Source organism: Tasmannia lanceolata, unplaced genomic scaffold (assembly GCF_043159265.1).
Source record: "Tasmannia lanceolata isolate RefF3 unplaced genomic scaffold, GAP_Taslan_0.1 ptg000003l, whole genome shotgun sequence".
In the NCBI taxonomy this organism is placed as follows: domain Eukaryota; kingdom Viridiplantae; phylum Streptophyta; class Magnoliopsida; order Canellales; family Winteraceae; genus Tasmannia; species Tasmannia lanceolata.
The window spans coordinates 37,033,445-37,105,533 of NW_027518680.1; the positions used below are offsets into that span (position 1 = coordinate 37,033,445).

General features: G+C 36.9%; 1 long non-coding RNA gene across 2 annotated transcripts; it reads right to left on the reverse strand.

The window, feature by feature from the left end:
- Positions 1 to 13,134: 13,134 nt before the first annotated feature.
- On the reverse strand, positions 13,135 to 56,956 carry LOC143862216 (uncharacterized). Of its 2 annotated transcripts, none has more exons than XR_013240220.1 (4): positions 56,389 to 56,956; positions 17,009 to 17,067; positions 14,935 to 15,005; positions 13,135 to 13,307 (listed from the first exon to the last, which is right to left on the reverse strand). It is a non-coding gene; the product is annotated as an uncharacterized LOC143862216 (long non-coding RNA). The 2 variants fall into 2 exon arrangements; XR_013240218.1 differs by having other exon boundaries at positions 14,935 to 15,017.
- Positions 56,957 to 72,089: the final 15,133 nt, after the last annotated feature.

The following is a 72,089-nucleotide window of genomic DNA, read 5'->3' on the forward strand; positions in this document are numbered from 1 at the left end:
ACAAGTTAAATCCTAAGTGCAATGCAAAATTAAAGCCAGAGATAAGAGAGAGTGCACCCGAGATTAAAGTGGTTCGGTCTTCAAAACGCGAGGCCTACTCTACTCCACCAACCAAACCCGTTGATGGCTTCACTATTTGATCTTCTTAACTTCGGCGAAGATCGGTGCCAATTACAATTCTAATTGCCTTTAACCTTGGTGGTCATCCTCACCACGGAGAGTGGGCTCCGCTTCTCCGAACACTCGCCCGTATACAATTTTCTTGATAAAGAAAGAAAGAACAAAAAATCCCTCACAGGGTTTACAAACTTTGTAGAAGATGTACAAATTTGAGCCTAATGATCCAAATCTTAATCTTAGAGGATGAGAGGCATAAACAAGCTTGAATCACTCTTAGGATATTCAAATAGAGTTTTTGAGTGTTAGGATTGATAATTGGGAAGATTAGAATACCCATATTTATAGAAATAGCCAAATATGACCGTTTGGTGGCATAGTGGTAATTCTTGCAAAAATACCAACGGCTCTTTTTTCTTCCTGAAGTAGTGGTCTCGGAGTTCTGAGAAATTATCTCGGAGTTCCGGGAATACAAACAGAAGTTGGAAAATGCTACTGGACCATCTCTCGGAGCTCCGAGGAATCTCTCGGAGTGCCGAGCTCGGAGCTCCGAGAAGCCTATGTCGAGCAGATTTTCAATTCTTGTTTTTGGGCTTCCAACTCTACACCAAGTTGGGATTGTTATGAGGGTTCCAAAGTGTTGGAACACCACAAGGACAATCACTTAAACATTTAGGGTGTGTGAGATTACTATATTTATGCCTCTAAAAATCTAAGCTAGGATTGGATCAATACAACCTAAAAAAGACTTAAAATGGTCTTCACTTGCAATGCTTCAAGTCTTCTAGAGTCTTGGATTTCTGAAGACTTTGGCCTTCCGAATGTGGTCCAATGAGAGTTTCTTGGCCTCAATCCAAGCAATCTTGTCTTTATACAATCAAGATCTACAACTTAGACACTCAAACACATTAATAAGATGGGAATGCCAAGGTGGGAACCATTGGGCTTACAATCTCCCCATTTTTTTATGATGACAAGCACAAGAGATTTTCCAATAAAAGCACACATATATTTCCTTACACTAGATTTTCTCCTCCTTTGGCATCAATCAAAAAGACTGGGGTAAAGAAAATCAAAGGGTTGAAATTTACAATTTTAAGCTCCCCCTTTTTCAAGGAAAAAGATAAATATAAAACTCCCCCTATTTAGTGTTTTTATTCAACACAAGAGGGGATATTTAAATAACCATAAAAAGATATTCAATTTTAAGTGCAAGCCCCTAATCTAAAACACATATGAAGATAATCATATGGGGGCTTTGGGAACCCAAGCTTTCTTAGTTCCACCATAATCCCTAATCTTAGATGCACATTGGAATTGGTAATGACTATTGATTCCACAAAAATGACATCTAACATGAGGGTTAGATAGACTACTCCTATCATAAAATACATGATTAGGTCTATGACTAGCCTTCATCAAGAATATGTCAATAATTGTATCCCCATTTAGGAATCCATGGAGACATAATCTTAACCTTTCATTTTCATTATGAAGATGGGTTATTTGATTTAGAAAATCATCAGTGTCATCTTCATAAGATTTGGAAGAGCTTGCCACATTTTGGAGTTTACCAATTTGGCAAGATTTCTCATCCAAACAACCCTTAAGGGTTTCAATCTCAAATTTAAAATTTTCAATTTTTACTTTAGCTTGAGATATGGAAGAAGAAGATTCATTTTTCAAAACATCAAGTTCATTTTCTAATTTTGAAATAGATTTTTTAAGAACTTTATTTTTTAAAATTTGATAATGGAAGGTAATGCACAATTCATCATAAGATATGTTTCCACTATCACTACTTGATGAATCACACGAGGGGTTAGAATTTACCTCATCTTCATGGGTGAGTGCCATGAAGCAAAGATCATCCTTATTAGCTTCCCCTTCACTTGAGCTTTTTCCCGAGGTGCTAGAAGCATCCCAAGCGGCTACAAGACTCTTGTTCTTCTTCCAATCCTTCTTTCCCTTGTACTTTGAGGCAGATGACTTGAGAAGTAGACACTCCGGTCTTTTGTGTCCCGTCTTCTTGCAATTGTAACATCTTATTCCTCCTTCTACTTTACTTTCTTCTTTCTTATTCTCTTTATCCTTTTTGTGTTTCTTTCTCCATAAGCTTTTAAATTTTCTTAACGCTTCTTCCTCATCACTATCCGCTTCAATTGAAGATGATGAGTCCGTCTTGGAGGCCTTTAGAGCTAGAGATCGACTTTCTTTTTCTTTCTCTTTCGGCTTCTTCTCTTCTTGACGGCTAGTGAGGAGCATCTCATGAGTGATAAGAGATCCTACAAGCTCCTCCATAGTTAGCGTCTTGAGATCCTTTGATTCTTGTATGGCGGTGACCTTTGGATCCCAATGTGGAGGAAGTGACCTAAGCAACTTACCCACAAGCTCATCAGTAGGATAAGATTTACAAAAATTAGCTAATTCATTTGATATTTTAGAAAATCGGGTATACATTTCGGAAATACTTTCATTTTGACCCATTCTAAACATTTCATATTTGCTCTTTAACAAGTTTATTTTGGAATCTTTGACTTGTGATGTTCTCTCATGGGTAACGACAAGAGTATCACAAATAACCTTGGCGGAATCAAAAAGAGCTACTCTATTAAACTCTTCCATAGATAAGGCGCAAAAGAAAGGGTTTATAGCTTTGTAATTTAAATTTGCATGCCTTTTCTCTACAACATTCCATTCTTCAAATGGTTTGGAAGGCAAAGTGTATCCATTTTCTATAATATGCCAAAGCTCCACATCTATCGAAAGAAGATAGATGCGCATCCTTGTCTTCCAATGTCCATAGTTGGACCCATCAAAGAAAGTAGGTCTAGTTGTAGAATGGCCTTCCGGAAGTCCGGTTCCATTTATGTTTGCCATTTCACAATTAGAAAGTTGCCAAAGATGTTATGATCTTTCCCTTGATTAAAATTTTTTTAAAAAAATTTACCAAAGATTTTAAGAAAAGAAAATCTTTTAAGAGCCTAGGCTCTGATACCAAGTGAAATTCCAAGGGTAGGCCCGAGTACTTACTCTAACGGCAACTTATGAGGAGGTAAAATTAGGTTACTAACAAGTTTTAAGCTTTCGAAAAACTCTAACCTAATTTTGAAGATTAAGAGATCAAGAATTAAAATTAAGCACACAAGTTAAATCCTAAGTGCAATGCAAAATTAAACCCAGAGATAAGAGAGAGTGCACGCGAGATTTAAAGTGGTTCGGTCCTCAAAACGCAAGGCCTACTCCACTCCACCAACCAAACCCGTTGATGGCTTCACTATTTGATCTTCTTAACTTCGGCGAAGATCGGTGCCGATTACAATTCCAATTGCCTTTAACCTTGGTGGCAATCCTCACCACGGAAAGTGGGCTCCGCTTCTCCGAACACTTGCCCATATACAATTTTCTTCATAAAGAAAGAAAGAACAAAGAATCCCTCACAAGGGTTTACAAACTTTGAAGAAGATGTATAAATTTGAGCCTAATGATCCAAATCCTAATCTTAGAGGATGAGAGGCATAAACAGGCTTGAATCACTCTTAGAATGTTCAAATAGAGTTTTTGAGTGTTAGGATTGATAATTGGGAAGATTAGAATACCCATATTTATAGAAAAGCCCAAATATGACCGTTTGGTGGCATAGTGGTAATTCTGGCAAAAATACCAACGGCACTTTTTTCTTCTCGAATTAGTGGTCTCGGAGTTCCGAGAAATTATCTCGGAGTTTCGGGAATACAAAAAGAAGTTGGAAAAATCCTACTGGACAATTTCTCAGAGCTCCGAGGAATCTCTCGGAGTTCCGAGCTCGGAGCGGAGTTTCGAGAAGCCTATGTCAAGCAGATTTTCAATTCTTGTTTTGGGGCTTCCAACTCTACACTAAGTTGGGATTGTTATGAGGGTTCCAAAGTGTTGGAACACCACAAGGACAATCACTTAAACATTTAGGGTGTGTGAGATTACTATATTTATGCCTCTAAAAATCTAAGCTAAGATTGGATCAATAGAAACTAAAAAAGACTTAAAATGGTCTTCACTTGCAATGCTTCAAGTCTTCTAGAGTCTTGGATTTCCGACGACTTTGGCCTTCCGAATGTGGTCCAATGAGAGCTTCTTGGCCTCAATCCAAGCAATCTTGTCTTTATACAATCAATACACATTAGTGATAAAAAATCACTTGTGTATTGGAATCATCAAAATAAGATGGGAATGCCAAGGTTGGAACCATTGGGCTTACATTTATTTCACTTGGTATTCATATTAAACACATATTAACACATATATTTTTTAATTCCAAAGCCTAACACATCAAATCTAAAGATTTTCACAAAAATCATATAACAATTCACCATTTTAACCTAAATTTTCAGCTGAAATCTTAAAATTGGCATAACATCTTCGCTTCTTGGTCAATTTTGGACCATAATATGCCAAATCAAAGATCTCAATGAGATTTACACCTTAGAAGAGAAATTTTTATGAATTTCAACCGTAATTGATGGAAAATGATAAAAATGTGGCTGGACAGCACCTAATTTTGCCATTTTCACATCGAAATTCAACTAGAACTCAAAATCTGAGGTGAATTGCTTTAGATCTTTATATGAGACATGTTTTTAAATATATTTTGGTAAATTTTAGCCCTAGGTTACTAGATCTAACCATTTTAAAGCATTTTCCACTTATATTTCTCATTTTATGCTATATTTTCAAAGAAAACACAAAATAAACTCAAAATCTACTAACCTTGTGCTCCTCTTAGATCTCTCCTTGAAAGCTTCTTTCTCTCTAGATCTCTTACTTTCTCTCTTTAAAACTCTTTCTCACTCTAGAATTCTCTTTCTCTAGAATCTTCTCTCTCTAGAAAACTCTCTTTCTTAAGCGCAAACCCTAGATTTAGAAGAGAGATCCCCAAATGAGGGCCCTTGATTTCCTATTTATAGAAAAAATATTTTAATTTTTTACTCTCATAAGTTTCCCGAAACAACCCTCTTTTATGTATATTTTGCGCTTTGACTAAAAAATGGGTAATTTTAAGTAAAATTCTTCATGGGCGAATTTACAGGGATAATACACCTCCCTTTCTGCTCTAGTGTAAAAACTGGCTGGTTTACAAGATATTTCACTCCCCTCTTGCATTACAGTTCTAATTCGGCTTGTCTTATTAGGCATTTTTCAACGGATTTTGACGAAACTTTAAAGGGAGCTACTTGGGATCATGACCTACCCTAGGGTACAATTTAGGACTCTAAATCATTCATTTATTAGGTTTTTATTCAAAACAAGATGTAAAGGGGTTCACTTAAAATGGGGTGTCTACAGATGCCCCTCTTTGGAAAAGCGTGCTTGTCGCGCGAATGCCAAAGCTGAACAAACATCACATTTTGATCGACCCGAACATGAAATAAAATACATTTTCGGGTTAAAAAAAGGTTCTAAAATGGTATTCACAAAGGTAAAGCCACAAAATGACTCCCAACTAGACTTTAAGACTGCAAGCAATAGGGAGATACCTTCTCACCAACTCTTAACATCGCAACTATGACATCTCAAAGAGATAGCCTCTCTCTAACGCTCACACGTCAACTATCTAAACCAGTCCACAAGGACTCTTATTAAAACAAGCAAGCACAAAACAAGAACATACATTTCTATTCTTAAGCCGAGGCTTTACCAAAGCAAATACAAAACAATCACTCACAAACATACATTTCTACTCTTAAGCCGAGGCTTTACCAAAGCAAATACAAAACAATCACTCGAAGAGTGCAAACCAAACAAGTGCGAACTCAAATAAGTATAAACTAATCACTCATAGAGTTTTTTTTATATGGCGTTTAAACTTTTCTAAAACAGATATGAATCCAAACACTCAAAGAGTTCTCTAATTTTTTTTACTGATGTATTAAAATTTGTCCAAGACAAATGCAAACCAAAACAATCAAAGAGTTTTCTTTTCCCTTTCTTACCATTGTATTGAAACTTAACCAAAACTAATACAAAACTAAGCACTCAAAGAGTTTTTTTTTTTATCGTTGTATGAAAAACTTCACCAAAACAAGTACCAAACCAAACACTCAAAGAGTTTTTTTATTTTTGTATGAAAACCAAACACTCAAAGAGTTTTTTTTATGAGATGTTAAAACTTTTTCCAAAACAAACATAGTGCCGCATAAACCAGCTCAATGTAAATCCAGATTCGTATGGTTCCACATAAACCAGCTCCATATGAACCATTCACAGATATACCAAAACAAGTATAAAACCAAACACTCAAAGAGTTTTTTTTTTTATGTATGAGATGTCACCATACAAATATGGTGCCGCATAAACCAGCGCTATGTAAATCCAGATTCGTATAGTTCCGCATAAAGCAGCTCCATATGAACATTTCGCAGATATACCAAAACAAGCATAAAACCAAACACCCAAAGAGTTTTTTTTAATATATGAGATGTCAAAACTTTTTTCAAAACAAATATGGTGCCGCATAAACCAGCTCCTTGTACATCTAGATTCGTATGGTTCCGTATAAACCAGCTCCATATGAACCCTACGCAGATATACCAAAACAAGCACAAAATCAAACACTCAAAGAGTATTTTTTATATATATGAGATGTTAAAAAATTTTCCAAAACAAATATGGTGCCGCATAAACCAGCTCCTTGTACATCTAGATATGTATGGTTTCGCATAAACCAGCTCCATATGAACTCTTCGCAGATATACCAAAACAAGCACAAAACCAAACACTCAAAGAGTTTTCTTTTTATCTTTTTATTTTCATCAAGCCAGAATTTACTTGGGCAATTATTAGGGTACCCGAATATTTGAGCTAAACTCAAACATCTAATACCAGGGTGATAGCTATACAGACCATTGCTGAAAATCCATCTGTTTAGCTATCCGGGTAACTCTGACTCCTCTCTTTCAAGGTAACAAATCACCCAAGATTTATATGGTGCCGCATAAACCAACTCCATGTAAATCCAGATTCTTATGATTCTGCATAAACCAGCTCCATATGAACCTCTTTGCAGATATGCCTGACACCTAACTTCATTAGGTAGCGGTACATTGCGGAGCGAAGGAAGAAAAGGCTAGACCGTGAAACAAGGAATCTGGTGATTTCTTACTTCTTAAAAACACTCAAAGAGTTTTTTTTACTGAAATTGAACCGAAAACGTATAAACCAAACACTCAAAGAGTCTCCCTTTTTTTTACTAAAACTTTCCAAAGCACGTACAAACCAAACACTCAAAGATCTGTTTTTTTTACTGGAACTTTTCAAAACATGTAGAAACCAAACACTCAAAGAGTCTTTTTGTTATTATATTGAGACTTCACCAAAGCAAGTACAAACTAAACACTCAAAGAGTTTTTTCTCGAAATATAGAAGAAATGATCAAACCGTGCAACATGGAATATAGTAAATACTTCCTTAATAATTTTTCAAAATGATGGAAGAAAAAACTAGACTCCGAAGCACAGAGCTGTCAATTTCTACCTTTATTAAAAACTTCAAAACAGTGGAAGAAAAGATCAGACTCTGAAGTACAGAGTCGTCAATTTCTATCCTTATTAAAAAAAAGTTAAAATGATTAAAGAAAAATTTGCCAACTTTGATTGGATTCACTAATGGATTAGTTATCTCTTGCCGAGAGTAACCTAGAGTACGTGATCTTTGCTGAAAGCAAAACTCAAGTAGATTGATGAGATTTTTAATTATTGACTCTCTTTAATAGGTGAAAAGTATTTTGCTGAGGTTTGAAGACTGGACTGCGAGAGTAGATTCTAGACTCCACTGGGAATCGAAGTTTCTGAAACTTTGGCTCAAAAAGAGACAATTTGATCAAGGAACTCAACTCAAAGAGTGTGTTCAAACTTCTCTAGTTTCTATTTGCTGAGAATAACTATCCCAGTTATCATTGTGTTTGATATCTTTTATGATGCAAGTCATGAAAGATGCCCCTAGTATGATGTACTTCCATGACAAGAGTCTTAAGAAAGCAGAACCAAGGTAAGGAGGAAAATTTAGATTTGTATGGGTTCTATCTTTGGTATAATGGTAAAACCATCTCCACAAAGGCTGAATCTGGGAATTCTTCTTTTTGCTCAATGTTTAAGACTTTGATGACTCAGGCAGGTTTAAAAGATATGCCACTTGCCCTTCTTTGATTCCTAAACCAGGATCTACTCTGGATTTTTCTTTTCACTCTGGAAGGTATACGCCCATTCTTTCCAGTGCCAGACATTTTGGACCTTAAAAGAAAATAAATATGAGTGAGGAATATACTTTCAGGGACTCTTTCAAAGAAGACTTACGATATTCAAGGGACTTGACTCAATTTTGATTCACCCTTAGATCGAATGTGTTATCTTTTTATGGTAAGGCTAACCACCCTCGGAGTAATCTCAAAAACCATGTCAAGAGGTTCTAATTTTCTCTATCAGGATTTCTGTCATGGTTATTACCCCCTTCGGATTGCTCAGTTTGAATGCCCCTAGTTTAAAAGGATATCAAAGTAAACCTCACCAACACTACTAGGATTCCAGGATCATGCCCTATTCAGAAACTACTTCTCCATCTCATCGATTTCTCTCTTTGCAGGAAGTCACAACTAATGTTTCCAAGTTTTCTGTCTTACAGATCACTCATCTCAACTTTCTCCTGAGTTACTTGCACTACTTGAATTTCTGAGTTCTTCATAACTGAGGAACTCCTTCTGCATCTCATCAACTCACTCTTTATGTGAAGTCTTTGCCCTTGACTGGATTCCTTTCTCAGGTTTTTCAATCCTATAAACCGCTACCCTTACTTTTTACATAAGCCAACTCCTTTGGTTGTTAACTTAGCAAATGCATGACTCTAGGCCGCCCTTTAATGTTTTCAACCTAGTGGGTCTTCAGACTCTCGTTCTTTTCTTTTCTTATTTTTGCTTGTCTTGAACCTTTGCTTGTTCCACCAGAAGGACTTTCTAAGTGGGCTTAGGTTCAAAAGGGGTTAGATATCTAAAGTTTAAACAATTTGGACCGAATCTGGTCTTGCCAGATTGCCTACGTACCCAAAAAATGGAGGATCAGATCCACGTAGTTCATTTTTTGGGGATTGACAAAGAATGGTTTAGCTTTAAGCTTCAAAATTTTGAAAGGGGATAACTGGGTTTTTATCCCAAGGTTGACCGAATCTAAATTAATCAGACTGCCTACGTACCCCTAAAGAGTTGGGGATCATGTCATAACATAGTTCAAACTCTAAAAAAATGCCCCTGGTTTATAATGTGGTTAGAAGAAAATAGTTTAATTTGACTTTTTGGCCCAAAGGGTTCACAAAAGGATTTCAAAACGTTAGGATTTTGGCTATAAAGGTTCAAACGTCCAAGGATGGCCTCCTGGTGTATTTGGCGTACAAGGTCTTTTGCATAAGGTTCAAAACTTTGAATGTTTTGTCGAGGAGTCTGGCGGTATTTGCAAGCAAGACTTCAACCACGGTGTTCAACTTGAATGTATACTCATTTCAAAGATCTTGAATTTGTGCTCAAGATTCTACAACTCTCTTTAGTCTCCAAATGCTGAAGACAATTCTCGTATTCAATCTATCTCATTGACTCCATCATTTGGATCTTCGTTACTCCTAAAGAGTTGTCTTAGGAACACATTTCCTTATCTTTCTTATCTCCTCTTACACTTTTCTTTCTTTTGAATATCCTCTCACATTTTTATTTTGTCTTTAAACATTAGGAATATTCTTACTCTTGAAATGTTCTACCTCAAAATCACATTGAAAATATGCAACCAAGTGTGTTTTTTTTAGGGCCCAAATCTATAACTTCATTTTCTGAAAGTCTTTTCTCATTGTTCTCATAAGCTTCACTCGAGGTCTGATGTTTACTTCTCTATCATTTTGCTCTTTGACCTGATGTCTAAAGCAGATGGGGTCTTGCTTTATACAACAATAGGGCATTCACCCGGTTTATCCTTATAGGATCAAGAAAGACTACCTCAAACCCCTCTAAACAGGTTTATCAATTCTTTGCGCTCTTTGGGAGATAAAATTTTGCCAATCCATCTTTCCCGAGTTTCGGATTTTGATACCACTATCGATAGTTTTGATTTCTTCTTTGAGTGGCTATGCTCGATGCTCTTCCTCTCGTCTAACTATCTTTCAAATCCCAAGGGAACTTTCGTCTGCGTTCATCCGAGAAGGGTGACTTTAGTTATTTAAACATCAGATCTAAGAGTGAATCATAGAGTATTAAAGATTAATTGAAAACTGTAAGTACATTGATGATTTTTTACGCGCCTCAATGGGCTCTACATTGAACTTTAACAAAGAGCTAAACACTGACTCTGAACGAAAAAGACTGATTGACATGACATATTTTTTTTACCGAACCTCACAAGGACTAAACATTGACTCAATAAAAAGGACTAACGGACTCAATACACTCAAGACTAATATTGACATAACTTGACTTGCCAACTTTGAAAAGAGAAGTGGCATATATTCAACAAAAGACAGACTCTCAAAACACAGGTATATATTCTTCTAAAGTAATGAACTGGTACTGAAGGTTCACAGGTAGCATGCCTTCGTCCATGACTATAATGACTATAGAGTTCGATCCCAGGTAGGAATCTTAGAAAAGGCAACTCCACAAGGTCTAAGTTAAATGAGGCAACAAAAGGCTAATGTTGACAATGTGGGTGAAGCAATAAACTGCCTAGATCGAATGAGCTTGGGAATGGTCAGTCTTTTGAAAAAATGGTCTTTCACTGGACATAGACTCTTGAATTGAAAGCACACACACTAGATCAATGGTCATGTTATAAAGATTCTTAACAAATCGAGATAAGAGCAATCTTGAGCATATTTATTGGTATTTTGAGTTGGAATGTCAAAAAAGACTGTCTATGAAGGTCAAAGAAAAATAGGCTGTGATAATATGACCTACACCTATAAGAGTATCAAAGAATCCTCAATCCACTCCTTAAGGTCTTCTTTGGATAAAATTGTTCTCTTTTTGGGCACGAAAGAGTTAGGAACGATAAACACCCCTACTCTAAATAGGTTTTGATCTCAGCAATGATCATGCACTCATGGGATAGATGGGCAAGATATAACTAATCCATTAACAATCACGATATAAGAAAGGTAAATCCATGATAGAAAATACAGATCAATTCTATATTCAATAAAATCAAGGAATAGATTATGGACAAAGAACCCATAATCTAATTGTAATCTATAAAATAGATGGGAATAATTGATTAGATTAGGAGAGAACTTAACTAAGAAGTTAACCCTAATCTAATAATGTAGAATATGTATCAATGATATAGTATATAAGTCAAATGTATCATCAAAGGATCAAAGAATAGACTACGGCCATAATGATGGCGAATAGAAGTCACTGACCATATCTAAATCTGAAATAATGATAGATGTAATTGATTGAATTTGATAAAGGAAACCTCACTAAGAAGTAGGCCTTATTTTAATAACCAATAAATATAGATATATATACAAATATATATCCTAACCAGGGGCACCAACCCTAGTCTAATCTAGCGGAGTCAAGAAGGTCTTGACTCATGGCAGACAGGTGAGTATACTAGGACGGTATTTGTAGCCACGCATGGTGAACTACCATAGTCTATAGATAGGACAAGGCCCCTAACTTTAAGCTCCACATGTGTAAGCAACACATGTTTGTCCATATATGCAAACAAAAGGACAAATGCAATATATAGAGGGGGGTAAGGCTGAGGTCCACCTGGCCGGGTGTATAGTTACTTGTATGCCGTGGCTATCGCCCAGCATACGAACTATGTCCGTTTTACACACGAAGTGTCCAAGTGTTTAGTATACTACTAGTGTGGTGGTGCTAGAAGGCGGGTATAGCCCTCAAGGCTCCTACTCATAGTATACCGAGATAGCACATCCACAACAAACCACAGTAGGAAAGTAATCACAAAACAGGATAATATATGCAAGGATGAGACTGGTGTGTGAGCCCTTGTTTTATTACGCACCTATTTGGTGCCCCTGGATTTCAAATGATAAGATTCCCATTTAACTTGGTTTTGGCCCAAATTTCTTCAGAATTAATAAAAATGGCATTTATTACAGAGTTAGGCAATGTTTTAAGAATTACCCAACAGAGTCGCCAGCCTGTGAACGCTAATCCTGAGGAGACGGCGACACTACAACAAAACTGGGTTTTCCCTACGGAAAAATCCGTAAGGAAAAGTACCAAAATCAGTACGTAAAGGTCTTTCCCTACGGATTCCGGTGTGCCCGGCTTCCGTAGGCTAGGTGAGGGTAGGGAAAGCCCTTTCCCTACAGATATCAAGTTCCATAGGGATAGGGCCACATTTCCCTACAGAATAATCCGTAAGGACAAGACTGGACTTTCCCTATGGAAGTTAATAAATACCGTAGGGAAAGCGCTCCTTTCCCTGTGGCATTTCCAAAAAATCCGTAGGGAGAATCTACTTTTCCCTACGAAATTTCCAAAAATGAGTATGTAAAAGGTGTTTTTCCCTACAGAATTTCAAAACATCAGTAGGTAAAAACACCTTTTGCCTACCGAATTTCACAATAATCCGTAGGGAAAAATGTATTTTTTCCCTACGGAATTTCCAAAAAACCATAGGAAAAGGTTCTTTCCCAACCGAATTTAAAGAAAATCAGTAGGATTTCCCTACAAAATTTTAAAAAAGTCAGTAGACAAATGGTTCTTTTTCCTACGGATTTCAACAAATAGTAGGTAAAGGGTTTTGTTCACTTCGGAATTTTCAAAAATTCGTAGGGAGAAGGTACTTTTTCCTACAAAATTACAAAATAAAATCAGTAGGGAAAGCCCTTACAACTTTTTAATTTATTAAATATATTTTTTTGTGACGCATTGTACATTCCAAAAAGAAACTATGTAAAACATCAAAAATTTTACAGTTATAACATCCATTTTTCCCCAACATGTACAAATATAAAAAAAGTTAACTATTTTAATTGAATATATTTAAAATCACAATTAATAAATAACAAAAGTCTTAAAATTGTTCCCTCAACAGAAAACTATATTATTCTACATTCATCATTCAATGATTTTACATAACATCATCTTGATCATCTCCTCTTCATCATCTCCTCGATCCTCATCATCATTTGCGATTTAACATTTTAACCTTCAAACACAAAACATGTATAAATTAATGTTAAATCAACACGTGCATATGAAGTAAAATTACTTTAAGATTAAGGCTATTATATGGTAGTCTTAGAAGATGTAATAACAAACAGATATGATATCAAATACATGTCAAGTAGACGAACTAGGAGAAAAAAAGGAATTGGACGAAGAATTAACTACACGACTTTGGTTTGTAGGAAAGGTCTTTGCACCGAGGAAAGGCTTTCCAGAGAAAGCTTTTCCTTTCCTTTCCAGGGAATTATGAGCACATCACTAAAGTGGCTAACAATAACCAATGGGGCCCACATGAATAGTAACGAGTTACATATAATTTTTTTCAATATAAAAAAGTGTCACAAGCAACCTTATCTGGAAATGTCATTTCCTACAAAATAAATTCAAGTGTCACAAGCAACCTTACAAACATCCATAATTTCTATTTGGACGAAATAGATTTGAGGCAAAAGGACTTCAAAATTTTGGAATAAAGAGAGACTGCATTGATTAGTTCCATCCAGTACCAAGAAATCTAAAACTCTTGTCTATTCCTACGCTTGTTGCCATTGTCTGCCATTGCAAGATTGATTTTCACAAAGACTGCTCAAACTGTCTTTGTAAATCCTTTTTCATTATCATTGATTCATGTTATGTTTCAAAGTGAACTGTCTTTGTAAATCCTTTTTCATTATCATTGACTCATGTTATGTTTCAATGTCTAATTTTTCTTGTATATCATCATCATCTCTGCATCTCTAATTTTTCACGAGATGGGAGAGTCAGATGGTGTGGGGTTGGTGTAATGATACATATCAAACAGTATGCTGGTTTGATACGTTAAGAGGTTGATAACCAACACCAAGTTCATTTAAGCTCATCTGTAACTGTAATTTAATTGATTCTGCTTCACCGTTTAAACCTTCACGGTTGTAATGGAAACTTGGATAAATAAAGAGGAAAAGGCAGACCCATACCTCCAAATGCAGCGCTGTATGCAGAAAACAAGAGGAGCGGAGGAAGTTGTCAACACAAAAAAGAATATACCACAAATCAATATAATGTCATGAACATGTAAAAATCACCCCAGCCCACGAGAGAGAGAGAGAGAGAGAGAGAGTCCATCACTGGGAGTAGGTTATTATTAGGTCATGGAAGATGGTTACATCTCCGTAATGCTCTATTTGGGAAATGACTTTTAGTTTTGATCAAATACATCATTAAAAAGTTCTAAAACATGGAATTGCTCACTTAAATTTTGGGAGTTCTCAAATACAGTCTCATCAACTTTCTCTGCTTTCATGTTGCAATATTTAAGATGGAGCTTATAAATCAAATGGATTTTGAAAGGTTTGAAATCTGTTCCTAAGAAAATAGACAAATTTCTAAAAAATGAGTACTCAAGATTGTCAAAAAGTAATTAGGATCAGGTTTTATTTTGGATGGACCAAGTATCATTTTGGATGATGGAACAAGAAAAGCTCAAGAACCCAAAGCAGGATATACATAGATCGATGGGCTATACTACAATACCCACATAAGATAGCACAAGAACAAACACACTCTCTCTATCGGCAGTTAGTAACATGAAGATAATAGTTAAAATCTGAGTGCAGAAAACTGCTTACAGTTCAGTAACGTTCATAGATGCTGGTGCAGGAGCTTGAGGTGCTGCTGAAGCTGGAATAGAAGGATGTGCCTAAACATAGAACTACCACACCCAAAATTAGCAGGGGCGGGGCTGAAAATGCCAAAAGAAGCATCCCTATGCCAGGACCCAACAAAAAATTCACGAGATTACACCAAAGTAATGCCACAAATACAGTCACGACTCACAAGAGATAATCATTAATAACACTCAGAAAGAAGCTAAGGTTGCAAAGAAAATAGCAAGGGCATAATAAGAAGAAATCATGGTGTATTTTCGAGTCTAGATAAAAAAGACCACAAAAACGACTATTTAAAGCTTCTACTACACCTTTCTCAGCTTTCACTAGTTGGGATTCAGCCTCTTTGCTTGGAATCCACACTGCTCGAAGTATTTTACATCAAGATGCCTCTACCATTGCAGCATTTGCTACACCTTTCTCTTCATAAAATGTGAGTCGGTAGTGAGGTCCATCAGATCAGGGTTCGAACCTAAGTATTGTCAAGGATATGGTGATAAAGGTTATTTAGTCGCAAAGAAAAAAATTTCAGTGCTTGTGAAAGGAAGAAATATTATGCAGGGGCACACATTTAAGCAGACGAGGTTTTGGAGATTGGATGTTAACGAGGATTCAATTTTCATTTAATTTAATATTGGTTCGAAGAAGTGGTGTTTGGTCATCCCTGAGTTGCATGGATTATTTGGCCCTCTATGCCGAATCCATGTCGGCATACCTCCACACTCGAATTGAACATGGATTCGCTAGGACACTCGGATTCTTGTCATAGCCGTGTCCCGCACGAATCCGATTTTTTAGGACGAATAAGACTCATTGGATTTTCTTTTAAAATGTGAATCTTGTATATTTTCCCTTTAATGATGTCTTCTTCTTGACATTTTTTTTATTAAAGCAGAACCTGCCCTCTTTTAATAAAAACCCTAGTGCCTCGACCCTCGACCCCTTCCTCCTTCTCCTTCAACTCTCTAAGTAAAGCGTCGATCCTTCAACACACACACACACACACACACACACACAATTTCTGAAAGATAACGACTTTATTTATATCAAAAGCTAGTACATTAGAGGCACCCAATTTTTGCACCCTAAGTTGTGGCATTGCTATTTAAATGTGACATCACTGCCTAATTCTGTTTTAGCATGTTTGATGGACTACTCTATGTTGATGACTATAATTACATACATATGTAAACAAGTTTCAAGAGAAAATATATTCGCAAACTTGTCCCCTATTACAAGGAATACCATCCCTTCAATCATTCCTTTGCCAATTCAAATTCGAAAAACTAGAGTGTCAATACAAATGTAAGAGGACAAGCAATGTCCTATGGCATCCGTGATGACTTGAGATTTTCCATTCTGTCTTAGCAACTTTGCTTGTTGGGAAGGAACACTCCAGCTGGAAACTAGCCAAGTAGAATTATAAATGCATGTTTGTGTTGAGCAATATCAAGAAAAGAACTACACTTTTTGTATAACTATGAAGACCTTTTTACAGGAAAGTGAATCGTGTTAAAAAAAATGAAAAGCAAGGATATTTTACATGTATATACTACTTATATTTGCTAGAACGCTAATGGTTATAAATTACATACTCATCTTAACACAAGAAGACTATTTGTCAAACATGGCCTAAATATAAGAATTTGACATTCCAAGAAAAAGGAAACAACACATCAACATAGCAACAATCAAACGTCTGATAAAAAAGGAAGGTAGGCGTATAGGTGAAAAACACTTTTCATATTATTCAAACCATAAAAATTGGAACAAATTAGATGGTGAGGATTGTCAACTCTCCTTATGGATTTCTCAGTCACCTCTCTGTTTAATCATCTGCCATGTCCTAGAATAGAAAGCATTAAATCTGGTTCAGTTGTAAGTATTTTCTTTATGTCCAAAGAAAAAGGACATAAAGAAAATGCCAACATAGTTGAGTATGGAATCATGTTCATTTTTACAACATAAAACAAATATTACATCCATTTTTACGTCGAAAGAAACAGAGCCTTAAGGGAAAATGTCAGTCTTTTACCTTGGATAGCTTAGGAAAGACATTCCATATTGATCACAAAAGAAACCATTTAGAAGTTCCTGCATAAAATAAGATTTCTATTATGTTAATACAGAAAATATGCAACACAAACTATATCAAACTAATAGTGGCCAAAGCTAGTTGCAAATGAAACGAAGATTTTGTAAGGTAACTGTATTATGTTAAAGCAAACTAATTAGTGGCAGCATTTGAGAAACTAATAAAAAGCAAGACTCTGAAGTTAGCTCGATATGAGAAGTTCCCATCAGTACATGCCATTAAAGTAACCACTTTAACCATATGGTTAAACTTGTATTTTGCTGAACTGTGAATTTTTTTGAAGTTGCCACCACTACATGCCATTAAAGTAACCACTCTAAACATATGGTTAACCTTGTAGCTTGCTAAACTGTGAACTAAGAACCCTACACTAAAGCCAGCCCTAATCAACTGGTCTTTAGAAAGAATTATGTCTTCAATGGAAGGTGGCCAAAGCTAGATGCAAATGAAACTTCTGTGCTCACTACAATATTGTGGTTGGAAAAAATATGTAAGGGGCTGTAATCGATACCAACGAGTCTCGGTGTTCCGAGAACATTCTCGGAGTTCTGAGAAAATGACCAGAAGCTAGAAAAATACTTCATGGACGATGACCAGAAGCTAGAAAAATACTTCATGGACGATTTCTCGGAACTCCGAGAAATCGTCCAGAGTATAAAATATACTCCCTGAACCATTTTTCGGAGTTCCGAGAAGCCTATATTCAGCAGATTTCTTCTGAATTTATTGTTGATTTATTTTAGGCTTTTGAAACTCAATTTTAACAAGATAAATGGAATGTCATGAGGGTCCAATTATGTTGGTCCACCTCACGAACATTCTCTTAACCATTTAAGTTCTAATACGGGGAGTGTTAATCTTTTTGAAAACATCTTTTTAAAAAGCTTGCCTTGACTTAGAAATCCAAAGAGAAAGGATGTACAACGAGTCTAAGTATAGGTATACTTCTCTTTGGTCTTAGTCTTCATAGATCTTCCATTTGTGTGCTTGCTTGAGATGATGGAGTTGAGCTTCTCCTTGGTTGATCCTTCACGATGTGGTTCTTCCAAGTATGCTCTAGCTCCTTTGCCTTTGTTTCGTTCATCATCAAGCAAGACCAAGTGGTGTGTTAGTTCTTTCCATGACTAACCTATCTTAACACAACACTTCAAGGCAAATTGATTAGTATTCAAAACCATAATCAATTTAGTATAGAATCATCAAAACAAGGTAGGAGGATAGACCCTTGGGCTTACAACAGTTGCACCACGATCCTCAACACTCTAGGAGACTTCCAAATGGGCATGGGCAAGGGGTCCTGAGAGAGAAAATTCATCCACAATACGAGAACGAAGAGAGTGGGATTGACATCATATAAAAAAAGGGGTTTCTCAAATTCTTCAAAAACATCTTTGCAAGCAAGCTATTATTACTCTGAAGGCTAAACAGTGAGATAAAAAAACCGAATTTCACCCTAATTGCCGATTGTCTTCCCCAAATCAACATACATAAATATAGGCAAAACCAAATTGTAGACACCAAGTTATTTTTGCAAATGAAAGCAAAACCCCATCTTTGAAATTCTCTTTTTTAGGAAGCAAAGGCAAAACTAATATTAAGCAAAAACTCATAACAAGAAGTGAAAATCAACCGGAAAAATCATAAAATTACATAAAAAAACCATCTTTGGAACCCTAGAAATTTCTTACATTTTGAGAAACTTATTCTTACAAATTTCAGCAGTAAAATCTAAACCACACCTTTTACAGTGAAACCCCCAAAATTTGATTTTGAGGATGTAATTCCTGCAGCTGTCATCATCGAAATCTAAAACCCCAAATTTCAAATAGAATGCATCAACCATGGCTATTCAGACAGTAAACCAAAGACCCCCATCTTTGAAACCCCCATTACTGCAAATAAGAACTCACCATTCAATTTAAACATACCTCTTCTTTGATGGACGGGCCTTTGTTGCTGGGACAAATTCATGACGAGAGAAGATGCTTCCAAGAGAGCACACTTCGTAGGTTGGGGATTTCACCTCTCTCCATCTTCTTCTTCAACCTGTCTGATCAGTAAAGATGAAAATAATTCTAGAGATCCGATGGATCTCTGTTTTGGGAGAGAGATATAGAGCAAAAGAGGAGCTCTCGTCCTTGGGTTTGGTAGTTTGGGATAGAGATATAGCGGGAGAGGGGCTCTCGACCTAGGGTTGTCGGGTGGGGGAGGAGAGCGAGAGAAAGAGGGCTCTCGATCTACGGTTTGAGCGTTAGATAAGAGAAAGGAACGAGTGGATGGGTTTACCACTTGGGGGTTAACTTCGTCATTTACGCAAATAGTTAGGGACAAAATTGGAAAAAATTATTAATTTCCGTCTTTCATAACGCGCATAATGAGAATGCCGTATGCTTAGCCCCAATCCAAAATGCATAATCAAAAGTTGGATATTCCTAAGAAATTTTTTTTGCTCATCCGTGGGAAAAATTTATTATATCCCTACGGGAAAATACTGGTTCCCTAGGTAATAGAATTCCGTAGCCATATGTATGACAATATCCCTACGGATTACTACACAAACCGTAGGTAAAAAGTATATCCCTACGGATAAATTAACACCCGTAGGGATATGGTGCATTTTGCCTACCGATTCTTAATCCGTAGGAAAAAGGTAAACTTCTCCCTATGGACCCATCAAAAGTCAGCAGGGAAAGCCTAGTTTTGTTGTAGTGCGAGGAACGAGTCCCCCGTCGGTCCTTTAGATCTCCACATGAAGGCGAGCTCTACCAAAGAACTCTCGAAACGGTGCCACCCTCATAGCATAGCACAAGTGGCGAAATATGTGAGATACCTCTTGATCTGAAGCCAAGGCTCGAAACCAAGACGTACCTAAAAATAATAAAGAGTCACCATCCATGGATAGGCCATGGAACCAAAATAAATGCTCTGTTTACAACGGATAACCAGAGAAGAAAGGGTCCGTGCCTGATTACGAGTTGGGAAGGTCCGAAGAGCATCCAACTCACCCGAGCGCACTCAGTCTTTTATGCCATTTATTATTAACTTTGAAAATTTTTGGCAAAATCATGTGAAATGGGAACGAATAACCCTGAGTAAATGTCTACCTAAGTATCGTGACTCAGGGATAAATAAAGAAAAATAAATATCCAAGTCCTAACACAACACATCTAGCCCTAACTCAACACATTTAGAAAGTGATAAACATGCGCATGCATAGCTACAGTTAGGCAAGTAATAGCAAATAAATGAGCAGATATGATGAGATATGATAAGCAACTTAACATGTGATCGAGAGATAATAAACTGAAAAAAATAGTAAAGCAATAAAAGAACTACAACTAAGCAATATAATCAAGAAGGAATAGACTGGTAAGCAGTAAAGAGCTGCTGTTAAGCGTATGATCAGGAGATAATGAGCAAATAGGCGGTAAAGAGCTATAGCTAAACATGAGAATCACCTAAAGAAAATAATCACTGAGTATGTTATCATGTAAGAAATACTACCATACTACAAACCCCTAAAACTCTAACAACAAACACTAAGACTCTAATCTTTTTTTCGGCCCGAATCTTTGAATGGTCTAGTATTCATCAGAAGCTGCCTATATATCCCCACCTCAATGGAATCAAGGCCACGTAGTTCTTACGTGCCTATTCTAAACTATGATGCCTAAGACATCTAAACAACTAAACTAGACTCGACCTAAAAGACAGAACTGATTTTTAAAGCTTCTGGAACATTGTTTAAGTTAAAGTGAATTGGAGATTTTAGGACTCCCTATATTTGAAACGTTTAAATGATTTCTTTTTGAAGGTTTGACTGGAATTGGGACAAAGATCCCAAGCTGCATATGTACCTCGTGGAAGAGGATCAAGCCAAAGTAGTTCGGAAAGAAAATTTCCTAATACGCTCATAAAATCTTTTGACTTTTTAAATATTTCAATATTTTTTATGTTTTAAATTTCAAATGTTTTTGAGTTTAAAATTTCTAATATTTTTGGATTTTAAAGTTTTCAAGTATTTTTTAAATTGTTAAATGTTTCAACCCTTAAAAAAGGAACATGCCAAACAGCACAATAGGGCCAAACCCTAGGGCTAAAGGGAAGACCCCGAAATCAAATAAACTCACTAAAAGTGAAATGATCGCAAAACGAGTATGTTAGCCCAAGGGTTCCCCATGGGTTCACTCAATTACCTTGTTTTGATAATTAATAAACGCAAATTGATTAGTTATTTATGGACAAAATTGGTTGTCTTTAGTGTTGTGCTATAGACAGGTAATTCACAGGCCAATCCATGCTAGCACACACACAGATGGCCTAAGCTTGAAGATGAACCACACAAAGGACAAAGGAGCTAGAGCATACTTGGACAAACCATACCTTGGAGGATCAACCAAGGAGAAGTTCCACACAACCATCTCAAAGCATTTAACAAACAAAGGAAGATCAATGAAGGCCAAAACTTGTGGATCAACAACTTTCAAAGAAGCTTGAACTAAATGGTGGAATCATCCTTGGAAGGTGTCAAGCAAAGAAGCACAACCTTGAAGATCCCAAAGCAAGCTATGCACTCAAAGAGAAGATCAAGCAATGGCTACCTCAAGAGTTCATTCAAGAGAGTGGTAAAAAGGGACATCTTAAAACCCCTAAAAATATATTTTTCAAAGAGACTAACACACCCTTTAAGGCCTTAAATGGATAAGTGAATGTCCATGGTGGTGTACCAACATGTTGGGACCCATATGGCATTCAGCACAAGAATGAACAAAACAGAGTTCCGAAGCAACAACCTTGACCATCAACTAAATCCTATCAAAACTTCTTTAAAGCATTTTCAAGTATTTTTGAAAATATTTTTAACAGATAATTCTCATTTTTCTCATGTCCGTAGAGAATAAGAACATCAAAATCCAATGAGAAACGAAAGAGATATGAATTTCTCAAATGGTACACTGTTTGCTGGAATTCCAGTCTCAGAACTCTGAGAAATGCTCCAGGTTCTTAAAATTAAATCTCTGTTTGGTTTCTCAGAACTCTAAGAATACCCTCGGAGCTCCGAGGTCGGAACTCCGAGCAGTGTATTTGTTCAAACAATTATAGTTGTTGGAGGCCCAACGGCTAGTTGACTGTTTGACCCGAAAATAACCGTTTTGCCCGTAAAACGGTCATATTGAGTTGGGACACCATATATACCCATCTAATGGGTCTAAAACACTTGATGAACATTATCCAACTTCAAAAAATCCTAGAAAATCATTTCTGGACTATTTTTGGGTAATTTCTCTCACCAACCTCTTGTGCCTTGATTTGAGAAAATAATTTGAGATTGGTTTAGGCTTAAACTTGTTTATTCTTGAGAGCATCCTTGGAGCTTCAACTTGCATTGTAGCCTACAGAAAGGCAAAGCTTTTATCTTCTTCTTTATTCGATTGGTGGCAAAGGCATCCGTTGTTTTTAATTCCCTTTGGTGAAGCACTTAGAACTCGGCGCAGAAGGAGAGTCATTGTAAAGATGGAAGGGCATCCTTATTTAATTCCCTTGGATTGTAAAGGCCTTGGAGCCGGGCGTCGTTGAGGTTTCAATAGTGGAAATCCTCAAATACGACCATGAGAAGAGTAGAGTAGGCCATTTGCCGAACCACTATAAATCTTTGTGTCGCTTGTGTGATTGGTATTTCTTTCACTGCCTCTCACTCTATTATTTGATTATTTGTGCTTAGAATTGAGTGAGTAGTTAGCATTGATAATCAACCTAAATATCTTAACCTTGCTAATTAGGTTATTAAAATCACCTAATTAAGTTTGCTAGTCAACAAGGGTTTTGAACTTATATTAATTTGTAATATTGTTTAAGTTCAACTATTTCAAACTTAATTAAACAAGGGATAAATCTTAGGAAAAGTTTTTAAAAGGTAAAGGTTTTATAAGCATCCTATTCACCCCCCTCTAGGTTGCCAAACCAAGTTACTACTTGGATTTCAATTGGTATCAGAGCTTGGGCTCTTGATTAAGACCCTAATCGATTAAGAGTTAAACGATCTAGTTTTTTGGCAACTTAAAAGATGGGATCTAGACTAGCTATTTTGGATGGTTCGGATTATGGATCATGGTTGATACATATGAAGACATACTTAAAAGGTTTAGATAAATATATGGTAAAGATAATTGAAAATGGTTTTGTTTTAAATGTTAAATCTAAAAGATTAAATGATTATGATAAAAAATTATCTTTACTAAATACAAAAGCCCTAATTGCAATATGTTGTGCAATACCACCTAACATTTATGAAAAAGTATCCTCTTGTAAAAATGCTAAAAATATTTTGGACTCTATTGAAAATCTTCAAAATCAAAACATGTACTTAATGGGATTATCTAATGAAGACCCCTTGGATAATGCCGAATTCACATTTGAAGAACTTATTGAAAATGTCCAAGAATTACATAAGAAACTTGAGGATCAACTAGTTAAGAATTCAAACTTGAAAAATAATTTAGCTAGTATTCACAATGAGTTTAGGTCACTAGAAACAGATCATGCACATCTTAGTGAAGAAAATGAAATTTATAAAAAAAGATTTTATTTGACTAAGTGATAACATTGCTTCACTAAGAGAGGAAAATCAACTCCTTAAAGAAGAAGAAGAGAAAATCAAAATGCTTTCATCTCTTGAATTAATAAATTTTAAAACAGAAATCAACGACTTAAACATCAAGAATGAAACAGTAATGTTCAAAAATCATTATTTATAAGAAAGTGCAAAACATAGTTTTCATCATAGTCATTCTTGTAAATCATCCCGTCCATCTACCTACTCATATATGTCTTGTGATTTTTGTGGTAGATTTGGACGTTACAAATTTAAATGTATGTTTAGATTTGTAAAAAGTAATAAGTTTGTTTGAGTTAGAAAAGATATATCAACTAGAACAAACTTGCTTGGAACCAACATGGTTTGGGTTCCAAAATCCCCTACTTGAATCACATCATATGATTCGTAGATTTATGGGTAATGAGCTTAAAATGAAATATCATTTAAAAATGAATTTTTGATACAATATGCTTATAGTTCGTTAACCTTTTTGTTTCAATATTCAATGTGCTTAGTTTGAAAATCTTAAAAAAAAAATGAGTGTATAGATACTATATGCCTATCTCTGTTTGAATAACATGTATCTGTATATCTTCTTGTAATTCAAAGCCTAGATGCTTAAATATAGTTAATATGAGACTTTGATATATTGAGCTTAATTGAATATCATAATTAGAAACATCTCTCTAAGTGCAGACATTATGATTTAGATCTTTTTGCACTTAGTGATCATCCACAAAAGAAAGCCACTCTAGAGAACATTAATGTGAAAACCATAAATTGTGCTTACAGGATATTCAACCACACCTTTGTGCCCATGTGTACAAATTAAAGTTTTAAGTACATCTTTAAAATTTGAACTCATTTTGGTAGTTGCTAGGAGTTAGGTTAAATGATCACATCATTCTAGCAAAACCAAAAGAAAAGAAACCCATAGGTTTAAAGACTTGAATTTAAATAGAAATTTTTGGCAATGAAATAATACTTAAACAAAAATTTGAGAAAATGCCAAAGTATCATTCTTTAAACTCTATTTTTGGACAAATATGGCACTTGCTAGATAATTATGTACTTAAATTATTTTAAAATATCATTTATAGTAAAACTAATGTATTAGATTCCATGACTAAGAAAACAACTCAAGTCCTTTCTTAGACATCTTTTTGTGCCCTAGGTGAACAAACATATTTATTGCTTTGCACCTAGTTGTCCTATCAAACCCATTCTATTACATGCTTAATGATTTTCATCAAATGCTAGAAGAATTATAGATGGGTCAAATCTTATGTATTTCCAAAAGAGCCTTAATTGGATATCTTTTCATGACTTAGATGAACCTTGAAATGTATAGGTAATGGTATTTGTGTTCAAATAGTCATGAAAGTTCATGTCGGAATGTATGTATCCAAACTGGATTTTATCATGTGATATATATATATATATATATATATATTTATATACTATAAAATCCTTGGATATTTTCCTAGAAACACGAAAGGATATAATATGTAGGGAAGTTGAAACATGAATCTAGATTCAATATATGACTTGATATGAAAATATCATAGGAATCTAGAATCATATTTGGGCAGTTACTCACTTGAGTAAAATTGAAATTCACTATGGTGGTTGTATACAGTAGATTGTGGTGGGAACATGTGCCTCCCACACATTTTCGGTTTTCAATGGGCTTATCCACTTTGTGCCTAATGCCTTGTCATTTTACATGTAGTTGTGGATGTAGATGTAATGTTTGGACCATGCACATTATGTGTCATGTCCTTTGTGTCCAAACATGGTAGATTATCCATGAAAACCTTGATGATCATATCTTTCTCATAAAGTATACTCTCACCTTCATGAATCATGGATGTCTCTCTAAGACATGGTATTTTATTGACCATTCTCATTATATCTTAGTCCTATAGAATTGAACTCAAATTGGTATATATATATTCTATAATTATCACCCATTGTTTGATAATATCTACACGTATGAGATGTTAAACCTTAATCTTAAAAGTCACTCAATTGGTGCCCTCAGCCTTCTTAGATTCTAAGAGGGAGATGGTACATTCACCTTAATTAAAATATCTAACAAATTGGCCTTGTACCAACATCTCAAATATGAATAAGTATACATTTATATGTGATCTCCCTAGCTAGTTATGAATGTTACATACTTAGAGAAGTAAAGCGTGAATTTGAAAATATTGTATCACATTTAGGGGGAGCATGAATCAAAAATTGAAAATCTTTTGTGCTATGCCTGTTTATCATGATGAGCTAAACTATGGCCATCATTTTACCATGAAAAATCGACACTTGGAGAGTAAGTGTCATTGTAGCCCAAGGGTTGAGCTAACATGTCATCTTTTGAAAAATATATCCAAAAACCTTTGGAGTCTATGCAAGGACATCCCTTTGGATTCACGCATTGCATGATTCATTTTCAAAGGGGAAGCTTAAAGGTCAATATGTCCTTAGTTACTTATCATATGATTCCTAATGTGGTTATCACCTCACATATGATAAGTGTACTCATTTGGAGCATAATTGCTCCATATGGGTTGTTCGGGCTTGTCTTGTGCTTTTATGTGTGTTTTTTAGTTTAAGACAAGAAGCCCATAACCTAGGTCTTAGTGCCATATTCTTCTAGGCTTTTTGACTTATCTTGGATGGTCTAATATGATTTCATCTATTCCAAGAATGAGTTTTTGTGGCCAAGTATTCTATTATCATATATTTGGCCTATTGTGTCATGTTATGCCTTGTTTCATATGGTTTATATAAGGCCAATGACAAATACCAAAAGGGAGAGCTAATCTTTGCTATCTTTATGTTTATATGGGTCATTGTGAGATGCTCACATTGTCCATTCAAACATATCCCCTCTAATTGTGCTAAAAATTGCATATCTTCTAAAAAAAAAGGAGAAGCTTAAATGAACAATCTTTTTAAACAAGGGCTAAAAATTGAACATTTTTCTAGATATACATTAATAGAAGTAAATCAAACTTGTTTATCTCAATTTCTATGAATTTGAATGCTTACAATGTGTACTTATTCATATACCAATGATAAAGCTCACTGTCATACCATATATCCTAATAGTTAGCCATATTATGATCAAATGTCCATTTCTATGCATGACAATTTAAGGGAATATTTCTAACTTGAAAAATATATATATTATTTCTTATCATGATGAATAACTACACATCACCTCATGATAAGATTCTAATAGGAATTTCAAAAATAAAAAGGGGGCTTATCATGCTAAACTATACACTTGCTTGTTTTCTTTCATTATAAGGAAAATATAAGCTTTAACTTGCTAATCTATTATTATATTACGGGTCATAGGGTAGATTTATATTGGATATATATATATATATACTAAGATACACCCTCAAAATTTTGTGCTAAAATTGAAATGTCTCTTTGTTTTGCCAACATAGGCTTGATTAGTTTTGCGATTATTCATTTCCTACGTTGATTATCTCTTATCATGCAATATATACTTTGGATTATTGTTAGCCTAAGGGTTCCCCATGGGTTCACTCAATCACCTTGTTTTGATAATTAACAAACGCAAATTGATTAGTCATTTATGGACTAATTATTTACCTTGAGTGTTGTGCTATAGACAGGTAATTCATAGGTCAATCCATGCTAGCACACACACAGATGGCCTAAGGTTGAAGATAAACCAAATAAAGGACAAAGGAGCTAGAGCATACTTGGACAAACCATACCTTGGAGGATCAACCAAGGAGAAGTTCCACACAACCATCTCAAAGCATTCAACAAACAAAGGAAGATCAATGAAGGCCAAAGCTTGTGGATCAACAACTTTCAAAGGAGCTTGAACCAAATGGTGGCATCATCCTTGGAAGGTGTCAAGCAAAAACGCTCAGCCTTGAAGATCCCAAACCAAACCAAGCACACCATTGAAGATCAAATGAAGATTGGCTCAAGAGAACAAGAGAGTACTTAGAATGGTAGTATGTATCACCTTTCTCTCTTGTGTTTTCTCTTATCAAGGCACATCTTAAAACCCCTAAAAATATATTTTTCAAAGAGACTAACATACCCTTTAAGGACTTAAATGGATAAGTGAATGGCCATGGTGGTGTACCAACAAGTTGGGACCCATATGACATTCAGCACAAGAATGAACAAACTAGAGTTCCGAAGCAACAACCTGGACCAGTAACTTAATCCTATCAAAACTTCTCTAAAGCATTTTCAAATATTTTTTAAAATATGTTTAACAGATAGCTCTCATTTTTCTCATATCCATAGAGTATAAGAACATCGAAATCCGATGCGAAACGAAGGAGATATGGATTTTTCAAATGAGACACTGTTTGTTGGAAATCCAGTCTTGGAACTCCGAGAAATGATCCAGGTTCTAAAATTAAAAGCTCTGTTTTAATTCTCGGAACTCCGAGAATTGTTTTTGTTCAAAAAAATAGAGCCTTTGTGGTCTAACGGCTAGTTGACTATTTGACCCAGTTTTGACTGTGTTGCCCCCCAAACGGTCACATAGAGTTGGGACTTCATATATACCCATTCAAAGGGTCTAAAACATAACATGAACATTGTCCAACTCTAATAAACCCTAGAAATTCATTTGTGAATCATTTTTGGGTTAATCTCTCACCAATCCTTCATTGTGCCTTGACTTTGGGAAAATCCACTTGAGATTGGTTAGGTTTAAACTTATTTATCTTTGAGAGCATCCTTGGAGCTACAACTTGTAATCAAGCCTAGTAAGAGGCTAATACTTCTTCTTCTTTATTCGATCGGTGGCAAGGGCATCCGTTGTTTTTAATTCCCTTAAGTGAAGCGTTTAGAACTTGGCGGAGAAGGAGAGTCATTGTAAAGGTGGAAGGGCATCCTCATTTAATTCCCTTGGAGTGTAAAAGCCTTGGAGCCAGGCATCGTAGAGGTCTCAATAGTGGAAATCCTCAAGTGCGACCTTGAGTAGAGTAGAGTAGGCCGTTGGCCGAACCACTATAAATTCTTGTGTCGCTTGCGTTGGTATTTCTCGATTTCTCACTCTTTGTCTCTCTCACTCTCTTATTTGTGCTTGTCTTATTATTTAGAATTGAGTGGGTTAGCATTGCCATCCAACGTGAATATCTTTACATTACTAATTAGCTCACTAAATCTGCTAATTAGATGGTTGTTTAAACAAGGGTTTTTAAGCTTATATACATTTGTGAAAATTGGTTAAGTTTAACTGATTCAACTTAATTAACCAAGGGATAAAACTAGTGAAATTAGTAAAAGATTTCAAAAGGCAAAAGCTTTATAAACATCCTATTCACCCCCCTCTAGGTTGCCAAACCAAGTCTCTGTTTGGATTTTAATTGGTATCAGAGCTTGGGCTCTTGATTAAGACCCTAACCGGTTAAGAGTTAAGTGATCTAATTTTTGACAACTATAAAAGATGGGATCTAGACTACCTATTTTGGATAGTTCGGATTATGGATCATGGTTGATCCATATGAAGACATATTTAAAAGGTCTAGATAAAGATATGGTAAAGATAATTGAAAATGGTTTTGTTATAAATGTTAAATCTAAAAGATTAAATGATTATGATAAAAAATTATCTTTACTAAATACAAAATCCCTAATTACAATATGTTGGGCATTACCACCTAACATTTATGAAAAAGTATCCTCTTGTAAAAATGCTAAAAATGTTTTGGACTCTATTGAAAATCTTCAAAATCAAAACATGTGCTTAATGGGATTATCTAATGAAGACCCCTTGGATAATGCCGAATTCACATTTGAAGAACTTGTTGAAAATGTCCAAGAATTACATAAGAAACTTGAGGATCAACTAGCTAAGAATTCAAACTTGAAAAATAATTTAGCTAGTATTCACAAGGAGTTTAGGTTACTAGAAATAGATCATGCACATCTTAGTGAAGAAAATAAATTTTTTAAAAAAGATTTTATTGAACTAAGTGATACTATTGCTTCACTAAGAGAGAAAAATCAACTCCTTAAAAAAGAAGAAGAGAAAATAAAAATGCTTTCATCTCTTGAATTAATAAATTTTAAAATAAAAATTTATGACTTAAACATCAAGAATGAAATATTAATGTTGGAAAATCATTATTTACAAGAAAGTGCAAAACATAGTTTTCATTATAGTCATTCTTGTAAATCATCTTGTCCATCCCGTCCATCTACCTACTCATATATGTCTTGTGATTTTTGTGGTAGATTTGGACATTACAAATCTAAATGTATGTATAGATTTGTAAAAAGTAGTAAGTTTGTTTGGGTTAGAAAAAATACAACAACTAGAACAAACTTGCTTGGAACCAACATGGTTTGAGTTCCAAAATCCCCTACTTGAATCACATCATATGATTAGTAGATTTATGGGTAATGAGCTTAAAATGAAATATCATTTGAAAATGAATTTTTGATACAATATGCTTATAGTTGGTTACCTTTTTGTATCAATATCCAATGTGCTTAATTTGAAAATCTTTTCAAAAAAAAAAAGAGTGTATAGATACTATATGCCTATCTCTGTTTGAATAACATGTATCTATATATCTTCTTGTAATTCAAAGTCTAGATGCTTAAATGTAGTTAATATGAGACTTTGATATATTGAGCTTAATTGAATATCATAATTAGAAATATCTCTCTAAGTGAATACATTATGATTTAGATCTTCTTGTACTTAATGATCATCCACAAAAGAAAGCCACTCTAGAGAACATTAATGTGAAAACCATAAATTGTGCTTACAGGATATTCAACCACACCTTTGTGCCCTTGTGTTCAAATTGTACTCACAAGTATATCATCATATTTGAACATTATTTTGGTAGTTGCAAGAAGCTAGGTTGTACGATCTATCACATCTCTCTAGCAAAACCAAAAAGAGAAGAAACCCATAGGTTTAAAGACTTGAACTTAAATGAAAATTTTTAGCAATCAAATAATACTTACAAAAATTTGAGAAAATGCCAAAGTATCATTCTTTAAACTCTATTTTGGACAAATACGGCACTTGCAAGATAATTATGTACTTGAATTGTTCTAATATATCATTTCTAGCAAAACTAAGGTATTAAATGTCATGTCTAAGAAAACAACTCAAATCCCTTCTTAGACATCTTTTTGTGCCTTAGGTGAACAAACATGTTTATTACTTTGCACCTAGTTGTCCTATCAAAACCCATTCTATTACATGCTTAATGATTTTCATCAAATCTAATAAGAATCATAGATGGGTTAAAATTAGTGTATTTCTAAAGAGCTTTAATTGGATATCTCATGACTAAGATGAACCTTAATATGTATAGATATATTATATGTATTTTGCTCAAGTTGTCATGAAAGTTCATAAATAGAATACATGTGTCCAAGGTAGTTTGCATCATTTGATACATATATATTACAAAATCTTTGGATCTTTTCCTAAGTTCATAAAATGATATATATTATATAGGAAAGTTAAATCATGAATCTAGATTCAATGTATGACTTGAAATGAAAATATCATAGAAATCTAGAATCATATTTGGGCATTTACTCACTCGCGTAAAATTAAAATTCACTAAGGTGGTTGTATACATTAGATTGTGATGGAAACATGTGCCTCCCACACATTTTTGGTTTTCAATGGGCTTATGCACTTTATGCCTAATGCCTTGTCATTTTACATGTGGTTGTCGATGTAGATGTAATGTTTGGACCATGCATATTATGTGTCATGTCCTTTATGTCCAAACATGGTAGATTATCCATGGAAACCTTGATGATCAGATCTTTCTCATAAGGTATACTCTCACCTTCATGAATCATGGATGTCTCTCTAAGACATGGTATTTTATTGACCATTCTCACTATGTCTTAGTCCTATATAATTGAACTCAAATTGGTATATACATATTCTATAGTTATCACCTCTTGTTTGATTATATTTACACATATGAGATGTTAAACCTTAATCTTAAAAGTCACTCAATTGGTGCCCTTAGCCTTTTTAGATTCTAAGAGGGAGACGGTACATTCACCTTAATTAAAATATCTAACAAATTGGCCTTGTGCCAACATCTCAAACATGAATATGTATACATTTATATGTGATCTCCCTAGCTAGTTATGTATATTACATACTTAGGGAAGTAAAGCGTGAATTTGAAAAATATTAAATCACATTTAGGGGGAGCATGAGCCAAAGATTGAAAAAAATTTGTGCTATGCTTGTTTATCATGATGAGCTAGACTATGGCTATCATTTTATCATGATAAAATGACATTTGGAGAGCAAGTGTCATTGTAGCCCAAGGGTTGAGTTTAACTTGGTATCTTTTGGAAAATATATCCAAAAACCTTTGGAGTCTATGCAAGGACATCCCTTTGGATTCGTGCATTGCATAATTCATTTTCAAAGGGGGAGCTTAAAGGTAAATTTGTCCTTAGTTACTTATCATATGATTCCTAATGTGGTTATCACCTCACATATGATAAGTACACTCATTTGGAGCATGATTGCTCCACATGGGTTGTTCGGGCTTGTCTTGTGCTTTTATGTGTGTTTTAGAGTTTAAGACAAGAAGCCCATAGCCTAGGTCTTAGTGATATATTCTTCTAGGCTTTTTGACTTATCTTGGATGATCTAATATGATGTCATCTATTCCGAGAATAATTTTTGGTGGCCAAGTATTCCATTGTCATATCTTTGGCCTATTATGTCATGTCATGCCTTAAATCTTAAGTTTATCTAAGGCCAATGACAAATACTAAGGGGGAGAGCTAATCTTTGCTATTTTTATGTTCACATGGATCATTGTGAGATGCTCACATTGTCCATTCAAATATATCCCAACTAATAGTGCTAAAAATTGCATATCCTTTTAGATATACATTCATAGGAGTAAACTAAAATTGCTAATCTTAATTTCTATGAATTTGAGTGCTTATCATGTGTATTTCTACTTGGCTATCCATGTGTCCATGATAGAGCTAGCCGTCATGCCATATATCCTAATAGTTAACCAAATTAGGATCAAATGTCCATTTATATGCATGACAATTTTAGAAAATATTTTTAACTTGAAAATATATATTCTTGCTTATCATGATGAGTCTATAACTCCACATCACCTCATGATAAGATTCTAATAGGAATTTCAAAAACAAAAGAGGGCTTATCATGCTAAACTAAATACTTGCTTGTTTTCTTTCATGATAAGTAAAATATAAACTTTAACCTGCTAATCTATTATTATATTACGGGTCATAAGGTATATTTATATTGGATTTATATATGAGAAAAGTGTTTCTAGTCCGGCCGACTAGAGATCATTCTCTAGTCCGCCACCCAAAAACACATGGGTCCCACATATTTGGGTGATCTAAAGCATTCATTTGATAGACCTCATCATAGATAGGATGTCCACAAAAATTCAGCTTCATAGGATCTTCTTAACCCTTCGATTTGTGGAGTTAAAAAATGGACAGATTTGTGGCGGTTTATAGCTGTCCATTTTAAGCTCCACAAATCATAGGGTTGGGATGATCCTATGAAGCTAATTTCTTGTGGACACCGTCTCTATGTCAGGGCCCATCAAATGAATGCTTTGCATCACCCAAATATGTGGGACCCATGTGTTTTTAGGTGGCGGACTAGAGAATGATCTCTAGTCGGCCGGACTAGAAACACTTTCTTCTTTATATATATACTAAGATACACCCTAAAAATTTGTGCTAAAATTAAAATGTCTCTTTGTTTTGCCAACATAGGCTTGATTTGTATTGTGATTATTCATTCCCTATGTTGATTGTCTCTTATCATGCCATATATACTTTGGATTATAATTTGATTTTAATTGGTAACTCATGATAAGAAGTTAGGGGGAGCATCATATTCTCATTTAATATCTTTGATGCTTTATGTAATTGTGCTTAAATGCTTAATCCTTCCTTTTTGCTAATGCCAAAAGGGGGAGAATTTGTGTAATTGATTAGATCCATAATCATATGCATTCTTGTACAATAATTTGTTAAATATAACTTATGCATATGTTGAGGGGGAGTAGTCGCACTCATCTTGCACATCTAGTCTTCATAAGAGGATCCTCCCACCTCTCTAATCAATTTGGTTTGACATCAACAAAAAGGGGGAGATTGTTAGCCCAAGGGTTTCTCATGGGTTCACTCAATCACCTTGTTTTGATGATTAACAAACGCAAATTGATTAGTCATTTATGGACTAATTATTTGCCTTGAGTGTTGTGCTATAGACAAGTATTCACAGGTCTATCCATGCTAGCACACACACAGATTGCCTAAGCTTGAAGATGAACCAAATAAAGGACAAAGGAGCTAGAGCATACTTGGACAAACAATACCTTAGAGGATCAACCAAGGAGAAGTTCCACACAACCATCTCAAAGCATTCAACAAACAAAGGAAGATCAATGAAGGCCAAAGCTTGTGGATCAACAACTTTCAAAGGAGCTTGAACCAAATGGTGGCATCATCCTTGGAAGGTGTCAAGCAAACATGCTCAACCTTGAAGATCCCAAAGCAAGCCAAGCACACCGTTGAAGATCAAATGAAGATTGGCTTAAGAGAACAAGAGAGTACTTAGAATGGTAGTATGTATCACCTTTCTCTCTTGTGTTTTCTCTTATCAAGGCACATCTTATAACCCATAAAAATATATTTTTCAAAGAGACTAACACACCCTTTAAGTACTTAAATGGATAAGTGAATGGCCATGGTGGTATACCAACATGTTGGCACCCATATGACATTCAGCACAAGAATGAACAAAACAGAGTTCCGAAGCAACAACCTGGACCAGTAACTAAATCCTATCAAAAATTGTTTAAAACATTTTCAAATATTTTTGAAAATATTTTTAACAAATAGATCTCATTTTTCGCATATCCGTAGAGTATAAGAACATCGAAATCCGATTCGAAACGAAGGAGATATCAATTTTTCAAATGAGACATTATTTGCTGAAAATCCAGTCTTGGTAATTCTTGGAGCTCCGAGAAATGATCCAGGTTCTAAAATTAAAAGCTCTGTTTGAATTCTCGGAACTCCGAGAATTTGCTCGGAACTCCGAGAACTGTTTTTGTTCAAAAAAATAGACCTGTTGTGGTCCAACGGCTAGTTGACTATTTGACCCAGTTTTGACTGTGTTGCCTCCCAAACGGTCACATAGAGTTGGGACTTCATATATACCCATTCAAAGGGTCTAAAACATAACATGAACATTGTCCAACTCTAATAAACCCTAGAAATTCATTTGTGAATCATTTTTGGGTTAATCTCTCACCAATCCTTCATTGTGCCTTGACTTTAGGAAAATCCACTTGAGATTGTTTAGGTTTAAACTTGTTTATCTTTGAGAGCATCCTTGGAGCTACAACTTGTAATCAAGCCTGGTAAGAGGCTAATACTTCTTCTTCTTTATTCGATCGGTGGCAAGGGCATCCGTTGTTTTTAATTCCCTTGGGTGAAGCGCTTAGAACTCGGCGGAGAATGAGAGTCATTGTAAAGGTGGAAGGGCATCCTCATTTAATTCTCTTGGAGTGTAAAAGCCTTGGAGCCGGGCATTGTGGAGGTCTCAATAGTGGAATTCCTCAAGTGCGACCTTGAGTAGAGTGGAGTAGGCCGTTAGCAGAACCACTACAAATCCTTGTGTCGCTTGCGTTGGTATTTCTCGATTTCTCACTCTCTCTCTCACTCTCTTATTTGTGCTTGTCTTATTATTTAGAATTGAGTGAGTTAGCATTGCCATCCAACGTGAATATCTTTACATTACTAATTAGCCCACTAAATCTCCTAATTAAGTTGGTTGTTTAAACAAGGGTTTTTAAGCTTATATACATTTGTAAAAATTGGTTAAGTTTAACTGATTCAACTTAATTAACCAAGGGATAAAACTAGGGTGAAATTAGTAAAAGTTTTCAAAAGGCAAAAGCTTAAAAAACATCCTATTCACCCTCCCTCTAGTTTGCCAAACCAAGTCTCTACTTGGATTTCAATTGTACTTTGATTTTAATTGGTAACTCATGATAAGAAGTTAGGGGGAGCATCATATTCTCATTGAATATCTTTGATGCTTTATGTAATTGTGCTTAAATGCTTAAATGCTAATGCCAAAAGGGGGAGAATTTGTGTAATTGATTAGATCCATAATCATATTCATTATTGTACAATAATTTGTTAAATATAACTTATGCATATGTTGAGGGGGAGTACTCGCACGCATCTTGCTTATCTAATCCTCATAAGAGGATCCTCCCTCCTCTCTAATCAATTTGGTTTGTCATCATAAAAAAACGGAGAGATTGTTAGCCTAAAGGTTCCCATGGGTTCACTCAATCACCTTGTTTTGATGATTAACAAACGCAAATTGATTAGTCATTTATGGACAAATTGTTTGCCTTGAGTGTTGTGCTATAGACAGGTAATTCACAGGTCAATCTATGCTAGCACACACACAGATGGCCTAAGCTTGAAGATGAACCAAACAAAGGACAAAGGAGCTAGAGCATACTTGGACAAACCATACCTTGGAAGATCAACCAATGAGAAGTTCCACACAACCATCTCAAAGCATTGAGCAAACAAAGGAAGATCAATGAAGGCCAAAACTTGTGGATCAACAACTTTCAAAAAAACTTGAACCAAATGGTGGCATCATCCTTGGAAGGTGTCAAGTAAAGAAACTCAACCTTGAAGATCCCAAAGCAAACTATGCACTCAAAGAGAAGATCAAGCAATGGCTACCTCAAGAGTTCATTCAAGAGAGTGGTAAAAAGAGTAGATTGTATCACCTATCTCTCTTGTGTTTTCTCTTATCAAGGTACATCTTAAAACCCCTAAAAATATGTTTTTCAAAGAGGCTAACACACCCTTTAAGTACTTAAATGGATAAGTGAATGGCCATGGTGGTATACCAACATGTTGGGACCCATATGGCATTCAGCACAAGAATGAACAAAATAGAGTTCCGAAGCAACAACTTGACCAACAACTAAATCCTATAAAAAATTCTTTAAAATATTTTCAAATATTTTTAACAGATAACTCTCATTTTGCTCATGTCCGTAGAGTATAAGAATATCGAAATCTGATGAGAAACGAAGGAGATATGAATTTTTCAAATGGGACACTGTTTGCTGGAAATCCAGTCTCGGAACTCCGAGAATTATTCTCAGAGCTCCGAGCTCGGAACTCCGAGAAAATTCTCGGAGCTTCGAGAAATGCTCCAGGTTCTTAAACTTAAATCTCTGTTTGGTTTCTCGGAACTCCGAGAATACCCTCGGAGCTCCGAGCTCGGAACTCCGAAAAAATTCTCGGATCTCCGAGCAGTGTATTTGTTCAAAAAATTATAGCCGTTGGAGGCCCAACGGCTAGTTGACTGTTTGACCCGAAAATAACCGTTTTACCCCTAAAACGGTCATATTGAGTTGGGACACCATATATACCCATCTAATGGGTCTAAAACACTTGATGAACATTGTCTAACTTCAAAAAACCCGACAAAATCATTTGTGAAATATTTTTGGGTAATTTCTCTCACCAACCTCTTGTGCCTTGATTTGATAAAATCATTTGAGATTGGTTTAGGCTTAAACTTGTTTATTCTTGAGAGCATCCTTAGAGCTTCAACTTGCATTGTAGCCTATATAGAGGCAAAACGTTTATCTTCTTTATTTGATCGGTGGCAAGGGCACCTGTTGTTTTTAATTCCCTTGGGTGAAGCGCTTAGAACTCGACAGAGAAGGAGAGTCATTGTAAAGGTGGAAGGGCATCCTTATTTAATTCACTTGGACTGTAAAAGCCTTGGAGCCGGGCGTCGCGGAGGTCTCAATAGTGGAAATCTTCAAGTGCGACCTTGAGAAGGGTGAAGTAGGCCGTTTGCCGGATCACTATAAATCTTTGTGTCACTTGTGTGATTGGTATTTCTCTCACTCCTTCTCACTCTCTTATTTGATTATTTGTGCTTAGAATTGATTGAGTAGTTAGCATTGATAATCAACATAAATATCTTAACATTGCTAACTAGGCTATTAAAATCACCTAATTCGTTTGTTAATCAACACGGGTTTTGAACTTATATTAATTTGTAATATTGTTTAAGTTCAACTATTTCAAACTTAATTAAACAAGGGATAAGTCTTGGGTGAAATCTTAGGAAAAGTTTTTAAAAGGTAAATGTTTTATAAACATCTTATTCACCCTCCCTCTAGGTTGCCAAACCAAGTCACTACTTGGATTTTAGAGTTAACTAGTGTCCCAAGGTAAAAATGAAAAGATCCCAAGTAAGCAAAGCTATAATATGACTGAGATAGTTCTAATAAAGGGAGTGACAACAACACTAAAGGAGAAACTCCTAACTAACAACACTATGGAGGAGTGCAAATAAGTCAAAGACTCTCTAATAATGCTACCATAATGGGGGCAAATAAGTCAAAGACTCTAATAACACTACAAAAAATGAGGGACAGATAAGTCAAATACTCTCTAACAAGAAACATAAGCGGGCTCCAAGTATCCATATCATTGCCCTTGCAATTAGAAATAGGGGATAAAGAGAACTATTAGACCGAGTTGGTCTTAAACTTAATTGGTGGTGCAACTTATAGGGGATTTCTATAATGCTCTGTTTGGTTGCTGGGTTTTTTTTGTTCCCAGGATTTATGTGGGTAAAGGTTTAGTGGTCACATCAGCTTTTTCTTGCTGACATCAGCAAAATCTTGTCTTGAAAAGGGTGCTCTCTCTTTCTCTCTCTACCCTCTCTCTCCACTCATCATAATATCTTTCTTTAATTAATGCTTGTCCCCTCTTTTGTCTCCTACCTTTACCCACATAAATCCCAGGAAAAAAAAAACCCGGCATCCAAACAGAGCTTAAATGAGTCTATTCAAGCCTCTTAAAAGGGATAAACACTCTAAATGAGACAAAGCTTGTCCCCTAAGGGGGCTCTAGATGAATCTTTCATTGCCCTTGCAATGAGAAAGGACTCTAATATCTATAAGTATTTAAATGGCTGGGTTAGTTTACAAAATAAAGAGGTGAGTGTTACTTGGACTGAGCAAGTCCTCTAAGGATAGGTTTGGGCTAATGCCTTCATCACCCTTGACATGATCAGTTCCCTCACGGAGGGGAGAAGACTCAAGAGGACATGATCAAAGTGAAGGATAACTATACCCCCTAAGGGTGGAATCAAATCAAACATGTGAGTACATGTCATATCCCATGAAATGGGAAGAATCATTAAACATGTGAAGTACTTGTAGGCTCCCTCACGGAGAAATGAAACACTAAGCTAGAAAAAAATTCTAGGAATTGATGAGATAGGATGAGAATAAGACAGAGGGTGTCCCAGTAGATGTAATCAAGAAGTGAGTGAATGATGTAAGGCAATCAATGGATGATGTGTGCAAAAGATGTAATCAATGGGCAATAATGCAACCGAGAAGTAAGAGTTGCAAGCAATGTATCTCAAAGACGGAATGAGACATGACATCTCTCCAAGAATGAAACTCGTAAGATCTGGAAGATTTAAACTTGTTTTAGAAGTGATCTTATGAGTTTTAGATGCTAAGTTGTCATTTAGTTCAAGAACCAGAAGAATGGAGCAAGCTTGTTCGTGGTGTGTCTCTAGTAAGGTCCTATCATCTTTTAATGCTTAATTTCAGCTTCTTTTAGATATTTTCAACATTTTTATTCAGGTTTGATCATGATTAAATCATTTATTTGCATACATCATTGATTTCAATTACTTAGCATTGAAAAGGTATTGAAAGCACACAACACAACATGCAAATTTCACTAAAAATACACAAACATTTAAAATAAATTATAAGAATTACTCTATATATGATTAATGATCGGCTAGCATGCTCAACATAATAAAAAATATCCATTTGAATTAATCTAAGCTCAAACCAACCTTAAAAGAAATAAAATTTCCACCAAACATTCAATTTTCAACAAAAAGGGTAAAAATGCCAAACAATTCATGAAAATTATTCAATATATGATTTAAAACTTGTTAGCATGCTCATCATATCAGACTATTGTAGACACCCCCATTTTCCTACGCATTAAAAAGCAAAAGATTCGGTAGTATGATCGAGTTTTGAATCCGTATTCAGCATTAGATTAGGCATCCATGCATTTTAGGGTAGATTTAATTTCATTATGGGAGTTTTGAAGTTGATTCGCGATCCTGAAGGTCTCTAGGGGGTTCCTTTGGCCTCTGAAAGATGAAAGTTCAAGTTTCCAAGCAAATGAAAAAACCTTTGCACTGCAGGGGTATTTTGGTCATTCCCGATGTGTCTCGTTTGACCCCCGAGTTATATTTGAGAAATCTTGAGTGATTTTACAAATTTTAAAAAAGCTGCTATTTTTAGAAACTCATGGGGCTTCCACATTTTCATCATCTTATGGATATTTCAATCATTTCTCATATGTCCAAAACCATCTCGAGGGTACGGCTGATGGATTACGAGTAATTTCGTAAGTTTTGGGAAACCTGCTAAATTTAAATCTCTCAAGATTTTCTCTTAGTCTTGCACTTCGGGGGTATTTTAGACATTTCCAAACATATCATATTTGGTCCCTAAGTTGTGTCTAGGAAATCTTGAGTCCGTTCATAAATTTTTGAAAATCTGCTATTTTTAGAATTTCTCAGGGTTTTCCCTAGTCTCGCCAAATTCTAGCACCTCGGGGTAATTTGGTCTTTTCCTGTGTAATTCTTTTGATCCCCGAAATATGTCTGAGAGATTATGAATGATTTCCTGAATTTTGGAAAACCTGCTAAATTTAGAATTTCTCATGAGTTTCGCTTAATTTGGAAATTCTAAGTGTTGAGGGCATTTTGGGTATTTTTAGAGGGTACAAAATGATCCTGTTTGATATTGCTCATCAAAAAGACCTAACTTTAAAAGTTTCTATTTTTGAAGTTTGATCACAAAGACTTTCCATTTTTAACATTTCCTTTTAGGGGTGAACCAATTTAAGGTTATTTTGGTCACATTTGGATGTGTAATTGTCAAATAGGGGCATTTTGGTCCGAAAAATTATTTTCCCAAAAAAGATGGTTCGATCATGTGTGAGGGATGCACCATAAATGTCAAATGGGTTGGGTCCATATATAGAATGTTGAATTTAGAAAGATTTTATTGAATTTTTATGGAAAAATCCGAAACCCGTGTGAAATGGCCTATTGGGCTAAAGCCCATAAAGATGGATCTCATGTGGGTTCACCCATATGGGTCGACCACTATGGTAGGCGCCCCACATGGCTGACCCACATGAATTGAGCATCCAACTTTGATGATGTCACAATGGTGACATCATATTTGTTAAAAGAAAAATAAAAAGAATAAAAAAAAAAAAAAAGAAGGAAAGAAGGGAAAGAGAAATGATTGCTTAAAAAAAAGGTTTTCTTCCGAAGAAGCAATATGGAATAAAGAATAGCATGTCTTGATTGATAATAAATTAAGATTGTAATCAAATCCAATTTGGAAACAAGAAAGAAAGCAAGCAAGAGGGAAAAATTGGAAACAAGCAAAAAATGAGAGCTCTCACATTGGGAACTACTATTTCTCTCTTAACCCTAGCTTTTTTGTATAAAAATCAAAGCAAACAATCCTAAAAAAGATTGGAAAAAGATCAAAATTCATTTTTTTTCTCTCTCTTCCCAAGAAGAAAAAAAAATTTCTTTTCTCTTGAAGTGTGATCTCTCTCTCAAGTGTTCTTCACAAAAGGAATTCTTGAATTCCTTTTTCTTCTCCAAGGCATCACACAATCAAGAATTATTGGAGTGTTCTTTGGGTCTTCTTCATCATATAAAAGGGTGCGACAAAGCGTATACCTCGGATCTACGCACCCTAGAGACAAGGAGCGCGATCAACGGTAGGATCTTTATCTTTGTAATATCAAAAGTAGAAAAGCATGCTAGGGTTTTACTTTTGATATATCAAATCAATGAATTTTTCTTGAAATTCCAGTATGTTATAATATAGATTATGAGTTTTCAAAATCCAAAATTTGATCCAAAAATTAAATTTTCTCCATTTAATAATGTTTTCTTTTGTTTTTTATTCAATATGGATTTAAATCGGATTATCAAAGCAAGTGTTAGAAAACGTGGGTTTCTTTAAAAACTGATATTTTTTGAGATTTATATAAAATAAAATACTCCTGGAAACTTAATTTTCAATCACGTTTTGGCATTTTAATTTCCATTCTAATTTTCAAACAATAACCCCGAAAGTGGTTATTTCTTGATGAACGAATCCAAAAGTATATCAAACCATGTCTAAAATTTATAAAATCTTATTTCCAAACTAATGTTTTGATTTCCAGAATACCCAAAAAAGTTTAGATTTTTTTGTATTTTTTTAATCCGGTTTTAAATTATTTTAAATTTCGGTCATTTTTAATAAATATCAAAATATTTTAAAAATTAATGAACCTCTCCAGAATGAATTTTCAATAATAAATTGAATTTTTCATGAGATTTTTTTTTTGAAAAAAGGTTTTTTTATTTGTTTTCTAATAGCTTTTTCGTTTTACGGCTGTAATTCTTTTTCGTATTAAATTAGTAAATTTTTGAAATTTTTCTTTACAAACCAGTAACTTAGGTTACTGGAATGTTAGATAAAAATTTTAAATTGGTTTTGAAAAGTTTTAATATGGTTTTGTAATTTATTTTAATAAATGGGTTTCAATTTCTAGGAAATAAATTCCCCTTTTCTATTTAAAAATCGATTTTATGGAGGAGATTTAATTTTTAAGTTTTGAAATTTTGATAGAAAATTTTATAATCTATTATATATCTACTGGAATTTTTTATTTGATTTTAGGATATTATTAAGTTTGCTTTTTACGTAATTATTTGGTTTCATCCGATTTTTGTGTGAATTTCAATTGGCATCAAATCGTAATAAAAATTCATGAAAGTCATACAGTAGTCTAATCTCATGATTATATTTATTCTGTGAAAGTTTGGATTAATTTGAAACTGATATGCTACAAGTTGATGTGTTAATCTATAATCTGATTTAAATTTTAAAAAATCAGAAATTGATATCAAATCTTAATGATAATCCATGAAATGTTTCCAGTCAGCTACAATTATCCATATCTTGTTACTGGAAACGTTTTAACTGATTTATAGTTCGATTGCTTAGGGTTACTGTGTATTCCTAACAATCTGGTCTTAATGATATTAAATCACAATTTAATAGCAAATCAATACAAAAGTCAGTAAAAATCTCCAAAAAACTTTAACTTTTCATCATAAATTCAATCCCTAACTTTTTGAAACAGAAATCTTAGGGTTCATAGATTGCCTTTGTAAATTGGCTATGCTGTGACAATTTAACTGCCGAGATCGTAACCATAATCGTATACTAATTGCGATCGATCCAGCATAATTGGAGTGCGTAAATTATAATATGATATTAGCTCTGAGGTCCACTGTCCACGGAAATCCTGAGAAATATGCCAGGCAATAAGATACTATAATTTACGTGCTAAATTATACAAGGGTTGAGAGCACGATTCCCTTCCATGGTTGTGATTCGAGGTCGAAACTTGCGAACCATAGAGCCTTTGGTATTCCTTAGATGTTTAGGAACCGAAAATCCTTGAAATCTGAAAATCATTAACTTCAGCAAATTGAATCAATTTACATCATGTCTTTCGGAACCGTTGGATTGCGGTTTCCATCGTAAGAACCATTAGAGCCCTATTTAGGAACATTTGCGTCATGTCGTGTCTTAGGTTTTAGAGAGTCCTAGAGTTAGGAGTCCAGCCTTATCACGGGCGTTTGCTATGGATAGCAACCGTACCATAGATCTAGTTAGACTAGTCACCTCACTTTTCTCATAGGACAAGCCTAGTTACCTAGGATGTAGGTTCACCTGCATTAGTCAAAGGGATGTCTTGCACTTAGATAGGACCATATAGCATCTTAGATGAAGTCCTAGGATAATAAAATCTTCAACTTGAATTAAATAATTTCTCTTAAAACTGTTGAAACAGTCAATCCAGTCTAGATCGGTGTCCTAGATGAGTTAGGCATAAGTAACTTAGTTCAGGTGCACCGAACTACGTCGACTCTGATCCCAGTGAGGCTTGGGTACGTAGGCAGCTTGGATGCTTGATGGCATACCAATCACGAGTCGGCTCCACACATAAGTGGGGTTTTGTACTTTAATCTTTAAATTAAAAGTAATTAAATCACTTAGGACTTTTCATGAAATTAGAATTTTAGGAGAACTTTCACTTAGATTGAATTCAAACAAATTAAGAAAATTAAAATACACATTTAGGAATTACATTGAAATTAGATCTTAGGATGCATGTCACATAGTTCGCACATTAATATAGAGTTAAATGAGCCATTTAAAAGAAATTCGAAAGAGTTAACTTTTGGAATTGAAGACCGATTATCGGGCAGGAATGGTGCATGTGGTGGTAACTCCACATACCTTCCATTCTCGTAACCAGGTAAAGAGTCTAGATTTCTGGTCAATTATGGGTCCTAGATCTCTCATCTAGGTGGCGACTCTGTCACTCTCTTTTGCGTGAAATTCGGATTTCCTTAGTGTGCGACCCGATCCCGCAAGAGGAGCGTGGCCTCTCTTGGTCTCTCGTACCCACGCGATTGGCGTGTGCTTCTTTATTATTGATTTAAATTCATCTTTTATGTGAACTTGGGATCACTAAGGCAATCCGAATTCCACACGAAAGAGACTGACAGTGTCGCCACCTAGATGTGGGATCTAGGACCCATAATTAACCAGAAATCTAGACTCGCTACCTGGTTACAAGAATGGAAGGTATGGGGATTTATCCACCACATGCACCATTCCTGCCCGATAATCGGTCTTCGATTCCAAAAGTTAACTCTTTTAAATTTATTTTAAATGGCTCATTCAACTCTCTGTTAATGTGCTAGCTATGTGACATGCATCCTATGATCTAATTTCATTGTAGATCCTAAATGTGTATCTTGATTCCTTAATTTGTTTGAATTCAATCTAGGTGCAAGTTCTCCTAAGATTCTAATTTCATGGAAAATCCTAGGTGATTTAATTAAGCATTTACAAGAAAATTAATATACAAAACACCACAATTTGTTGTGGTGCCGACTCGCGGTTGGTATGCCGTCAGACATCCAAGCTACCTACGTACCCAAGCCTCACTAAGATCAGAGTCGACGTAGTTCGGTGCACCTAAGCTAAGCTACTTATGCCTAACTCAACTAAGACACCGATCTAGACTGATTTGACTGTTTCAACAGTTTTAAGAGGAGTTATTTAATTCAAGTTGAGGATTTTATTATCCTAGGATTTCATCTAAGATGCTATATGATTCTTATCTAAATGCAAGTTGTTCCTTAGACTAATGCAGGTTAGCCTACATCCTAGTTTACTAGGCTTGTCCTAGGGAAAGATTGGGTGACTAGTGTAACTAGACCTATGGCACGGTTGCTATCCATAGCAAACGTACGTGATGAGGCTGGACTCCTAACTCTAGGACTCCTAAAACTTAAGACTCCCTAAAACTTAGGACAAGACACGACACCAGTGTTCCTAAATTGGGCTATAAGGGTTCTTATGACAGAAACCATAATCCAATGGTTCCGAGAGACACGAGATGAATCGATTTCAGTTCTTGAAGTTAATGAATTTCAGATTTTAAGGATTTTCAGTTTATGGACATTTAAGGAATACCAATGGTTCTAGAGTTCACCAATTTCGGCCCAGAATGGCATCCAAGGGAGGGAATCGTGCGCTCTTTCCTTGCGCAATTTAATACTTAGGTTATAACATCTTATTGCCTGGCTTAAATATTCAAATTGTCAAAGATCAAGTGCAATAGGGATACGATTATGGATGCACTGGCCATTTTCCAGGGAAATCTAAAGATCCTAAGATTTCTGTTTCAATAGATTGAGGAGTGAATATGTGACAAAAATGTAAGGTTCTTTAGAAATTTTGAGAATGATTTTTTTATTAATTTCGAATTTTCAATGGAATTTATCAATTTTAAACATGTGAGTGATTTTACAGGTGAAATTGTTGCAAACGAATTCGAAATGAATCGAAATTTCTACAGCAGCAGGATGGGAATGAATGTAGCTTACTGGATGAATTTTGCAGATTTTTACATTAAGCTCATATTTAATTTTGATTTAACAACAATAAGACCAGATTGCAAAATTAACACAGAAACTACTAGAAATAGAAATCCAAATTCAATGAAATTTCTACATTAGTAAGATATAAGTAAACATAGCATGCTATGAGATTTTCATGAATTTTAAAGACTATTTACTACCAGTTTCGGATTTTTCAATTTAAAACCTGATTATGAATTAACACTACATCCCATAGAAAACAAGATCCAAATGACTTGAAAATTTTATAGCAGCAATAAATATGATGAACACAAGAAAAATTTAAAATTCCAAAAAATAGATCATCCTGAGATGGCTATTTTTTCGAATTTCGTAATTTCTCAGCCATTATTTTAAACAAAATTCCGTTCTTCACTCAAATTTTAAAAAACCTTTGATCCAATGTCCGATCCGATCCGATAGTTATTTTACTCTAGTTAAGTAGAACATCGTATTAAATTTCGGGACGAAACGAATTTGAAACACTCATGCAGATCATGATTTTTAGCACACACATATAATATTCATTTAAATTCAATTAAATGTTTAAAAATCATGCAAAAAATATAAAAAAATGCCAAATCATCCGGGAAAAATCTGAGAATAGTGTACTAACTTGTGATGGAAATCCTCCCCGAATCCGAGACCCGAAAAATCCGAGAAATCCCGCCGACACTGCGATCCTACCCGCTCCCTTCTTCTTTTTTTTCTTTGTTTTCTTTGTTTCCGTTACTGCCGAGAGAGAGAGATTGATGGAGAATGAGAGAGAGAGAGGCCAAGAGAGGGAGAGAGAGAGAGAGAGGGAGAGAGAGAGTAACAGAGAGAGAGAGTAACAGAGAGAGAAAGAGAGAGAGAAAATAGTAGAGAGTGAGAAAGAGAGAAAACAGAGTATACGTATACTCTGTTTTCACGTTTTTTTTTTATATATTTTTTTAAGAAAATGAGCGAGCCAGGGAGAGAGCTTGAGGGAGATCGAGAGAAAGAGTGATGGGGAGAGGGCAATGAAGACCGAGAGATGGGGACTGTTGAGAGATTGAGAGAGAGCATGGGAGAGTCACTCGTCTGTTTTTCGAGAGATAAAATGTACGAGAGAGGTTGTGAAGGAGTGAAATGAAAAGATTGAGGATGGAGGAGAGGAAAGAGAGGTTGAGTGGGGTAGTGAGGAATTAACCGAGGTGGTGAGAACAGAACGAGAGGTTAAGGGAGAGGGAGAGAGGTGAGAGTGGGCCGTGAGATGTGTGGAGAGATGAGAGGGGAACACAGAGGGATCCGAAACTCTGCTTTTCAGTTGCTTTGTGAAACAAGAGAAGAATGATAATCTATCTTTCTGTTGGAATAGAGTGAGGGTGGAGAGTTTGGAAGCCACCTTTCGGCTGAAACAGAGAGAATGCCGAGAGTTTGAAAGAAACAGAGGCTCTGCAATTTTACTCGGATGGAGACGGGTCCGAGCGATCCATTCTCTCCCTCCTCTCTCTTCTCCCTTTTCTTTTCTAGGCCCCCGGAGAGAATTGGTATCCTCCCTCAAAATTAGAACCAGCCTTGATAAAAAAAAGAAAATTTCTCTTTTAAGAGCCTCTCCCTGTTATAGTTTTTTCTTCCCTTACCTTTTTAAGCTGCTACTCTTCTTCCTTTTTTTTCTTTTATGTTGAATCCCCTCTTTCCATCTATATCACCTCCTCTAATTACCCGAGACAACCATGATTTTTCCTTTTATCCTGTTTCTTTTTTTAGCTCTTTTCTTAATAATCGATTGAAAATATAGAAAGCTTGGCTGCTGTTTCTTTTTTTTTCAATTTTTTTTTCATCCATTGACATCATAATTGCCATTATACATACATGTATTTATATATATCAAAGGTAATTGTTGCCATGCCGGGTAGGTTATTGCTTCCATGATTTCTATCTTTAGCCAAGACATTCATCCTCTTGACATTAATATAGGAATGGACTCAACTGCTTAGATAAAAAACCCATAACTTAAATGGACGTCCATATCTTCCCCTTTTGGCAATAGTGGGCCCTTCTTCCTTTATTTAATAGATGATCAAAATCGTCCATTTGCCGGGTTACACATATGTGGTTGTCCCTTTAAATCAATTTTGTAGGCTTATCTGAACCTCCTGTTAATGGTTCGCATTGCCCCCAAAAATAACGATCCTCTAGATGATCCAATCCTTCCATTTGATTTGGCCGCAACATAAATGAGTGGCTCCCTTGAAATTATCTCCGTAAGATGATCTGAACTACCTAATTGATGGGTCACAACATGGATGGTCATACCCCACAAATCGACCATTGGATGAGCCAATCCGCCCGATTAGTGGGCCGCAATACCAATGGGTTGGGCCCTCAAAATCATTTTTCATGGGATAACCTGAGCCAATAATTTATAAAGTTATGCCTCAAAGCTATTTCCGAGAGTTATCCGAACAATTCAACTTGATGATCGCAACAAAATTTGTTGTTAAAATGACTTCTCTGGGATCTTGACTGTTCCCCTGATGGTTATCTTTAGGCATTAGATCGAAGTAGGTTCGAAACTCATTTTTCACTAACAATATGCGGGCCCCCTGTTGATCCAAATTTAAACAAATGTTCAATGCGGGCCCACCGACGGGTCGAAGCTCTCCCTTGCTCGGATTCTTGTGAATAACCCCTCTCAACACTTAGCGGAAAAATTCGAAACATGGCAGAAATGATTGAAAAGATCGAGAAAGCATAAAGGACGGACACGGGAACGGAAAACACTGAAAAAGAGATAGCGAGACACTAACTTCTTTGTTGATTAAAAGCGGAGCAAAATGGGGTGTCTACACTTAGTGATCCCAAGTTCACGGAAAAGATGAATTAAATCACATCTTGCTAAGCTCGGCGGCTTACCCCTGCCCTTATGGGTACTGGGTTGCACGTTTGTTTACACCCTATGGCTTGGTTGCTGCCTGTTTGGTTGGGTAATTAAAATCAATAATAAAAAGCACACGCCATTCGCGTGGGTACAAGAGACCAAGAGAGAGCGTGGCGGCTCGCGCCCCACCCCTCTCGCGGGATCGGGTCCCACAACCATAAGCATTAAAAATGATTTAAGCCCAAAATAGCCTTGAAAAGTAATAAAAGGCAAAATCACAACTACAGATGCAATTTTCACACAAATGTCCCAAAAAAGACAAGTAAATCATGGAAAACATACAAAAGATGATTCATGACTTGGTACAAAGCTCAAAAAATCCAAAAAACAACCACTAAAAATTATTAGAGCTCATGCTGCCCATGATTTTCAAGAAATTGGATAGTTGTCATATAGTGTGAAAAATGATACTTTGCATTGAATTTCGGACCCCTCAAACATCAAAACCATAAGAAACCCTACTAACCAAAATTGTAGATCCCAGCATGAGTGACATTCTCTTAGTTGATCACTTCGTTTGGATCCGGCCAGAAGTGGTTGCTTCTGATCCATCGCCATTAAAAGACCTTAGTGTTTCAGCTAAAAGTTCCCGCTCCGCTTTTTTACACTGAAAATATCATTTCTGAAAAATTTGCTCAAGGAAAAAGTTTTAAAAAATCATTCAAGAAATAACTGTCTTCTATGGCTCCGGCCAGATCTAGCCGGAAGTGCCTAAAAAATGGCCGACAATATGCTATTACAGCAAATACAGTTTTACTAGAAAATCAAAATTTGAAAGTGATTTTTGACACACCAGACATTGTTTCTGGAAAAATGCACATATTAACAAAGTTTTAGGAAATCTCATGAAGAACAACTTTGCCTTCTATGGCTCCAGCCGAATCCTGCCAGAAGCAGCCCAGAAGTTACTCGACGCGATAAATTTTAAAAAAACTACAAAAATTGACATTGGATGACTGAAACTTAAAAAGAGCAAAACTCTTATCCTTTGGCCAAATTAGGGCCATAATGTGTCAAATCGAAGATTTGGGAATGCTCTACAACCTTTTTCAGTCCATCCCTTTCAGATTTGACCCAAAATTATAAAAAATGATGCAAATACAAATCTAGACAGTATATATTTCAATATTTTCGTCATCTTGCAAAAGCATTTCACATCAAAATCCTAGATCTATCATGTATTTTAATAGATATTCACATTACACACATATTAACACATTTTTTTAATTCCAAAGGCTAACACATCAGATTTAAAGATTTTCACAAAAATCATCCAAAAATTCACCATTTTAACCCAAATTTTTAGTTGAAATCTTAAAATTGGCATAACTTCTTCATTTCTTAGCCAATTTTGGGCTATAATATGCGAAATCGAAGATTTCAATGAGATCTACACCTTAGGAAGAGAAATATCTACAAATTTCAACCGAAATTGATGAAAAATGGCAGAAATGAGTGGACAACACCTAATTTTGCTATTTTCACATCGAAATTCAACTACAACTCAAAATCTGAAGTGAATTACTTTAGATCTTTATATAAGATATGTTTTTAAATATATTTTGGTAGATTTTAGCCCTAGGTTACTAGATCTAACTATTTTTAAGCATTTTCCACTTAGAGTTTTTATTTTAAGTTAGATTTTCAAAGAAAACTCAAAATCTACTAGCCTTGTGCTCTCTTCTCTTGGATCTCTCATTGAAAGCTTATTCTCATCCTTCTTTCTCTCTCTAGATCTCCTTCTTTCTCTCTCTAAAACTCTTTCTCACTCTAGAATTCTCTCTCTAGAATCTTCTCTCTCTAGAAAGCTTTCTCTCTCTCTCTAGAAAACTCTCTCTCTCTATAAAGTCTCTCTTAAGCACAAACCCTAGATTTAGAAGAAAGATACCCAAATGAGGGCCCTTGATCTCCTATTTATAGAAAAAATATGTTAATTTTTTACCCCCACAAGTTTCCCCAAACAATCATCTTTTATGCATATTTTGTGCTTTGACTAAAAAATGGGTAATTTCAAGTAAAATTCTTCGTGGGAGAATTTACAGGAATAATACACCCCCCTTTCTGCTCTAGTGTAAAAACTGACTGAATTACAAGATATTTCACTTCCCTTTTGTACTACAATTCTAATTCGGCTTGTCTTATTGAGCATTTTTCAACAGATTTTGACAAAATTTTAAAGGGACCTACTTGGGATCGTAACCTACCCTGGGGTACAATTTGAGACTCTAAATCATTCATTTATTAAGTTTTTATTCAAAACAAGATGTAAAGGAGTTCGATCAAAATGGGGTGTTTACAGTACTATGGAGCACGATCTTGCTCCTCGTTCCCTGAGGACTCCCGCCCAATGTCTCTCCCCCGAATATGAGGACGGCGCACCTGTGGATCCCGACCTGGAGGTGGTGGCCCACAAGGGTGTGTGTTTTTATGATGATGATAGCGCATTTGTCCATTGGATTTGAATATGGTTGCTTTTTTCATAAATTTAGGATAAAAGTCCTAACTTCACGAAAGAAGCAACTGACCAGAGTCGCCACCTAGATTAGGGATCTAGGACCCATCATTAGCTCTGTTAATTTGGTCTACGTTTTGAGTTCTGGGTAAGTTACCTAGTTACGAGGTCGAAAAGTGTACCGCACGAAGTGTACCGCACGAAGTGTAAAACACCGACCTTGCCTAACTTTTAAAAGCTTTAATTATTTAGGTTTAACTAAGGGGATGAATGTGAATTTTATTAACCTAAGTGCATTCTAATTGTTTAGCCGTTCACAGTTTAGACTCATGCAGGCGCATCCTACATGCAACTACATGCCTATGTGCCTATGTGGTTGTTTTGAGATTGATGAGCTTTGATTTGAGTTGAATTTGATTAATTGATTTGAGGTGAAGTGACCTACGCTATATGAACCTGATCTAATGCAATGAACCTAAGTTGCATTTTTAGTATTCTTGTGAAGTTTGGACTCTAAAAGTTCTATTGTGAAACATAGAGTGAAATTTCTAAGTTTTAGAACCTAAGGTATTTATGTTTTTGGAATTTAAGATTTTGGAGTAGTGATTTTCCAATGATGTGAGTTCTTAGGTTCTTTTAGATTTTCGATTTCTTTTAGAGTTTCAACATCACAAATAAATAAGCATAGAAACAATTATTCTAACAGAAACAAATAACCTACCATGCGAATTCTAGGCATAACAAGCAATCAACATATTATTTCTAGCATAGGATGAGAACAATTATCAAACAAAGAAATCTAAACATGCAATTACTCATGCGACTAGAATATAAAAAGAAACATCTAGCATGCGAAAAAGTTTAGGGAAAAGGAAATGGTGAAAAGGGGAATGAAAGAGATGAGGAAGGGTGTAAGGGAACGAGAAGATGGAGAAGGGTGCGACTGAACTTGGGAGTGCCAAGTTGCCTACGTACCCCATGGTGGGGATCAAGCCACACATAGTTCCATTGGTTTTACGATTTGAGATTGAAATTTGGGATTGAAAACTCGGGTTTGGATCTGGGAATTGGAAACTTGGATTTGGATTTTGGAACTTCGAATTGGGTTCAGGATTCAAGGTTTAACTTGGTTGAATTAAAAGAGGATGTAAGCCAGTTTGGGTGAAGGGTGCAACTCGGTTTAGGTCCAAAGTGTATGACTCGGTTGGGGTGTAAGGATATGACTCGGCTGAGCTTGGGAAGGATGTAACTCGATTTGGGTCCTAAGGATATGGGCTGGGTTGAGTTTGTTCGGGTCGAGTCAAGACGTGTTGGGTCCGGGTTGGACTAGGGTTGGCTCAGGTTGGCTTGGATTGTACTTGGGTCGGCTCAGGTTAGCTTGGGTTGAACTCGGGTTGATGCCGGTTGGACACGGGCTGACTCGGATTAGCTTGGGTCGGACTCGGGTTGAATCGGGTTGAATCCGGTTCGATCCGGGTTGGCTTGTTTGGACGGGTTGAGTATCTTAGGAACCAATATGGCAAAGTGGCTCTTAGGGGGAATGAATTAATTGGGCCGAGTGGGCCCGATGGCCGGGTTAACTGGGTTGACCGGGTCTAGTGTATGGGTGTATGAGGGTACTGTTGGGTGGATGAATAAAGGGCATGTGGTGTATGATGTGTGGCTATGGTCATGGGGTTTAAGGCTTATGGCTATGGGATGGTGGGGTAGGGTGTGTGAAATATAGATGGGAATGGTATCTGTTACATTGGATTTAACTAGATCAGGTGTAGGGTTTGTTGAGTTGGGTCCGAGTTGGACCGAGTAAGATTGCATACGGCTTGGATGGGAGTGCACACATAAACTCAGCCTGTGTATATGAGGGCTTGAACATAGGGATTCAGCACACGCATGTAGGGGCACTGCTTGAGTGGAACGGCCTCACTCAATACATACAAAGGATTATATGTGCATGTGCCCACAAATGATTGATTAATTAGGTTGCATGGGTTGCGCACATATCATCATATATTTAATGCACTGTTCTAACCATTCAAAAGAGATTTGAATATCTTTTTCTAGGTACAGGTCATGAATGATTTTGGGTGATACACAAACTGCATAGACTCGGTGGTTATAAATTTGGTTGGTTTTGGCTCGGATTTAGTCCGCGTAGAGTGCGTTCGGGTTGGATCCGGTTGGGGCTTAGAATTTTGGCCTATGTCCGGTTAGGTGCCGATTGCATGAACACATGAACCGGTTATGTTCTTTTGGGTTATTAGATAGGTTGGGATAGTAATGGGGAAGCTACTGATATGTTGTGGGATATGGATGTGGTTATGGCGTGGGTTAGGAAATGATGTCCGAATATGTATAGAGGTATGGAGATGTTGGATGGCTATGGGGGCATGGAATAGGTGTGCTGTTGATGTTAGTAGCCGAGTGATTAAAGCAATTAGAAATGAGGCATGCGTAGTGAATTTTTGATGGGGTATGGGTAGGGGTGCGGCTTAGGGTGTGGCTTTAGAGTGAGGGTTGCGGGGCTGATACGGTGTCGGGTTGTGGGCGATTTGTGGGGCTGATTGCGGGTTGGAATAGGTTGCACCGGGTTGGGACAGGTTGAATCGGGTTGGGTCGGGGCGGAACCAGGTTGGGACAGGTTGAACCGGGTTGTGATCGAGTTGCAGGTCCGAGTTGGACCGGGTTGATAGGGTATAGTTCAGGGTTGGACTGGGTTGGGTTAGGTTCGAATTGCAGTCCGAGTTGGATTCGATTTAGGCTTTGGTTAACTTAGTAAGGGTGGGATTCTAAAGGTTCAGGGTTAGGTCAGATGGACGGTAGGGATTTTAGCTTGGGTAGATGAGCCTCGGAACTTTGACCTTGAATGGAAGTATCGCCCTTGGCCATGGGGCCTAATAAGATCTTCGGATTAGATTTGGATATTGTTAGAGTAGATGGGCATGGGAACTAATTCATGGGAATGACATATGTGGATGGAGGTATTGAATATGCGGGAGAGGCATAATTGGTCAAGGTGGATGGGGTACAGCAAGAGAGCATCTTGTTGGGCTTGGGTTAATGGGATGGTAGATCTGATGGTGGTTTATGTTAACGAGTATGATGGTTTTAATTAATGGGATGATGGCTCTGATGGGGGTGGGGGATGATATATGCAGGGTAATTGATCTATGGTTAGATGACAATATTGTTGAAGATGGGGGATATGTGTCATGAATGGGCATGCGAATTACAATTGTGTTGCATGGGTCTGATGAAGTACTTGGACGGGTGGTATTGGGTTGATGGTTGGGCGCAGTTTCAAGTTGAACCGGGTTGAATAGAATTGGGTTCAGATTACGGCTCCGGGCTCGTGATTGGGATTATGGGTGTCGGCACGGATTTAGGATGCGGGTCTGGGCTCAAGTAGGTCCGGATTACAGATTCGGGCTGACTATGGGTTGGGTCCAGTTGGAGCACGGCTCGGGTTGGGTGGAGTTGGGTTCGGATTGGGTCCAGTTGGGTTGGGTTGACTCAGGTTGGGTCAAGCTAGGTTCGGGTTGGGTCGGGTTGTGGGTCCGAGTTGGGGCCGAACCGGTTTAAGGCTGAACCGGGTTGGGTTGGGTTGAACCGGGTTGGGGTCGGGTTGTGGGTCCAAGTTGGGGCTGAACCGGGTTGGGTTTGGGTAGGCTTGGGTTAGGCTGAATCGGGTAGTTCGGGTTGAGTGGAGTTGGGGTGCGGCTTGGGGTTTGGGTGGGGCGAACTAGGTTGGGTGTGTGGCTTGGGGTTGGGCCTGCAACTTGGGTTTGGGGTGCGGCTTTGGGTGTGGGTCTGGGTTGGACCCTCGTCAAACTTGGTTGAGACAAGTTGAACCAGGGGGTTCAAGTGGTTTGGGTTAGGTTTGAGTAGTGATAGAGGATGCAACCAAAAGGTGTGGGAATATGGCTACGTCTAGATGGTTCGGGCATAGGGGAATAGATAGGGTCAGCAGGTATTGTAGTGGGGATTTGATGGATGAGGTATGTATGTTATGCATAGCACCCTGCACATGGGTTTGCAAAAGCTTGGGTGCGGCTTGGCTTGGGTTCATGGGTTGGACCCGAATTGAGATGGGTTGGGACCGGGTTGACTTATGTTGAATTTGGGTTGACTCGGGTTGGCTCAGACTGAATTGGACCGGGCGGGTGCGGTTTGGGTCGAGTTAGAGTCCGAGTTGAATTGGACCGAGTGGGTCCGGTTGCTTGAATTAACTCGGGTTGGACTCAGATTAGCTTGGGCTGACTCGCATTGGCTCGGGTTGGATCCGGGTCGACTTGGGTTGACTCGGGTTAGGTCCGGGTTAACTCGGGTTGATCCCAAGTTGACTCGGGTTGGCTCGAGTTAGCTCGGGCTGAACCCGGGTAGACTCGGGTTGACTTGGGTTGGCTCGGGTGAGCCCGGGCTGACTAGGATTGGGTCCAGGTTGGACCGGGCAGAATCGGGATGATGGATTAGATGAAAGTTATTCTATGTAGGCTAAGGGTATGATAGCTATTGTATGTAAGCTAGGGCTGTGATAGCTATGGTATGTGATATGGAGTGAATTACATGGATGGGGGATGAGCTATATGATAGTCTGATGGGGATGGAATTATGTGAATAGGCATGTGGATGATGATATGTGATCATGGTGATGGGATGCATAACATGTGGTCATTTTGCATATGGTGTATCTAATTCACATAGTACATGGGTTAGGGCGCATGAGCTTTCTAACGGCCATGTTGGCCTAGGCAAATGGGGCATTGTGGGTTCAGGTTATAGGTCCGCGTTGCAGGTCTGGTGTTTTGGTTCGATACGGGCTCACGGGTATAGGCTTGGGTTTAGATTGGGGGGTGCGGGATCGGGGTTAGGGGTCTAGCCGTCTAGGCTCGGGTTCGGATTGGGGTCTTGGTGCGGGTACGAGTTGAATTAGTCTTGAGTTGGGTTGAACCAAAATGGGTTTGGTTTGAGTTAAGGACTGGCTAGGATTTGGTTTCGGGATATGGGTTAGCATCCGGTTGAGGGGTACGCTACAAGAGGTGGTTCCATGGCTGAAGGGCATAGGTAGAGGTGTGGGAATGGGAGTTAAAATTAAAAGAAGGCATGCATGCAAACTAAAACAATTGATCCCTTAAGTACCTACCTTTTCCTGGATGATATGAGTCTATCCACGTAACGCTCCTCAAAGCCCTTCCTTAACCCTCTTGAACGCCGATCGTCGATGGGTGCCACCAATAAGTTGTTGAGGTCGTCGGTTGGATGGCTCTTCCTGGATAGCGGATATCGATCCTCTTTCTTGTGCTCTTGCCAATTGTTGCGGAATGATTAGTATCACCTTGAATGGGTGGCCTAATTGAAATAAATTAGGGCAATATGCTTTGCCAAGGATGAACAAGAGGGATGGGTTGATGGGTTATGGGCTATGGTAGAATAAGGCCAGTTGGGACTCAAATATGGATGGGGTGCAACTTGGGATTATGAACAGAAAAGGGGAAAAGTCTTGTGTATGAATGAATGGTGGGCGTGGGTGTATTTCTATGGAGATGGAATATGGGATGTAGTATAAGAACATGGGCTGTGTGGGCATGGGGTGTGAGGATATGGGTTTAGTGGGGACATGGCTAATGGAGATGGGGATGGGGACATGGCTGAAGAGATGGGGGTTGGGCCATAATGGCCATACGGCTAGGGGGAAAGGAAAGAAGGACAACTTTTTCTTTCAGAGAGGGAAGCTAAGGGCTATTCCGGTCCTGTGAATAGGGGGGAGAGTAGGTATTTATAGATGACCGAGAGGCAAGAGTTGCCAAATTGAAAGGATTTAAATGATTGACCTTGGATGGCTGAGATTAACCACTTATTCTAGGTAATATTTCGACGGACGAGATGGAAGAATAATAGAATATTCCTTTTCTTTATTTTAGCAAGTCTTTGGAACAAAGGAAAATGCTAAACTTGGGCACAAGGGTTGCTATATTTTGGCTCTAGAAAAATAAGGGGTGAGATCAAAAGATCAAAATTGGCTATACATGCAAGGGTGAGATGAAGGCAAACAAGAATGTTCTTTGTTAATAATAGGCAATTCTTGAAGGACAGCAAATCATGCCCAATTTTGTCGCGCAAGCTGAGTTTTAGAAAGCCTTTGATCGTCTCTTTGTATAGAATATGCTAACATTATTAAAATTGGTAATATAGACTTGTTTTCCCTTTTTTCATCCCAATTGGTGGAAACAATTCAAAAATCTCTCAAAATATGTTCAAATCCTAAATATTAGGAAATATTCCAGCAAGACACGTTTTCCCAAGTTGGGAAAACGTGGGTTGATGAGAGAGAGTGAATGGCGAGAGAAAATGAAAGGAAATTGCACATTTTGAGAGATTTTGTAAGATTGGGCAACTATTTCTGAAATTTCCTTCCCCTTTTCCCTGATTTTTCCTTGATATTTTGAGCCCAATATTTTCATAGAAATTCCTGATTTAAATTCTCTGCCAAATGAGAGCCGTCGGTTTTTAACAGCGAATCGTTTTTCCAACCGTTGATCAGATTGGCGATTCGATTGGACCAACTAACTTGATCAATTTTGGATGAATGATCCTAACCTTTGAAATATGAATTTGACAACAATTAAAGTACTGAAAGCATAGTTGTTGATAATTTGGTTAAATTATTTCGACGGCTCTCATTCACCCGCATTGATCCTTGACTTTTCGTTGGGTTTTTGCCCAATTAAGTGATCCGATGTTTAATCCGGATTTGAAATCAACCTTGAACAATCTAATTTGGATTAAATGATCACAAATTATTGGTAAAGAAAGATACCCAGGTCAAGATTTGCCCTCGATCTGGCGATTTACGGAAATCGAGACTCAGAATGGAATCAGGGTTCGGGTTGTGAAGTGACCGTAGCTTATTTTGTCCCGATTGATGATCTGTAAAGTCAGATCGAGATATTAATGCCCTAAAACATATAAATCCATGATAGAGGGACTCTTACATGGATTTAACAATCTAAAGTCACCAATCAGGGCATTTTTTAAATTTTTCGGATCTAATCATCTTACTAGGTACATCTCTTTATCATTATGATTTTCAGGGAATGTGAGGATGCATATTTTACTAGTGAAATTGCATGGATCAACAATTAGGTTATTGTTGGTTAAAGTGTAGCAAAATGAGGGTATCTATAGATGCCTCTTTTTGGCAAATGTTACTTAGTAACCGCATGCCAAAGCTAAAGAGACATTCTCATTTTGCGGAACTTTAATTGACAATAGCCCCATTGAGATGGACGATGTGATATATCAATTTGTATTTCTATGGCAATTTTAATGAAATATTCCAAACAAAACAACCTGATACCCCCCAATGCAATGCAATCCTATGTGCAGACTAATGCAGAAATTTTGTGATTTTTATTATTTTTTCATGCAACATGCTTTTCTATCCTAATGATGCAAGATGGGATGATAGAAGTGTGGCTAGAGATTACGGATGTTTGAAAAAGATGATGATAGGTGCAGGTGGGTGCAACTCAGGTCAGGTTTTGAGGTGCAAGTGGGTGCAACTCAGGTTAGATTTTGAGGTGTAAATGGACGGAGGTGCAACTCATGTCAGATTTTGAGGTACAAATGGGTGATGGGGGCAACTAAGGTCAGATTTTGAGGTGCAGGTGAGTGCGGGTGCAACTCAGGTCAGATTTTGAGGTGCAGGTCAGTGCGGGTGCAACTCAGGTCAAATTTTGAGATGCATGTGGGTACGGATGCAACTCAGGTCAGATTTTGAGGTGCAAATGGGTGATGGGTGCAAAATGAATTAGGGAGATCGGAGCTAAAGAAAATTTGATTTGTCTGCGAAATTGACCTGTCTGCGAAAAAGGCCTGTCTGTTAAAAAGACGAGGGCCAGCGGGACTGGGGGTCAGTGAGACGGGAGCCAAAGGAAATTTGATTTGTCTGTGAAATTGACCTGTCTGTGGAAAAGGCCTGTCTGTTAATGAGACGGGGGCCAGCGGGACTGGGGCTCAGCGAGAAGGGAATCAAAGAGGATTGGCCTAGATGACCAGGTGAAAATAGCTTGTCTGCGAAATTGACCTGTCTGCGGAAAAGGCATGTCTGTTAAAGAGACGGGGGACCAGCGGGACTGGGGGTCAGCGAGACGGGAGCCAAAGGGAATTTGATTTGTCTGCGAAATTGACTTGTCTGCGGAAAAGGCCTGTCTGTTAAAAAAATGAGGGCCAGCGGGACTGGTGGTCAGCGAGACGGGAATCAAAAGGATTGGCATAGATGGCCAAATGAAAATAGCTTAGATGTACTTAATCCTGAAAGATCTTGCAAATGACTTAACTTGACTGATTGTTTCTTATTGCTGAGGAAAAATGCACAAATTGATTTTGCAAAAGTTTTCGAAAGAAACTTGAATTTTATTGAATTTTCTGTCGATGCAAGGGGACATTATTTTCAAGGAAACCACATTTGAAGTTTATTCAGTCCACCGGTAGTATTTCTGGTTCTGCTGAATTGCTTGACTGTGAATTGCCCTGTCTAGATTGGGCTTTGATGGCTTTGCCGATTCTGCTGATTCTGCTTTCATGTATCTGCCCTGTCTGGATTGAGATTTACATGATCGGTTATTCTAATTGCTTTAAAGACTCCCTTTCTTGGGTTTTAATGACTTATTGCATCAACTGGAGAAGATTGGTGCCTTCTTTCTTTTTGCCGCAACTTTGGGAGAAGAAGAATAAGGAAATGTGGAAGTGCACTGAAGATGGATTTTTCAAAATTTTCCACTGGAATGCTAAGAAACGAGACAACAAAGAGAGTGATGATTGGTGCTTTTGTGAATGATTTATATAATTTTATTTGGTAGGTAAAGCCTTTTAAAGAATAATTTATCCACAGATAAATACTTGCACTTCTTTTGCTAGTTCAGTAATACTCCTTGGATTATTACTAACTCCTTTCAGATTGTTTGGTTTTGTTTCCTCTAGTTACGAGAATACAGAGTTGGCTAAGACTCCCTAAAACCTAGGACACGACACGACGTAAGTGTTCCTAAATTGGGCTCTAATGGTTCTTACGACGGAAACCGCGATCCAACGGTTCCGAAAGACACAAGACAAATCGATTTAAATTCTCGAGGTTAATGAATTTCAGATTTCAAGGATTTTCAGTTTCTGAACATTCAAGGATTACCAATGGTTCTAGGGTTCACCAATTTCGGCCCAGAATAGCATCCAAGGAAGGGAATCGTGCGCTCTTTCCTTGTGCAATTTAATACTTAGGTTATAGCACCTTATTGCCTGGCATATCTCAGAATTTCCGTGGACAGTAACCTCGGAGCCAACAACATACTATAGCTTAAATATTCAAATTGTCAAAGATCGAGTGCAATAGGGATACGATTATGGATGCGCTGGCTATTTTTCTAGGGAAATCTAAAAATCTTAAAATTTCTGTTTCGATTGATTAAGGAATTAATATGTGACAGAATTTTAAGGTTCTTTAGAAGCTTTGCGATGATTTTTAATTAATTTCAGATTTTCAATGAATTTCATCAGTTTTATACCATAAAAGTGATTTTACAAGTAAAATTATTGTAAACGAATTCAAAATGAGTTGAAATTTCTACAGCAGCAAGATTAGAATGTATGTAGCTTACTGGATGAGTTTTGCAGATTTTTACATTAAGCTCACATTTAATTTTGATTTAACAATAATAATACCAGATTGCAAAAATAACACAGAACCTACTAGAAATAGAAATCTAAATTTAATGAAATTTCTACAGTGGTAATATATAAGTAAACATAGCATGCTGTAAGATTTTCATGAATTATAAAAACTATTTACTATCAATTTCGGATTTCTCAATTTTTAGACCAGATTATGAATTAACACTGCATCCCATAAGAAAAAGATCCAAATCATTTAAAACTTTTACACCAACAATAAATATGGAATATAAGACTACTGTAAAAATTTTGAGAATTTTATCTGTGATCTGATGTCCGTAAAAATTCTCCCAAAATCTGATAATTTTCAAAAAAGCATAAAATAATATACCAAAAAAAATCCAACAATTCTCAAAAATTCATGGTAGAATGTATCAGTATCATATTTTTGTCCTACGAAATTCCATTAATTTTGGAATCCGTTTAGTATATAATTTATTTTTCTTCGTCAAAAAGATATTTTTGAAGAGTTTTCTATTTTTAAAACATGATTTTCGAGAAAATTACGACTCTGGAAAACGTCCTTTAATCTTGTTCTGATGTGATGAACATAAGAAAATTTTAAAATTCCAAAAAATAGATCATCCTGAGATGGCTATTTTTTCGAATTTCGTAATTTCTCAGCTATTATTTTAAATAAAATTCCATTCTTCACTCAAATTTTCGAAAACCTTTGATCCAATGTCCTATCCGATCCGATGGTTACTTTACTCTACTTAGATAGATCAGTACATTAAATTTCGGGACGAATCGGAATTGAAACTCTCATGCAGATCATGATTTTGAGCGTACATATTTAATATTCAATTAAATCCGATTAAATACTAAAAATCATGCAAAAATACATAAAATATACCAAATAATCCTGGAAAAATCCGAAAATTTAGCACCTACCTGTGATCGAGATCCTCGCCGAATCCGAGAGCCGAAAAATCCGAAAATATCCCGCCGATGTGCGATCCGATCCGATTTTTTCTTCTTTTCTTTTCTTTGTTTTTTTTTGTTTTTTTGTTTTTCCTCAACAGAGAGTGCGAGCGCGAGAGAGAGCGAGATTGAGAGTGAGATAGAGCGAGATTGAGAGTGAGAGAGAGGCCGAGAGAGAGAAGCCAAGAGAGAGTGAGAGTGAGGCCGAGAGAGAGATTGACAGAGGGTATGAGAGTGAGGCCGAGAGAGAGTTGAGAGAGTTAGATGAAGAGAGAGAGATGGAGGGAAAGAGAGGAGGTGATATAAAACGAGAGAGAGGGTGAGATAGATATATATAGAGAGAGGGTGAGATAGATATAGGGAGAGAGAGAGAGAGAGATAGAGAGAGAGAGAGTACGAGAGAAACAAAAACAGAGTATAATATACTCTATTTTTTTTCTTTCCTGTTTTTTTTTTGTTTTGTTTTGTTTTTTTTTTAGAGAAGGTGGGAATGAGAGAGACAAAGAGAGGATGAGAGATCGAGAATGATGGCTACTGTTTGGGGTGGGTGTAGAGGTTGAGAGAGATGTAGAGGGTGGTGAGAGGTTGAGGGAGATGTAGAGGGTGGTGGGGGGATCGTGAAAACAGAGAGAGAGGGGAGATGGAAAAAACAGAGAGCAATGGAGAATTGTTGCTGGGATGATGAAACCGAGGGGGAGAGAACAGAGCAATGGAGAGTTGCTGTTCTTCTTCTCTTTTTTTTTTTCAAAAAACCAGAGCCCCTTTACGCTGCTGTTCTCCTCCCTTTTCCAGATGAGACCCACCGTAACTCCCTTTTTTTTTTTTGAATCCATGCTTGCTTTTTTTTCTTTTTTCTTTTATTATAGAAACTCCCCCTCTTTATGGAGAGTTCGGTTGTCCTCCTTAATGGGATGGCAATTGGTCTAATTATAGAGAGGGTTGCCAAAATTATCTGCAGATTCCCAATAATGGCTGAGTACATTGCCATTAAAAATCCCTTTTTTTAGAATCCGAGAGTTTCCACCATGAGCTGTTTTATAAAAATAAGAGAGAATTCCAAAATAAAAGAATCCGCTGGGTAGGAGGAGAGAGAGAGTCGGTTGGGACTCTTTCCCATCAAATGGATGGTTAGGATCATCCCACGGTGCCGGTTATACAGTTTTTGGCAAATATGGGTGGGGTCCCACCTTGTTTAATGATTAAAAGATGGGGGCACGACTAGGTGGTTCGGATCATTCTATGGTGTAGGTTGCTCAATCTTGTATTTTTTTTTTAAAAGTACTTGTATGCCCACTTCATTGGGTGATCAGAACCGTCTAGTTCATTGGCCACAACCTGAATGGTCGGTGTCTCGAAACCATTTCTATAGGGTACTGTCCATTTGGCGGGTCACAATGTAAATTGGTCACGCCTCCTAAATTGCTTCCACGGGATGATCTGAACCGACCATTAATGGGCCACATCATGAATAGTCATACCCTACCAATCAACCATTGGATGATCTAATCCGCCCACTTAGTGGGCCGCAATACAAATGGGTTGGGCCCACAAATAATTTTTCATGGGATAATCCGAGCCGCTATTGGATTGGCCTAAAACCAAAAATGGGTTATCCCCCAAATCATTTCCTTGGTTTGCTCTGAATTGCTCAACTTTATGGTCGCAACAAAATTGGTTGTTAAAAACGACGCCTCTGAGATCTTGACCTTCCCCCTGATGGACATCTTTATGCATTAGATCGAAGTAGGCTCAACACTCATTTTTCGTTAAAACAATATGCGGGCCCCCTGTTGATCCAAATTTAAACAAATGCTCAATGCGGGCCCCCCAAACGGGTCCAAACTCTCTCAGCTTTAATTCTTGCGAACAACCCCTCTCAACAATTATCAGGACGACGCAAAACATGACAGAAATAACCGAAAAGATCGAGAAAACATACGAGGCGGACACGAGAATAGAAAACACTGAAAAATTGACAGCGAAACCCTAATTTCTTTGTTGATCAAAGCGGAGCAAAATGGGGGTGTCTAAAGACATGTCAAGTTTCTGTCTAAGACACAACACTCAAAGACAACACATTAGTCCATAAAGACTAATCAATTTAGGTTTGCTAGCATCAAAACAACAAGCAAAAGGTGAATGTATGAACCCTTGGAAACCATTAGGTTTACATTCTCCTCCTTTTTTATGATGGCAAACCAAATTGATTATGGGGGTAGGAGATATAAAAAAGATAGACAAATACGCATCAATTGATATAACAATAGAGCATAGCTCTCCCTCACTATATGCACAAGTGTAATATGTAAATGTAAAGCAAGTGAAACATGTAAGATATGGAGATATCTAAAAGATAGACAAATACGCATCAATTGATATAACAATAGAGCATAGCTCCCTCTCACTATATGCATAAGTGTAATATATAAATGTAAAGCAAGTGATGCATATAAGATATGGACTGCCTAATCAATTCTAAAATTCTCCCCCTTTTGACAATAGAAAAAAGACGGATTTTAGCTGTTAAAGTTCAAAACTCTATAGTGCTATGATTACTCCACCTATGTACTTATCATGAATATGAGATGATTAAAGTAAAACATACATGATAACAACAACCAAACATAGAAATATGAACTGAAAGTGTGAAACACGTCTGTGTTTGTGGATTGGCATAGGCAAAGGGTATGTACTACAAAATATTTCTATGACCCATGAAACTAATGAAGATATGGCATTTAAGCTCATCTAATGCTTATCAAAAGATTTGAGAAGCAAAAAAAATCAAGTACAGTGCTTGATAAGCAGATTGTTTTTATTTAATTGAAAAGAATTACATGTAAAGCATAATGAATGGGGCAATAGACATTGTGAGCACATCACTATGGTCCATATAAAGCTAGGAATATGACAATTAGGCTCTCCCCCTAAGTATTTGTCATTGGCCTTAAATGAAACCTATAAGGCAAGGCATGACAATATAAAATGGCTAAGGATATGACAGTGAGAGTATAGCCAAGGAACCTTATCATGAAATTTGAGTGCAAATGACTTATAAAGCACATGGTAAGTGAGAATTCATAGGAAACACGACGACCAACTAGAGCATAATCCTATGAAGGAGAGTTCTAGAGAGTTTTTAAAATTAAACTCTAGAACAAGATACTTATCATTGGAGATGATGATACCATATGAGTTCATCCACGATAAGTCTAAAGCCTATGAGGATATGACACTAAGGCATAGGCTAAAGGTACTTGTCATAAATGAGAATCAATCTCAAAGTGAAAGCATGAGACAAGCCTTAACTACAACATATATGGAGCAATGAAGCTCCGAATGAGTGTACTTATCATATGTAATATAATATACCTATCAAGCAACATGTGATAAGACAGAAAAAGGACAGATATGACATATATGGCTCCCTGTTTGTTAGAAACTCATACAAAGTATGAATCCAAAGGGTTGTCCAACACAGAGTCACCAAGGGTTTAAGAGGTGAATGATTGACAAACAACCCTTGGGCTACTAATGCATGATTGCTAGGGGTAATCAAATGATACCAAATGAGATGATAACCTAGCAGACCATGCTCCCCCTAACTATGTGCATATATGGTATATATATATATATACATATATATATATATAAGTAACACTTCAAAGCTTATCATGGTTAAGATGCTGGCTGGAAGCCAAAGAGATTAGATGTTTTAATTAAAGGTGAGGGTACATTCTCCTTCTCAACAAGTAAGAAGGCTAAGAACACCAATTGAGTAGCTTTTAACTTTAAGTTTATCATGTTTACCATGCACCTAATACAATATAAGGGGTTAAAACTATACATTATATAAATATGCCAATTTAGCTCAAATCTATAAGACTCAAAAAAAAAAAAGACTATAGAGGACTATGTCTGGGAGAGACATCCATGGCTCATGCAAGTGACAACATACCACTATGGGTAATCATGAGCAAGATATGATATTTTAAAGCATTCATGGATATTCTACCATGTTTGGACACAAGGAACATGACACATAGAGTGTATGGTCCAAATATTTGCATTCACATCCACAAACCACATATATAATGGTAAGGCATTAAGCACAAAGTGCATAAGCCCATAGAAAACCAAAATGTGTGGGAGACACATGTTCTCATCACAATGCATTGCATGCCAACCACCATAATGGGTAAATGCCCAACAATGATACTAGATTCCTATGATATTTTTTATTTTACACAAATGATTTTTATACATTGAATCTAGACTCATTTTCAACTTTTCTACATAATATATTCTTATATCAATTTAGAGAATGATCCAAGGACTTAGAAAATATTCATCAAGTGCGAACACCTTGGACACATGTATTCCAAAATAAACTACCATGACTAGATAATTTTATTTAGATTTTAAGGTTCAACTTAGTCATGAGTGGATATCCATTTTAAGTTGGAACACATCTACTTTAACCCATCTCTAATTTCTTATATTGTGGACCCCGATCCGAGAGAGGCAGGGGACGAGCCCCAAAAAAGTCTCTAGATCATCCACGCGTGAAGGAGAGCTCTACCAAGGAACTGTAAAAAAGGTGCCTCTCACAGCATGAGTGGCGATGTAAAGTGAGATACCTCTCGATTCGGGGACTAGCCCGGATTCAAGACGTACCTTACACAAAGAAGAGTCACCATCCAAGGAAGTCGGCCCTAGATCCCATACTATGCTTTGTTGCAATGGATAACCAGAGATACAAAAGGTTCGTGCCTGGTTATGAATTTGGAAGGTCCGAAGAGCACCTCATCCGCCCAAGTGCAAGCACTTGGTCTCTTATGCTAATTATTTATTGATTTTGAAGAGTTTTGGGCGAAAATCATGTGAAATGAGAACATATATCTCCGAGAAGATGTTTATCTAATCATGCATGTCTCGGAGATGAATAATAAGCACACACAAAAGAAATGAAAGGAATGCCACCTAATAATAGCTAGGTTATGGGTGTCATGCCTAATTGGTGTCTAAGTTCTTATGGGCAAACACATGCATGCTACAGCTAAAGATATAAGGTCTGCACAAGATATAACAAATATAATAACCTAGAAAGATAAATGAGCAACAGCTAAGCATATGATCAAGGTAAATAAGAAGGTAAATGCTACAGCTAAACATGCGAATAAGTAAAGAAATGATCACACACTATCATAATCCTATGCAAGAAATCATAATCAATATACAAACACAAGCCCTAAAGTGCTAACAACAGGCCCTAAGACTCTAAAGCCTAAACCCGAGTCTTTGGATGATCTGATGTTCATCTAAAGATGCCTATGTATCCCCGCCTCCACGAGAATCAGAGTCATGTAGTTCTTCGCACCTATTCTAAGATATGATGCCTAAGACATCTAGACCTCTATCATAGACTCGACCTAAATGACGGAACTAATTATTAAAGCTTCTTGTGCGATTATTTAAATTCTAGTGGATTATGGATTTTAGGACACCCTATATGCCCTAACTAAATGCAGGTTAGCCCTAAACTAATGCAGGTGGTTCCTACAACCTATGTGTAACTAGGATGTGTGTTCTAAGAAAAAATAATGGGATCACTAACGCATCCTAGACCTAGTCATCAATCGGCGATGTGAATCGCCAACTGACCGGACGGAGGCGTAACCTACTCCTAGCTAAGACAGACTCCTAACTCTAGAATAAACACAATCAGGACAGACTCCTAATTCTAAAACACCCCAAACATCTAGGATAAACTCCTAACTCTAGGGAAAGATCATTTTGAAAAGGTTTTGAAGAATTTTTGCATTTTTTGAAGGTTTAAAATGTTTATTTTGAAAGATTTGACTGAACTTGGGATAAGAATCCCAAGCTGCTGTGGAAAGGGATCAAGCTAACGTAGTTCGAAACAGACTTTCCTAACTACACTCCTAATAACTCATTGACATTTCAGAAGTTTTTTTTATTTTCAGGTTTCTAAGTGTTTTTTGAGTTTTGACTCAAGAGGATAGAATCCTATCATCATAAGGGTAGGGCGGACTCCTATATGATGCAAAGGTTGGACTGAATCCTATACTTTGCAGGGGTTGGACAAAATTCTATGATTTGGTGAGAGGTAGGACAAAATCCTAACTCCGAAAGGGTTGGACAACATCCTATACCTTATAGGGGTTGGACAAAATGCTATGGCTTTATGAAATGGTGGACAGAATCTTAGCTCCCTATGATGATAAGACAGACTCCTGAAAGACTGACTCTCTAACTAAAAATGGACTCTCGAGCTAAGGACAGACTCATATACGAAAGGACTGACTCTTAGCGCACAACCCTAAGAGGGGAGTGCTAATGTGACTAGGCTAGTCTCCTAAAAGAAGAGATAAAGAAGGGTTCTAGTGAGACTGGGCAAGTCTCTTAAACACCGAGGTGGGCTCCAAGTAACCTTATCATTGCCCCTACAATGTTATATAGGATGAGGTGTCTAATGGACTAAGTTAGTCCTCTACTAGAGGGGTGTTCTACTTAAGGCTAGGCAACCCTCCTATGGGTGCCTCTCTAATGAGACCAAGGTGGCCTCCTAAAGGGAAAACTATCTATTGATACACAACATGTCTCCAAAAAAGGGAGGCTCCGGCTAGCGCCATCATAGCCCTGGCAATGAATGGAGAACCAAAGTTTTAAAGGCACCTACAAGGATGTGAAGTCTCTACCTAAAGAATAGGAAAGAAAAAGGAGAGGGTACTACCATAATCCGGTAAGTCCCTCTAATGGGGGCTTGGCAGGTAAGGGTGAGGAAGATAAAGTTTGAAGATGTAATGGTGGAGAATTTTAGTGGAGATGATGAGGGCAGATGTGGGTTTTGGGTTAGAAATGGTGAAAGGGGAAGTGACCAGAGATGATCTGTTAGAACGAAGGTGAGTGAAATGGGAGTAAAAAATAGGGTCTGAATCTGTTGAGATGCAAATGAATGGGGAGGTTAGAGATGATGGCAATCAAAATGGTTCTGTTTGAAGGTGTTGCTATCAAAAGACCTTTTTGCCAAATAAAGTCACTGGAAGAGGTTTCTAGTTAAGAAGTTCTGTGTGTGACATATGCATCTCAGGCAAGGTGAGATTTTGGAAAGAAATAATGAGAAAAGACTCTGCACTTAACCAAAAATCAGAAACAACACAGATATAATACTTGGGTGGTTGTGGTTCAAATATCGGCACAATGAAAGAAAGCTCCAGAGATTTTCCCCTTGCCAATCACTTGTTTAGGGTAAACTGCTCTGAATGATAGATGTAACTACTGACACTTTCAACACCACACCTCCACAATGAATTAATCTCAACTTGCCTTCAAACTCACGAAGTCAATGAATTATTTTATATTGATTCAAATCTTACATGAACGGTTAAATTGTTAACCACTAGATTACCACTATAAGGGGATTATATAAACAAGCTCAACTGAACTCCATTCATAGGTACAGGACATGAATACCAATATCAGTTTGTGAATTAAACCCTCATTCAATGAATCTGAATTATAAAAACCAAAAATCAGAGTAAAGCTTGAGTTGCGTATACTATAAACCTGAGAATACTGACGCCTTTTCCAAAAGTTCGTAGTTCTATTTTTTTTTAAATACATTTTCTTTGACAATAAAATAAAATAAAAATGTACAGGGACAACCTATACACCCTGAAGCTAACTTAAAGAATTACAACAAGATTTTAAGGAAATCACTATCACTCACTATTCAGTAATTATTTGGAGAGATATGTTATAACCATGGAGAACTACCACAATTCCTTAACTGAATTTGACTAAAACAGAATATACACAATCTAGACACAACCTCATGAAGTATTTCAACTAGACTATACATAATCTCATCCACACACCATCAGATAATCGTTTCAATGGCATATTAGCACAAATTATGTTCAACCATCATCAATACTACAAACGACTACTATCAGATAACCCTCATAGAAAAATTGCTACAAATCATAAGAATGGAATGGAATTTAAGAAGAGGAAGAAGTCCTTACCTTCTCTTTTAGAGTGATAGAGCAAAGAACGAACTCAAGGACACCAGAGATGATGAAATTAGCACTTGCTATGTTGAATTTTACTCACAATCTTCTTCTGTGCTCTCTGATCCAATGCTTCGGATGTAGTAGCTCTCTTCCTCCTCTTCAATTGATCTTCTTTCTAGCAAATTTCGCTCACAGATTCTCTTCTCTACTCTTTATGATCGATTTCTACGGATCTCTCTCTTATACCTCTAATTTTCTACTACTTTGAAAACCCTAAAAAAGAGATCTTCCCCTCTCTTTCCTTTTTCTGCTACAAATTCAAATATGAAAATGAGATTCTTCTCTAGATTTCTACTTTTCTATCAGCTTGCTCAATTTCAGATCTGAGATTTTATTTACTTAGATCTCATTCTACGCTACTATGGTAAGAATCAATGGCAAAAGAGAACACCCGAGAATCAATAGGAGAGAATAGAAAAGAAAGGTTTGTAGCTAATTGTAATGAGGATTCTTCACCAGATTCCAGTGGAATTTGATAAAAAAATGGGTTTGGAGATATATATATATATATATAATCTCCAAAAAAAATAATGAAAAGAGATTGTTTTAATGGTGGAAAAGGTGAAGATGATGATGGAAATAACTGAATCAATGGAGGTCCGGCCGGATTCCGGCGAGAATCCCACTGGAGAAGATGAAAAATGAGTTAGGGTTTTGAGTGAAAATCTAAGGTTCAAGCTAAAAAAATGACAAATGTAGAGGTTAGAATGAAGAAAAGAGATCTGCAAGGATGATGTTGACCGATGGCCGGTCGGATTGTGGCAGGAATCCGGTTAAGTTTGCGGAAGAAGATGGAATTCTGATCGGAGAAAAGGGTTTGGGTTTTTAATATTTGGGGATCTCTCTCTCTCTCTCTCTCTCTCTCTCTCTCTTCTCTAATCTGTTTTCCCCTAAAACGAAAATCCGAAAATGGGAGCCCTAGATGCTTATTTATAGGTGGAGATGGTGGTGGCAATGGGAGTTCCTGTCCCTCTTTCTCAATTTCTCTCTCTGTTCTCAAATCTCGGTTGAGAAAAACTCTCCCCCCTCACGCCCTAACTCGATGGGGTGAAAATAAAGGGAAATGATATTTCGGCGCCCCCTTTTCTTCCTAGCCAGCCCCTTTTGGGTATATTTATGACTACTCTTTTCAGCCAAGGGGTGGCTCGGTCAAGAAAAGGGGTGGGATAAATTCTCTTTTCCCTTTCCTTATTGGATTGATATGGGCACACCTTTTCATTGATTTTGAAATAATAAGGATTGGGGTACGACTCGGGTTAAATTTCTTGGGATTCGGGGATTTTGTTCAATTTTGAAACTAAAAATTTCTGGAATTTTGTTGAATTTCAGGATTATAGGGCCCGGTCAAAATGGGGTGTCTACAGATGCCCCTCTTTGGCAGAGTGTGCTTGTGACGCGAATGACAAAGCTGACAAGACCACATTTTGGCCGACCCGAGATTCCGGGTAAAACAAAAGGGTATAGTGAAAGTGGTTCCAAGAAAAGGGTTATGGATGGCGCTATTCTACCATCCGATTGAAAAGCTTTTGAGGGACATTGCTATGGCACCCCTTGCAAAAAGGTATCGACGTGATCGATTGGCTACGAACGAGCTGGAAATATTGAAAGCACTGTTTTAGCTGCGAGCGAGCTTGGAAATTGAAGAGAAATGGGCTGACTGCGAGCGAGTCGAAGTTGAAAGGTTAGTTTGGTCGCGAGTGAGCCGGGAAGGATATTGGCTTGGTTGCGACTGAACCAGAAGCCAGGTGACTGTGAAGGAGTCAAAGAATCAGGGCTGTTAGCTTGGTTGCGAACGAACCAAAAGATCGGAACACTTACTTGACTGTGAATGAGTCGAAGAGTTGGAAATTGGCTCAGTTCCGAATGAACTAGAAGACCGAATAATTGACTTGACTGCTAATGAGTCATAGAATTAGGAATATTATCTTGGTTGCGAACGAACCAGAAGATCGGACTTGACTACAAATGAGTTGAAGAGTTAGGAATTTGCCCTAGTTGCGAATGAACTAGAAGACCGGATAATTGACTAGACTGCGATTGAGTAAAAAAGTTGAGAATTTTACTTGGTTGCGAACGAACCGAAAAGCAAGGGATT